Source organism: Leptidea sinapis, chromosome 8 (genome assembly GCF_905404315.1).
Source record: "Leptidea sinapis chromosome 8, ilLepSina1.1, whole genome shotgun sequence".
In the NCBI taxonomy this organism is placed as follows: Eukaryota; Metazoa; Arthropoda; class Insecta; order Lepidoptera; family Pieridae; genus Leptidea; species Leptidea sinapis.
In genome coordinates, this window is record NC_066272.1 from 13,843,889 (window position 1) to 13,896,917 (window position 53,029).

General features: G+C 33.5%; 4 protein-coding genes, 2 long non-coding RNA genes and 1 other non-coding gene across 11 annotated transcripts; 5 read left to right on the forward strand and 2 right to left on the reverse strand.

Moving 5' to 3' along the window:
• The first annotated feature begins 2,551 nt into the window (after nt 1-2,551).
• LOC126965766 (uncharacterized) lies at nt 2,552-5,010 on the forward strand. Its single transcript, XR_007729585.1, has 2 exons — nt 2,552-2,972; nt 3,041-5,010. It is a non-coding gene; the product is annotated as an uncharacterized LOC126965766 (long non-coding RNA).
• LOC126965737 (high affinity copper uptake protein 1) lies at nt 3,694-10,300 on the reverse strand. Of its 4 annotated transcripts, none has more exons than XM_050809494.1 (7): nt 10,108-10,300; nt 9,473-9,600; nt 8,631-8,744; nt 6,832-6,944; nt 5,898-6,020; nt 4,961-4,990; nt 3,694-4,879 (listed from the first exon to the last, which is right to left on the reverse strand). In XM_050809494.1, the coding sequence occupies exons 2-7, from the start codon at nt 9,590-9,592 to the stop codon at nt 4,678-4,680; spliced, it is 702 nt and encodes a 233-aa protein (XP_050665451.1). In that variant the 5' UTR covers nt 9,593-9,600; nt 10,108-10,300; the 3' UTR covers nt 3,694-4,677. The 4 variants fall into 4 exon arrangements, with proteins under 4 accessions (XP_050665451.1, XP_050665454.1, XP_050665452.1 ...); XM_050809497.1 differs by lacking the exon at nt 10,108-10,300 and adding an exon at nt 9,954-10,073; XM_050809495.1 differs by lacking the exon at nt 10,108-10,300 and adding an exon at nt 9,826-9,970.
• A 5,329-nt stretch (nt 10,301-15,629) lies between these two features.
• LOC126965733 (ubiquinone biosynthesis protein COQ4 homolog, mitochondrial) lies at nt 15,630-18,592 on the forward strand. The gene is made up of 3 exons (XM_050809490.1): nt 15,630-16,664; nt 16,793-16,955; nt 18,428-18,592. The coding sequence occupies exons 1-3, from the start codon at nt 16,167-16,169 to the stop codon at nt 18,505-18,507; spliced, it is 741 nt and encodes a 246-aa protein (XP_050665447.1). The 5' UTR covers nt 15,630-16,166; the 3' UTR covers nt 18,508-18,592.
• On the reverse strand, nt 18,582-35,169 carry LOC126965671 (protein arginine N-methyltransferase 5). Its single transcript, XM_050809385.1, has 9 exons — nt 34,707-35,169; nt 32,404-32,676; nt 31,746-31,925; nt 30,987-31,161; nt 28,379-28,498; nt 26,308-26,461; nt 23,896-24,134; nt 20,877-21,134; nt 18,582-18,785 (listed from the first exon to the last, which is right to left on the reverse strand). Exons 1-9 carry the CDS (start codon nt 35,105-35,107, stop codon nt 18,630-18,632), a joined length of 1,956 nt encoding a protein of 651 aa, XP_050665342.1. The 5' UTR covers nt 35,108-35,169; the 3' UTR covers nt 18,582-18,629.
• Trnaf-gaa (transfer RNA phenylalanine (anticodon GAA)) lies at nt 25,956-26,029 on the forward strand. Its single transcript has one exon. It is a non-coding gene; the product is annotated as a tRNA-Phe (tRNA).
• Nucleotides 35,170-38,013: 2,844 nt separating the features above from the next.
• On the forward strand, nt 38,014-39,049 carry LOC126965767 (uncharacterized). The gene is made up of 2 exons (XR_007729586.1): nt 38,014-38,304; nt 38,419-39,049. It is a non-coding gene; the product is annotated as an uncharacterized LOC126965767 (long non-coding RNA).
• A 2,197-nt stretch (nt 39,050-41,246) lies between these two features.
• On the forward strand, nt 41,247-43,254 carry LOC126965726 (surfeit locus protein 6 homolog). Of its 2 annotated transcripts, none has more exons than XM_050809482.1 (4): nt 41,247-41,517; nt 41,902-42,267; nt 42,625-42,833; nt 43,036-43,254. In XM_050809482.1, exons 1-4 carry the CDS (start codon nt 41,400-41,402, stop codon nt 43,204-43,206), a joined length of 864 nt encoding a protein of 287 aa, XP_050665439.1. In that variant the 5' UTR covers nt 41,247-41,399; the 3' UTR covers nt 43,207-43,254. The 2 variants fall into 2 exon arrangements, with proteins under 2 accessions (XP_050665439.1, XP_050665440.1); XM_050809483.1 differs by having other exon boundaries at nt 41,911-42,267.
• Nucleotides 43,255-53,029: the final 9,775 nt, after the last annotated feature.

The window sequence follows — 53,029 nt, forward strand, 5'->3', positions numbered from 1 at the left end:
TTTGGCAAATTTAATCCATCCTTGTTTTTTCTTTTTTTTTTTAAATAAATATGTAGCTTTTGCCGCAACTTTTTTATAGTGAATAAAGTTAGAAAGTGACATGTTTCTGTTATAACTTTTTTCCGATAACTTCCTTTCTTTGGCAGCAGCAGTGCACTCAGCATCCCACCAAGAAGAGCCAGACACGGAGAACACAAGATGAGGTCAACTGCACTTTTGGGATTTTGAGAAGGTGAAACCCTGCGGGTAGGAGAGCCATCATTGATAATACACAGATCACACTCATCAAATATGTCTAAGAGAGAGAGGGCAAAATAATCACTGTGGCTTGAGCCCCATGAAGTGTGATGAGCATTAAAGTCTTCGATAACAATAATAGGAGGGGGAATAGATGAAATTAAAAAGAGGATATAAGTAATCATGGTTGACTGAGGTTGAGGCACATAGATTGAGACTAGAGAGATGTTCATAACCTTTGCTGCAACAATATTTATACCTGGATGAGGACTAGGAAGGGTGCGTCTTATTAATAAGGCGCAACCCGCACCACACTTTCTGCCCGATCATCTCTGAGGCATACATAGCCGGGGACCCTGAAGTGTGAACCAGGGACCAGCCATGTCTCAGAGATGGCGGTGGCAGAAGGAAGATATTTATTTATGAGATGTGTAAGACTGGGTTTTTTAGGACGTAGGCTTCTGGTGTTTTATTGCAGAATGGACACTGGTTCCATGGTTATTAACTAAGGACAGAATTTGTGAAAGTTGATGGGTAACGTTGGACGGTAAGCTTAGACTGTTTTAAGTTATAAGGGATAGAATGATGGACAGGAGAGCCTCCAAGAGGTTGTCATCCTGCGCTGATGATAAAAATTGGATTGATGGGATAGTGCAGAACCATTCGGGAAGGATGAAGGAACATCGGCAATGATGGCCTGATGAGCAGCACAATCGTAGGACTTACTTAAAATGGGTTTGGAGCGTAAAGGGAGTGTTACAGTTTTCCTGTAACTGACAGTAGGAGAAATGGGTGGCTGAGTGGTATGAGTTGAGGAAGAGTTATAGGGTAATGAGGGATTGAGGAGAATTTCAGAGTAAGGCTTTACTGATTACGGGCAACGGTTTGCTGCCTCCTCATAAGATAAATTTTCCTGAGACATGATTGCTTTAATGGATTTTTGTCTACCATGTTCAGGACAAGCCTTGTTGCTGGCAATGTATCACCAGCATTGGATTGGGCACATTTGAAGCACCTTGGCTTAGATCTACATACTGTTTTTATATGGCCAAAGCGGCAACAGTTCTGTCATTGGATAGTAGAAAAGGAATTGTGGATAAGGAAGATTTTTCCCGGCAGCAATTGGCCTTGAAATGTTAATACAATGGTTTGGGTTGGTACCCAAGTCACTCTACCCTCCTCAATTACTTTCCTATTGAGTCTGCGAGCCTTTAAAATCTTTCCACAACCAGTGGGAAGATCAACCGACTCCACAAACTCATTCATAGACAGGTCCATTGGGACTTGGCGAACTATACCCATCTTGGTGATGTTATAGTTGGGAATTGTTGCGGTATATTTATTAGCGGCTAAAAGTGGGTTATCAAGAAAACTGTTGGCATCTTTGGCTGTTTTAAATACTATTGAAATTTTATTTCTACCTACTTTTTTTATTCCGTCAGGGCAAATATTAGCGATTTTGTGTCTGTGGAGTAGCTGGCCGAATTTAATTGGTTTTATAGTGAAACCTGAGACAGGGTCTTCTTCCATACGGGAGACGTGGATCAAAAAAGGTCCTTTATCAAATGTTGTATACTGTTTGATACCAATTATTAAGATCGATCACTATATACTAGCATTTATATGATGAATATGGCTGTTTGTTTCCGAGTCATGGATGTTTATATGAATAAAAAAAATAAATGTATTTATGTATGTTTATATGAATTTATGTATGTTTAAGTAAGTATATTGTATTAAATATATCATTGTCTTGTAACCCATAACACAGGCTATATATGCTTAACTTGGGGCAAGATAATTTGTGTGAAAAGTGTGTCAATATTATTATTATATTATATACATTTTGGATAGAGGCAGGCTCATGTCCGTATCGATAATTGATTTTTAGGGCTTCTGTTTCCTGAAGAACTATCTTCTAGCCGTCGTTTCGAGCCAGTGAGAGCAGGAATATCCGGTGGATCCGGAGGAGAGATCTCCATAGTGTAGAAGTTAGTTAGGTTAGATGTATGAACTAATATCTATATTAAAATGTTAAGACCACTCACCAAAATAAATGTACAATAACAGAAAAGAAAACTGCTGCAATCAATTTTACAATAGGCTGCAGTAGATAAAGCCTTTTAAAAAAAGTGGTTACTAAAACTCGACTCACGCGTGATAGCTACCTATTCTGACCCAATGTTTTTCGACGTTTACCAATAAGTTTATTATTAAACTACCTAGAAAAATGTTGATAATCTCTGAATTGTCATTTTGACAGTGTCACTTCTTTGTTTACAATTTTGATCTCGAATTACATTTCCGACTATAGAGTACCTAGGTTGTGTAGGTAGAATTGTTTTTAATTTTTTACATTTAACGAATATACCCTGATACTTTAACCGTTAGTACGTTAAAGTATTAGAGATTATTTATACTATCCAGTCTTAGTTCTTCACTTTTTGTTAGTGTAACATACTTAAAGTGATCTGTGCTTTTTGTATCCTTTGTAATAATATGGAGATTGTGCAAGAGAAAAACCCTCTAGAAATAGAGAAACCATCGAAGTATACAATTTGCTCTAGAAATAGAGCCGGGAGACCAATTAGAAATAAAATTATTATGTTTAGTGCACAACCAAAATCTATCATATCTCAATATCTGATTGGAGAACTTAAACAATCTGTTGAGTCTAAAGAAAAATCGTACTGTGTCAAAGATGGGGAAGAAATCAAAAGTACACATGTAAACAGGTATGCAGGTAGATGTTTTGCTAAATAAGAATATGTGAATCTTGCTACTAAGAATATTTTGTTTTCAGATCACAAAAATATTTAGTTGGCGCTAAAGCAACTCCCAAAATATATTGTTGTCCATTTCAAGATTGTTCATACTCTTCTTCAATATCATCTAATTTATTAAAACACAAAAGAACTCATAATTTAGATAAGCTTTATTTATGTGATCAATGTACTTTTAGTACCAATTTTTCCAATTCTCTCAAAGTACATATGCGTATACATTTGAACAACAAACCATATCAGTGTCTCCACTGTGATTATAGATGTAATAGTAGCTCAAATTTAAAAAAACACAACGGTCATAAACATTCTGATGTGCAATCTAAATAATTAAAAGATTATCTTTTTCTAAATAATATAATATTATTTGTATAATTAAGACCAATGTTTATAAAAAGACCAACCAAAAAATTGCCAAAAATTAAGAAATATAAAAAACTTCCAAAGAGTAATTTTAACTTTCAGAAATTATAAACCTCTTATTGTAAAAAATGTAGTCAGGCCACTCTGGTTCTCATGGCCTGAATTAATTGTTTTGAAATCAGACATTACTCAAAATAACTTATAGGATGTATATTATATATAATTCTATATGAGGAGTTGAATTAAACCTGTAATAATAATTATTGCAGGGGTTCTCAAATGTGACTAGATAAAAAATTAAACAAAGTAAAAAAGTATTATATTTATATTTTCTAATAACCTAAAACCCTTTATTGTATAATAGTAACTGGTATAAATAAAATGTATACCCAAAAAGGCTGTCTTAAAATATATGTTTTTACCACCAAACTTACAAACAATGTGTTAATTAGACAATTCAAAATATTTTTGTGGCAATTAGTTGAAATTATGGCCTAAAATTAATGTTTTGTGCTCATTAATAGGTTATCAACCAAGGAACCAACATGTTAATGAGCCATCAAACTAATTTAATGTGAGTTTGCAAAATAAAAGAAAGCAAAACCTTTAGGATATTTTGTGAATTAAAATTACAAACCATATTTCTATGGAAATTATTTAACTCTTGTGGAGAAGATATTGAATACAAATATTTGGGCATTAACCTCCCAATTTGCTAAATGATCTCAATAGATTGGTGACCTTAAAGACTGTGGTGAATCCGACATTCCATGAAAGAGAATACATGCAACTCTGTTTTTTTTTGTTTTTACAATGTTGTGGAACAATGATACATTCTAATAAAAAGTAGTGAAAACTTTTTAAAGCTAGGAATACCCTTTGTGTGGTTTTATTTCATATTAATTTGTAGAGTACAAAGTAGGTACATATTATATCTTCTCTGACATTACATATATGCATAGCTTAGATAATTCTCTTGTAAATTTATGTATGCATTAAATAAACAATAATAACTACTGTAAATAAATGTTCTTGATCAATATTATCTGCTATTTTATTTGTTCACTTACAAGTTATCAGTTAATACTGTACAAATAATGAAAACAAACATTTATGAGTACCCTTTCATCATCATGATGGTTTGGCATATCTGATTGTTAATGGTCTCTAATTACTCATTCATTGGATTGCTTTGTTTGTTTGTGCATTTGGTGGTAAAGTATGTTTTGAGTTTCAATATTGTTTAAATATCATTAACAATAGTAATACTTGGACAATGTATCTTATTAGTACATCAGTGACAATGTTCTGTGAAATCCACCACAACTGATTCTCGCCAGCCAAAGAGAAAGTATCCTGTTGCTGAACCTAGCACAACAGCGGCACATAACCAAACATTATATGTCATAAACACTAACATTAACATGTAGCTAACAAATACTTGGATACCGTGCAGTCCAGTCTGCCAAACATGTGCTGAGCTCATCATTGTAGGTCTGAAACAAGATTGCGCAATATTGGAACAGCATAATTATTAAAAAAAAAAACTACATGATATTGTTTCTTTATATACTTACATGTTCCTGTCAAGTACATGTGGAACTGGCCTAAAAAAATAAATATTATTATTATTTTTTAACAAAAGTTGCTTTTCTTTATTTCATCAAATCAATTAAATCAGACTCTGATATAAATTGGTATTTAGCTGGACTTGCTAAACAAATATTTATCAAAAAATACCTACTGTGGTTTGGTCAAACAGTAAACACAAAAAAGATTGAGATGATTATTTTTTATTAGTTTCTGGGACAATGTGACATGGGCACCTTCAAAAAATAGTCACCTCAAAGACCGGCAACACTCCTATGATTCCTCTGGTGTTGCAAAAGAATGTGGATGGGGGTGATCACTTTACAACAGGTGACCCTCATACAGCTATGCTTATTTGTCCTCTTTATCCATAAAATAAGGTTGTGCTGTCTGCTAACAAACACATTTTGATTACCACATATATTTGGCAGTACACTAACCCAAGCAAATGAAGGGAAACCTAGACATCATTTAAAATTTATTGTGAAACTGCTATGGAATAAAACTATGAAAACAAATGAGTAAAACACTTATAGCATTCTGGCCTGTAGAACTAATGATCATCAGAATCAGACAATGGCTATTGCACAACATTGATTAGACCACAGATAATGTATAGCACAATTTTTGGTTTTCCAGAACTGAATCAATAACATTTGAGTATGGGCCTAATTTATGGTGTCACAGTGATCATTGGAGGGAAGTTTGAGTTAAAAATATTTTACTTTGTACAAGCTCAAATCCAAACTCGTAGACCAATAGATTAGCACAACCAAAAAAATCATTCAACCTTACAATATGTGTGTATTTGGCCAAATATATAGTATAAAGGTTTGAAATTTAGGTTTGGGGCTTGAGGACATTTCTATTTCAAAATATATTAATATAAATATATATGAAAATCAAATTTTTTAGTTCTCTCACTGTATAACTTGTGGATCTTCTGCAGCACACATATTAGCAACACCTTTGTCAGGGGGACTTACAGCACAGTATTGAAGTCCAGTGTATGTCTTCCATAATAAATGTTTTCTGTAATATTTTAGCCTGAAATGCAGATATAAAAAATATAAAATGCATTGAAAAATGTTTATTTGTAACATATAGTACTTAAATATCGTCAATACAAAAAGAAAATTTATTGAAGTAGGCGTTACTTTGCGGAAATCCATAATTATACAAATGATTTAAGTTGTCTTTAGTGTTAATTCCGCCAATATTTGTTTTTTGAAACAATTCGACACGTGTTTCGCCTCTACACGAGGCATCCCCAGGACGTGTTGTCTCGCCAAAATCTGGCACGAGACTGACGGAATTAACACTAAAAACAACTTAAATCATTTGTATAATACAAAAAGAAAAAAATAAAACTTAGAGCTATTATTTTCTATGTCACAAAGTGATCCCAACTCAGCATGTTTGCTGGTTTGAAAATCAGCACTGGTCTTCCGTTGGGCCATTTGGTGATGTCACCTTAAATATAATATAATGACTAATTTTAGGTTGCAGGCTAAAACTATAAAGAAAAACCAGTGAATTACATAAACAAATAAAAGGAAGCTTACATGTAATAAATTTAATAATATATAAATAACAGACAACTACTGGTATATTTTTAGATTTAGTACTGGTTATTTATTAAAAATATCAGATATTAATTAAAATTTTACAAATACTATTTTAAGACTTTGTAATTAATTATTCTGGAATTACTCGGACCAGCTATAAATAAGCCAAAAAAGATTTCCCACTTAAGCCCACAAACAAGAGGTATAATTTTTGTAGCAACTTCAAATATGTAATAAGAACATGCTTATTAAATTCAGAATAATAACTACATAAATTTACACTTTCTCACCCTTCATACAAAAGTGCCATGATAAATATTGCTATGAATGATCCAACAAATTCTCCCACATCCGTTACCTTCCACCACGAAAAGAGAATTGTTTCCAAATAGCCTCCATGAAACTAAAAGAAGAATTAATTGATTTTGTAGTCAAATTGATGAAACATTATTTTTTAATTAGAATAAGCCATGAAACAAGCAAGATGTTCACCTAAGGGTTAGAGAGAAAACCAAATTTATGAGCGGCATCACAATTGCAGCTCTTCACTTTGATACATAAGATGTTAATTCTCATTAGCCCAGAAATTTCAATATTTATATTTATAGCTATATGTGAGGAGTAGCTTGATGGCAGAAAGAGGTGCAGCTGTGGTACCCATCTAGCTTCCATCCAGTGCACGGAACTGGTGAACAAAAATAAATGTGTGTAATTATTGTTGATTTGTACTGATACTCAGTACAAATGAATTTCAATGCTAGTGTGCATTATGATATTTTTTTATGGAAAAGGAGGACTAACAAACATATGGGTCACCTGACTTTAAGTGATTAGCGCCACCCACATTCTCTAGCAAACACTAGAGAAATCACAGGAGTGTTGTAAGCCTTTTAAAAGGTGTTCACACTTTTTTGAGGGTACCCATGCTTATTTATGGATGCACCACTCATTCCATAACTTGTTTGTATGTATGTGGGAGAATGTTCTTTGAAAACCGCCTGTGGATGTCACACGGCCTGGTGGGGATGATATTCTAATTTGTGGTGTGTCGTGCAAAGGTGGAATTTGGAGCCGAAAACATATAATAATAAGATTGACACACTTTTTACACAAATTATCTTGCCCCAAGTTAAGCATATATAGCCTGTGTTATGGGTTACAAGACAATGATATATTTAATACAATATACTTACTTAAACATACATTAATACATTTAAACATCCATGACTCGGAAACAAACATCCATATTCATCATATAAATGCTTGCACCTACCGGGATTCGAACCCGAGACCTCTACCTTAGTAGGTAGGATCGCTAACCACTCGGCTATACATGTCAAACAGCTTTTTGGAACATGGTCTTCTTTGATAGTTGCTGTAGGAGACACACAATGAGGCGATGTCTATACACACATGGGATCCACTACAATTCAATCAGATCATGATTTTCCAATGCCACAATATATGATATTAATCATAGGCATTATATATCTATAATGCCTTGGACAGTAAAACTATATCTACTTTAACTTTATTATGAACAATCCAAATTTATGTGAAAGACTTTGCACACTCCAATGTACTTTCTAAATCAATTGTTAAACTTTCTCTTGTAACATTTTTTACTTTAACAACATTAATGGATAACTTACACAATTGCAATCTAGGTAAATACAATCAAGATAGGCCTTATTAGGGACTTCTATTTTTCATGGTATTGATATACCGTACCTGCACCATACACTTTCAAACAAGCCCTCTTTTTTTGGTACGGTTGACCTAGCTTATTTGCAGTACCAATTTGACAATGCAAGTGTTAAATAGCCAAGAGCCAGTACTCTGTCACTAGCACAGCACAAATATAACAGAGACTACAAACATTCTATTTCCTCTTAATTACACTTACATTAAAGATTCAATGTGTAATAAACCCATCTTGAAAAATTTGTAAATATAAAGTTTTTTCTTCTGTACTTATATTACTGTAGATGGTAATCCACAGAAATATTTGTAGGTCATGAAGAATTAATGAATGTGTGAGAACTTCAAGACATAATAGTAAATACAATTTTTTTTAAATTTCACTTACTGTCATAGACATTGACATGGAATGGGAAGCCATACCCTGGTGATGATGATGATGTTGTCGTTCTGGGGAACTTAATTGTGCTGCTGCCTTTAGATCGGAAGTACTATTTAGTAACTAAAATAAAAAAAAAATGTGTGGCTATAGAGAAAATATATTTTATATTATATTGAGTATGAGTTATAAAGTGAATATTAGTATAAAATATTTTTATATAGTTGCATATAGATCAACCTAAGATTTGCTAAATGATCTCATGAGATTGGTGACCATTCCATAGTTTAATATGGAATGTGTAGGATTAATAATTAAAAGAATAATAATTAAAAAAAAAAAATTGTGATATACTATTAATACTTCATTTAAACTTAAAATATTGAGAATAATAATTCTTCAATTAATAATAATATAGAATAAAAACATAATTCTATTTTGGCTGATTTATTTTTTTATTGATAGTTTACATCCCCATAATATAATAATTAAAAATATTATATACCAAAGAAGTTACTTTAAAAATCGTTATAAAAAGCCAAGCAGTTTGGATATTTTATTTATACACAATTTTAATGGGTATTGGGCATGTACTATAATATCATAATAGCAACAAGTGAACAAATGGAGAGGAAACAATAAATTTAAAAAACAATAGGAAACAAAATATTTTACATTAAATACACTGTTTGTATTTCTAGCATTTAAATCCCCAAAAAAGTTTGAGATTTATAAAAAAATAAGTAGGTATAATTCTAAAGCAGTAAAGTTTATTAAAATAATATTAGATTATTTTTTTAAAGATATACATATGCCCTATTAGTATTCATAAATTTAAAATAATTTCTTACCTGATTAATGTCATGCAAATGGTTTGATGCATTTGAAAGCAAACTCTCTTTCATGTCTATATCCTCATAGGCATTTTGACCATGACTCATTGAGTGTTCCATATGATTATGATGGTCCATTGTTAATACTGTAAAAAATAAATTAACCTGAAGCCTGTGCACAGTATTCAATGCAATCAATTGTATTGCCAAAACATATTTTCCAGTTCAATAAAAGTTTACATAACAGCACTTAGGAAAACCAAAACAATTGAAGGTAACATACTATACTTAACGGGAGATATAGTTGTAAAGTTTATATTTATTATTTGAAAAACATTGAAAATATTTCAGTATTTATAATTCTATTCCACCTGAACTGGTTGAAACGGTATAGTACGCGCCACGAAAGTGCAACTATTACAAGGTTCAAACAATTACTTCAGTTACATTCAAATAGCTTTCACTTTCAATGGAGCAGTTACAACAAACTATAACTTACTAGTTAGTTACATTACATCTTACAAGGCTCTTGAGAGTACCTGTTACTTTGACATTGAGACAACTTAATCAAAATTGATCAGCAAAATATTATGTATTAAATAGCCGATCGCGAACGTCTACGGTTGGTTTACATAACTTAAAAATCCACTTACATGTAACTGCAATATTACAAAAAATCAGTTAATATCATATTCAACAATCCTTCAACGTATTGGATAGATAAATATCAAAGTGGCAGCATGATATAAAAATACAATACATAAATGTTTAATTTTATAAAATAAAATCGAGAACAAGAAGATATAAGGCCCGAAATTGCTGTTCTCGGCTCGCCTGTCGCTAAATTAATATAATAATACATCAACGTCAAAGCGACATTGACAGTTGACACTAATACCGAGTAAGTTAGTTTTTCGGTGTCGTTTAAGCCCTCGTTTACACCAATGTTTTCAAAATACAAAAATATAAAACTTGTTGTAGACAAAGTTTGTATGAAATTGTTTGTCAACTACTAGTTGTCTACATGTGTATGATCCTCATGTTTTATACTTGTAAGCTTGTAGCTAAACTCGTTTATGACACATCAGTACAGAAGTTAATGAATATTTCTGTTCAATTGACTACGGCACTACTGACAATGGAAAGTGAAGGTACTGCGGAATTTGGCTTCATAAGTGCAGTATACTTGTACATCATACAAAATGAAGCAAATTTAAGGAAATTCCCTGTATAGGGCATAATTATGCAAGTACTGGTTGCGATCATTTTTGAGGAGACGACAGCAAGAAGGGGCCAAGGGAAATTGAATGAATTAAGAATAGTAGACAGAAGTGGATTCAGATTTTTTTTTGAACGACACCAGTAAATTTGGAGAATGCGATCGCTAGATATATATATCAATTATTTTCACAGCATCGTGACTTACGGTATTTTGCCGTGGGGTCATGCTACTGACATTGAAATAGTGTTTGCTCTGCAAAATACTATATAGTGTTTGCTGTGCTATATATCCACTTGGTTATAGACAGTCTCTCAAAGAAAAAATTAAAGAATTAAATATTATGAATGCTCATTGTCAGTATATTTATGAAATATAGTATACATTCACAAAAATCGTCACCTCTTTTGCTCTTAATAGTGATTTTTATTATTTTAACGCTAGACATAAGGGATTGCTTGTAACTAATTCTAGTAGGCTTCATAAGATACTGTAATAGCTTTAAGGGTAAATGTATACACTTTTATAAAAAAAAATGGAAAAGGAGGACAAACGAGCGTAGGGGTCACCTGGTGATAAGTGATCACCACCGCCCACATTCTCTTGCAACACCAGAGGAGTCACAGGAGCGTTGCCGGCCTAAGGCGTAAGTGCTTTTTTTTGTTTGATGCTTGCATGAGATTTCTAGCTTTTTGTGATCCATATTCTTCTTTGTTGTATTTGCATCGGATATCAAAGGTAAAAAGTAGTCAATGCATTACTGATGCTTGCGAGACGGTTATAAGAGTATTGAAAGAATATTAATGTAATATATATATATTTATCATATAATCGTTATATAAGCCGAGATAATTGTTGCTAATAAAGTTTGTTTTGACTTTGACCTCTCCATTAACCTTCTTCTTTTCCACTTTAAAAAAGTGTGGTCTGTCCGGTAAACATGTAAAACACTGCTGATATATGGGGTATATTGATGTCATAGCACCATATCTTGCAATAGTCTTTAATAATTGTGTTAATTGTGGCGTGTTTCCTGAACTTCTGAAACATAGTAAAATTACACCAATATTTAAGACGGGATGCTCTTCTGACCCGAATAACTATCGTCCTGTGTCAGTTTTGCCGACCCTTTGGCCTTAGTAAAAATTTTGAAAAAATAATTTTAAGCCCAATGCTTACTTACTTTAACTCTCATAGGTTACTTAATTTAAAAACAATTTGGCTTTACTAGGAGATGTTCAACAACGGATGCAGCTGTTGAGCTAATCAAGAATATTTTGATGCCTGGGAGGAATTGCAGAGTGCACTTGGCATCTTCTGTGATTTATCTAAGGCTTTTGATTGTGTTCAACATCCAACGCTGGTCAGGAAGTTATATCACTATGGCATAAAAGGAGCTACGCTCGATCTTCTGACTTCATATCTAAATAATATAATTCAGAGGGTTGTGCGAATGGCAGGAGATCTCCTGGGACTTCTCTCAGTATGGGTACCACAAGGGTCTTTTCTTGGACCGTTCTTCTTCCTTATCTATATAAATGATGTTCCTAATCTTGTAGAGAAAAAACATAAGGCAGTATTGTTTGCGGACAACACTTCACTGATCTTCAAAGTGAAAAGAAACCAAGCTATGTATGACGAAGTGAACGATATTCTATCTGACATCGTGTACTGGTTTAGCGCTAATAACCTATTGTTAAATAGCAAGAAAACTAAATACATTAAATTTACCGAACCAAATGTCCAAAATGTAGATGCAAAGGTTTTGTTAAACGGAGAGGTGATAGAACCGGTGGAATCTGCTATATTCCTTGACATAACTCTAGATACCAAATTACAATGGGGCCCTCATATTGAAGGATTGGCGAACAGCCTTAGTTCTGCAGCATACGTGGTTAAAAGATTAGACAATTAACTGACATAGATACGGCGCGACTAGTATACCTTAGTTATTTCCATAGTATTATGGCCTATGGTATATTGCTATGGGGCAACGCTGACGATATTAATACAATATTTGTGCTGCAGAAGAGGGCTATTCACGCTATTTATAACCAAGGCCCTAAAGAATCATTGAGAGCAACATTTAAAGAAATTAACATCTTGACTGTTGCTTCTCAATATATTTTTGATAATATAATGTATGTTCATAGGCACATAAGTGAATTTGCCAGAAACTGTCATAACCATAACGCTAAACCCAGGAATAGACATAAACTTATGATGCCTACTACTCAGCTAAGTCGAGTTAGTAAGTATTTTGTGGGGCGATGTTATATGCTTTTACAACAAGATCCCAGAAAATGTTCAAAACACAAGTATTACGGTATTCAAAAGAATTGTAAAAAAACGTTTGTGTGGTAAAGGTTACTATAACATAAATTACTTTCTTAATGATACCACAGATTGGGGATGGAGTGACCACCCTCAGGCTATTAAATAATAAGTTCAATTGTACAATATTACTTTGTAAACATATTTCGATAAAAAAAGCCCGCTGAGTTTGTTGCGCCCATTCTTCTCAGGTCTGAGGCATTCAATTTGGAATGGGTGGTAGTTTTTGACTTTCAGTAAATGATGTCACATCCTATTTTGAATAAGATATTTGAATTTGAAACAACAAGCATAGATAGAGTATTAAATTTGTTTTGAATCAGTGTTATACATAAACTTCAATAAAATTAATAATATCTACTTGTTAAAAACATGTAGGTACCTATATTTTACTATGTGAATATTCTGTGGTCTATAATAAGCGCTCTTTAAATTACGTAGAATTTACATCTACTTTTGCTCAGACATGCGACTCATGAGAGCGTTTGATTCACGACTGTCGTGCTCTTTGCCTTCTGTCTTCAAAAAATGACACATAAATGAAAATCATGATCAGAACACACACACGCTCACATGAAACCGTGAAAAAATTATTCAAAAATCACTATCTTAAGCTATAGCTATATTATTATACTATAAAATTGAGATAATATATAGAAGAATAAATAACATAGTTACGCTGTTTTTGTCTTTGGTTTACTTTTACTTGATCGCTGCTTATGGCGCCTCGTCGATCCAGTCACCAGTATTATGTATTACTTCGTATACATGTTAATATACACAACTAAGTATTTATATAAAGAATTGGTGTTCGCTGTGCTCCAATTAATACTACGCCCAAATGGGCGTACTCGAGCCAGTCTCGAACAATATAAGGTATCAACATGTCAAATTTCACTAAAAGTTGTTGTGTAATCGCTATATTAGTCAGTATAGGTTTTTAACTGTCCCCGGGAATTTTCTACGGGAAAGTTTTCGGGGTGAAAAGCATCTAAGATGTCGGCAATATTAAGTACGTAGGTCACACTAAAAGTTTTGCGCAAGTTAAAAAAACAACATGCTAGAATCAAAATATTATGTTTTTGCTGTTCAAAAAACCCTCCTTTACATTTTTAACATTTTTCATGCGATCAAACCATTTTTTAAAACAGGCGGACCACAGATCTGAAGGCATGTTAACTACGTGCTGATTGAACGCTATCACTGCCTCTGTGGAATTGGTAAAAGTGAAACTTCTCATCTTATCTTTGATTTCGGGGAAAATACAGAAATCACAGGGTGCTAGGTCGGGGCTATGTGAAGGATGGGTGACGAGTTATACTTTTTCGGAAGCTAAAAATGACTCAGTTTTGTTGGCCGTGTGTGAAGAAGCGAGGCCGTGTCTTGATATAGGAGAACGCGAATTTTTGGTCGTCTTTCGCGAACTTTTTTTAACACCCTGGGTAAGCAAATGGTATAATTCTTGGCATTAACACTCTTTTGATGTTCAAGTGGATTTGTGCAGGTGGGACATGTAGCTGAGAAAAAAAATGCGATCATTTTTTTACCAGGGTTTTTCGCCTGCTTCACTTTTGCTGGTCTGTTCTCATTTTCAAACACCCATTCCTAAGATTGCTGTTTTTTTCGGTTTTAAAACCATAAATCCACGTTTCGTCTCCTGTGACAATGTCATGAAAAGCATTAGAATGTCCGTGGTCGTACATCATTAGCATCTGTGAGCACCATTTCACGCGAGCTCGCTCCTGCTCCACTGTCAGTTCATGAGCGATCTAACGACTACAAAGTTTCCGAACTTACAATCAGTCGTGTAAAATTTTCTGAATTTGGCTCAAACAAATCCCCAATAGTCCTTGAATTATCTCATAGGTAATCCGCGGGTAATCTTCAATTAGCCACTTAACAGTAGCCTCATTATATTTACGGCAGTTGAAGTAGAAGTGGCAGTTCCACGGGAACTCGTTAATGTTGCGGGATGAAAAGTATCTAAGATGTGGACCGGCAATATAAGGTATCAACATGCTAAATTTTATTAAATTATGTGCATAAGTTGTTGTGTACTACGCTTTAAAATTAAACTATAGGTTATTGCTGTCCCACGGGAACTCTTTAATTTTACGGGATGAGAAGTATCTAAGATGTTGACCGGCAATATGAGGTATAAGCATGCTAAATTTTGAAGTTATACTTCTTTTGGCGCGATGGAGAAAATTATGAGAGTGAATTTTCACGATGCGCGCGCACACCGACACATGAATTCTATATCGTGAAGTTAGTTCTACTTCTAGGTGGCATGAAAATTGATAACTATGTTCAAGTTGTATATTCTAGTATTTTTATATTTTGACCAGGTGTTTCGTAACAGTAAAATTAAACAGTGTGAATAAATAAATACTATTTTGGTGTTTTTATTAAATCAATTTCATATACGACGGTGATAGTATTTACTAATAATTTTTATTTTACTATTAAATTTTTTTTTCGTTTTGTTTTTTCTGGTATAATAACAAATTTTATGTATAAATAAAAAAAATCTATACTTGTTTATATTAACCTTAAATGCTGAGTGTTTATACTATCTTTGATATTAACTATTTGTTAAAATTTGATTTATTTTTCCATACGCCAAAGAAGTATAACTTCTAACACGTGTACATAAGTACCTACACAAATTCTTTTTTTATTTAATTATGTTAAGTTAGTTTAGTTTTAGATAAGTTATGTATTTTATTGAATTAGAATAGTTTGAGATTAGCCCGTACAAACAGACAGACAGAGAAACAAAAAATTCGACAAAAATCGGGACTTCGGTTCTATCTGTCTTCTTACATCCCCAGATTCGGTTTCGCGATTTTTTTTTCCTTTTTACAGAAATTTGATCTCTACAGATTTATTTTAAGTATAGATATATAATCAAAAAAAGTATTTAATACCTACCTACCTACCTAGAAAAATGTTGATAATCTCGGAATTGACATTACTTTGTTTACATTTTTGCTCTCGAATTAGGTACATTTCCGACTTTTTTTCCTTTCAGGCTTTCACTAGAGTATTGTTATTTGATAAGTATTGACATACCTAATCTATAGCGTTTTTAAAAACAAAAAGGTATTCTAATACTTATTCAGAAGATCTCTTTGATCTTAGAAAAATAGAGCTATCATGAAAAGTATTTCTCGAAATATTATTAGGAGGTGCAGTAGTTTATCGCAAGTAAGGTTTAACAATGAATTAAGAAGCAACTTTATACCCCATACCCATTTCCAAAAAACACTCTTGACCCTAGGTAGTGCAGTCGTTTCTCTTCTTGATCCTCATAGAGGTGATATGATAGCATGTCTAGGAGAAACGACCGGAGAAAGAGCGCTTAAATACATGAGAGAAAAGATGATAGAATCGAATGAAGGTGCTGAAATCTTACGTGATCTTCCACGCATAAATAGCCAGACTGTTTGTTTCAAGACATTAGCCGAAATGCCACAAAATACATTAGGGCGTGTGTATGCGGACTTTATGCGTGATAATAATATAACTGCTGATTCAAGATTACCAGTACAATTCATAGAAGACGTAGAGTTGGCTTATGTTATGCAGCGGTATAGAGAAGTTCATGATCTTGTTCATGCTACCCTTTTCATGAAAACCACAATGCTGGGTGAGGTAGGATTATTATGATTATTTATATATTCATATTTTATTATTATATATATTATGATTAATTATTTTTATCAAATAGTATATCTACTTACTATGTTAATTTCCTTATAGTTATTATGAATATTCTAAAGGTTACCATAAAATGGGTTGAAGGAATACAAACTCAGCTTCCTATGTGCATTGGCGGTGGAATATGGGGTGCCACACGTTTAAAGACTAAACATAGAAAATTGTATCTCAACCAGTATCTTCCATGGGCAATCAAGACAGGTTTAAATGCAAAATTTATGCAAGGTAAAAATATTTTGAAAATACATTCCTTTAATTCTATGCTTCTTGTGATAAATAACTCTTGTTTTTATTTATTCATAAATAGTTATTATGATTAAATGTATAGAAACCATGGACAAAAGAGTGTGTAGTGATAACATAGTAACAATAAATTGCAATTTGTTTGATAATAAGTGTTACTCTGTGTGCCTTCTCATGGCGCGGGTTGTAGCCTTCTCTAAGAAATGTGTGAGGCAAGTGATGACTGGTCCATGCATCATGCTTTTGAAGAGCTGCTTGTTGTGGTGCCTGGTTAGTCCTTTCATTGAGGATTTTTATTTTATTGTCATATTAATTAGATGTGTGATGTTTAGGTACCTATGATGCACACAAAATGTTTGAATAATTAAGTAATGTTATTTAGTTATGTATTTTAATAAAAAAATACAGATTTGATGGATAACATGATCATTCATGTATCTCTAAGAAATTATCTCAAATAACCATTAGAGGTGTAATGTGACCAAATATTATGAGTTTTGTTATAAAAGGGAGCAAACAGGCACCCTTATTGCAAAGATAGAACCTATCTAGCTGCTTATGGCATTAGTGATGTTAAAGGTAGAGAGATATGTTGTTGTCCTTTGGGGTGTGACTATGCACATACCTTGACGGTCCATAAGTATCCATTAGGGAATACTGCAGCTGGTTGATGATTTTTTTTTTTCATTATGGAATAGGAGGACAAACGAGCCAACGGGTCACCTGATGTTAAGCGATCACCACCGCCCACAATCTCTTGCAACACCAGAGGAATCACAGGAGCGTTGCCGGCCTTTAAGGATCGTGTACGCGCTTTTTTTGAAGGTACCCATGTCGTATCGTCCCGGAAACACCGCACAAGGAAGCTCATTCCACAGCTTTGTAGTATGTGGAAGAAAGCTCCTTGAAAACCGCACTGTGGCACAGATGGTGAGGATAACTTGTGGCGTGTCGTGCGAAGGTGGAATTCGACGGCAGGAATCAGATTAAACAGCTCTTTGGAACACTCCCCGTGATAAATGCGGTAGAAGACACATAATGAAGCGACATCTCTATGCAACGCCAAGTGATCCAGCCGTTCACAGAGCACTGGTTCCCTGACAATTGGAGCTGGTCTGCGTTGCACGCGGTCAAATGGATTGCACATGGTCAAATGGATTGCACATACTGGCATTTTGAAATGATGTACAACAGTGTATAATATTTTCAGCTTGTATTAACCGGAATAGTTTTAATTATTATTATTTTCAATATTGTTTAACTTTATAAACATCTCATTTTCTGTCACATTCTTATATTATACTGTATAGTAATTAAAGCAATAAATATAACAGAAATCCAGTATCCAATATTTGCAATCATAAGGTGAAATGAAATAAAATTACATATCGGTAAGAATTTGTAATGACAGTGCACTCACTTTGCCAGATATTAGATAGTGGTTTACTTTGCAGGTATTTACTTTGAGAAGAGATGGGAGCAAGATATTGATGACTATCACAAGGAAATGAATATAAAAACCTTAGTGGTTTGACTGATGAAAAGTATAAGCTTAATTTATTTGTAAACTAGTAGTTAAAATAATATCATTAATAAAAATGTCATACATATAATATAAATTCTGTATTTATCCTTATATCAATGTTTAAGATAAGATCATAAAAGCATCTCAGAACTGCATCCATTTGAATTATGAATACTGGTGGTAGTATCATTTACTTCTACAATCCACTCGTACCATACACGTCTGGTGTCACAACATCTCCAAAATGTTGCCTTTATTGTGTCACCCTTCTTAACCCTTAAAGGAGTCTGAAACAAAGAAAAGTATTTATCAATACATTGACGTACGTTAAACAACTAGACTCACAATCATGCACAAAACTCTGCCTGCACATCTATTAGGCAGAGTTTTCATTTAGTTGTGTTTCGATTCGCGATTTAGATTCAACACCACACAAAATGTCAGGATAATACCCCAACTTTTATAAAAGGATGGATTGTCGTATTTTAGGTAAGTCCCACTTTAAATTAACAAAATTGTGTAACTAACTTGATGTTTTCAATCATTTTGCTAAATAATTAAAATGTTCTTGCCTCGTGTTCGCACCATAATCAAACTCTAAATCAAAAGTTCTAATGAGTGTATACAATAGACTTTGAACATTACTGCTACGAAATAAGGTGTTTTTTTTATTTTGATTGACACTAACATTTTGATCAATATCATTAGAACATATCTGAATGTTTACGAGGGGCACACTGAAATGATCGGGAATAGAATATTTCGGTTTGAGTTACAATAAAACCTTTTTTAGAATTTGAATACTGGTCTCTTAGAATCTTAATGACATTCATTAAATTAAAAAAAAGTTCAAAAACAAAAAGTATATTGGTTTAAAGTTGACACGTCGTTAACAGAAATGGAGCTCACGCGTGACCATTTCCCTGCCATAATTTATCACAATTTTCGTCGCGGCTTATCTCAAGATAAATGTCTCGTTGAAGCACCGAGTCAAACGACAATATACCGTTGGTATGCCGAGTTCCGACGCGGTCGTGTGTCGCTCAGTACTGTTTCTTCTGCAGGTCGACCAAGAACAGCGGTCACGCCTGAAAACATCGCAGCGAACTAAGTGTGTAATGTGTAAGAAAGCTAGTTTCCCGCTGGGTTTCCCACAATTTGTCCGAAGAGCAAAACGCGCCGTGTAGATTATTGCCGAAATACTCTGCAACGCTTCAACGGAGGGACGTCAAATGCCGTTTATAATATCGTCTCAGGTGACGAATCATGGATTTATTCATACAAACCTGAAATAAAACATAAGCAGTTTGGGTCTTCGAAGACGAGGTAAAACCAACGAAAGTGGTTCGCTCCCGCAGCGTGTCAAAGAAAATGGTTGCTACGTTTGTCTCGAAAAAGGGGCATGTTGCTACAATTCCTTTACAGGAACGCAGAACGATTTACGCTGAGTGGTATATCACAGTTTGTTTGCCAGAAATGATAGCCGAAGTCCGAAAAATAACCCGAAACATCGCATCATCTTACATCACGATAATGCGAGCTCCCATCCGGCTGGGAAAATAAATGATTTTTTGAAGCAGGAAAACGTTGAGCTTATGGGCTATCCTCCGTACAGCCCTGACCTGAGCTCAAACGATTTCTTTACATTCCCTAGAATGAAAGATTTATTACGCGGTCAACGGTTTGAAGACCCCAAAAGCAGCTGTGGAAGCGTCCAAATCAGCCATTTTGTCAACATCAACTACATACAGACTGGAATTACTGTTTTAAAGATTGGTTTGCACGAATAGAAAAGTGCATTAAGTTGAACGGGGAATACTTCGACAAACGATAAAATACAATTTAGCTATACCATGCCTGTGGTTTTTCTTATTCCCGAGTATTTCAGTGTGCCCCTCGTATATGCAATAGAAGGCCGAAATTGCTTTAGTGTCACTCAAAACCTCTAATCCCACACAATTGGAAGGGCCTCATAGCTATGGTGACTGTCACATTGCTGCCCTCCCGAACCTAGTGCAGTAACCGTAACAGTAGTGAACCCACGAATTCCGGGAAAACGCGACCAAGAGACTTGCTGATAAAACCTAGATTGCAAGGTGAAAGTATATGTGAACATTGTTATTTTAGTTTTTTTTTTATAAATAGCTATAAATATGGCAATTTTAATTTTTTAGCCTCTGTTGTTACTACATGCACACTTTATTTGTATAATCTTTTAAAAACTGTTTGCAGAATGCAGTAAAACCTGTTATTAACTTCCATAATTACATTAATGTGTGTATGTGTGAATATACAACTCTTTGGGGTGCAATAAGTAATTTTAAATATTATTTGGAATAAAAATAATAATATATTTTAACAAGAAACCATTTATTTACCTTTATTGGAATGAATACAGGAAACCACGATATCATCCCGGGACTATGTGTTGCAGGCACTATACTGAGTGTTTCATTTCCAAATAATTGACAATCAAAATATCCACCGAACCCGTGCATAACATTGTCTTGTTTAACATCCCATGTGAGTGTTACATCTCTACGGTTGTCCGTCATCGGTGATCCTCTATGATCAAACATATCTTCACCATCATTATTCTTTAAGGGTTTTGCCGGGTGTTCAAATGTAAATACAGGCTGTAAAAAATATAGGCATTAATTAAACAACCACAAGATAATTATATAGAAAAATATTCACCATAGGGAGCGACAACAACACATTGCAACAACACTTGGTATACATCATGAAGCTACATCAAATCAAAATCAGTTTATTCACGCAGGTCACGGAAATGACTCTTATGAATGTCAAAAAAAAAAATTTTTCTTATTGAATCTAACGCTACTTCGTAAAGGGTTGAGATAATGAGAAGAAACTCATTGCCACTCTTTTATATCAGTTTGTAAAGGAGCTTTCACATGGGATGATACAATACGAAACCTACTCAATATAATTTTGTTTTTTTGCACTTGGCGTTGCGTTATCACGGGGAGTATTCCAAATAGATTTTAGAGATGCCACTAATAACGATATCATCCCCACCATCTGGTAGTGTGGCGTTCCATTACATGTTTCCGAGACGATACGTCATGGGTACCTTAAAAAAAAGCGCGTACACCTCTAAAAGGTCGGCAACGCTTCTGTGATTCCTATGGTGTTGCAAGAGAATGTGGGCGGCGGTGATCACTTAACACCAGGTGACCCGTACGCTCGTTTTTCCGAAAATAATTTAGGTGGCCTGCACAGAACCAGACAAGAACCATGCATTACCATCTATATTATTATTATATACAAATGATTTAAGTTTTCTTTAGTGTTAATTCCGCCAATATTTGTTTTTTAAAAACAAAACGAGACTGAGTCTCAGTCTCGTGCCAGATTTTGGTGAGACAACACGTCCTGAGGATGCCTCGTGTAGAGGCGAAACACGTGTCGAATTGTTTTTAAAAACAAATATTGGCGGAATTAACACTAAAGAAAACTTAAATAATTTGTATAATTATAGATTTCTGCACAGTAAAGCCTAATTCAATAAATTTTCTATATTATAGTAAGCCTTCTTTGTCAAAGAAGCTTTATTATATTTCTAAAATTTGTGCTGATTGAGTTGTCCTAGTACTGTCTGGTATTTTACTGTAAAATTGATAGGTCTTGGCTATGAAGGAAGGGTTCCTTCAAAGCTCTAACTAACCTGTTACATGACACAAACAGTTTATTATTTCTTCTTGAATTGATTTTTATTGAATTCAGTAATGTTTTTCTAACATACATTATATTCATGTCAACTTTATGTAAGGATATTTCATTAATAACTTCACACCTCAAACACTAAAATGAGTTGTATGCAAAAATGAATGTCTTTGGTTGGCTCTTTCAAAATAAACATATTTCGAAGTCGAAGAAAAAGGTTTCAAATAGATATTGTAGCATTTTAAGAGATCTGTTCTACGATTTATTAGAAGAATGGAACTCTATCGGTCTTATGTTAAAAATTGATAGTCAATGCCTCGCTGGAGCAAAGCAGTAATTAAAAGCCATTGACATGTTACTATCTGTTAATTTGTATTAATGTTATAAATTGTTTTTTCTTCTTCACAGACTTCCAATTAATGTGATTTATTTGATCTAAGTTTCATAAAATACAACTTAAGAGAAGAACCACAACTGAAGATTATATGTATGAATATATGTTCCATATACAGGGTGGCTTTTTGAGCGCCTCTTTCCCTCTCGGGATATCTTTCCAAAGTGTGATCCTTATCAGCAATAGAGTCCATTGGTTCAATAATACAGAATGTAATTTTTTTGAAAAATCATTCTGGTGGATTTCCGTCAAAAGTTCAAGAAATTTTAATAAACTAAATATGCAGTTATTGTTTTCTTATTAATTGACGGCATGACTCGTTTCACCACTTTTCTCTAAGTCTCGTAGTTTCCGACTTGTCCATCACTCCCCTTCTCAAAAAACCACCCTGTATAGTTATATGTATATAGGGTTTTAAGAATACATCAATATTATGCTTGGAGGTTGAACATTATTTCCTTTAAGGACCCACTACAACGTATCATACCATGACCGTGCTATGAACGTGTCAGGCAAAAAAATATTCTCTGTATTAAAAAGTATGAGACCATGCTCACTAGCCCGTTCCGTTACCGACCAGCACCGTAGCGTGCCATGCACGGAGCGGCAAGTATTGTCGGCGAGAATATTTTGCCGGTGGCGATACGCTCTGTGCATGACACGCGACGTTGCCACACCGGTGCGTTGAGTGAATTGATACGCTCTAGTGGGCATAGTAGAGCGTATCGTGTCAGATACGTTCATAGCACGGTCATGGTATGATACGTTGTAGTGGGTAGAGTCCTTAAAACTGTAAAGTAATTAAGACCAAAAACAATATAAGTTGAGATGAAATTGGACCATTCAGAACCAACCAAGACCAATGTATACTTAATTTAAGGCCAGACTCGTTTTCAGGGATATTTCGGGAGACAAAATAGAATCAAAATTTTTATGTGACTTTCCATGTTGTTTTTCTATTTCACTGGCTTTTACTGATCACCTTGAGCTTGTCAGCGTTCCAGGAGGTCTATTACCAAAATCGACAACCGAAGTTTCAGTCCGAAACGAAAGAACAAAGAACTCCAAATTAAATCCTATTACGAAAGTACTTCGGATCCGAATCGTACGCACGGATATCGTTTCGGAACCATAGACATAGGTAAGTGAATTTGGCAATAAGGTAAACGAAAGACAAAATGTTTAATCACGAACTTCGTTTCAATCTTCGGATCCGAAACACTTTCGTAATAGGAAAATGTACGATCCGTCAAGCGAAACTTCGTATTTCGATTTTGGTAATAGGGCTTCTGAATGTGAACACCCATACTAACCTTACAATCAGCGATATCATGCTTGTTTCGCATAAATACAACCCACAGTTTTTCAAGATTCTTTTCCTTAGTTCGTACATCACCAGTGCTCGCCATTTTTGCAGCAATCCAAAGTCTCGGTGATGAAATGGGAGTTACAAATGATCTATATTGACATGGGATTGAGATGCCACCGGGCTTCAAGAGATTAGATGCTCCATCCAAACATTCTGGAGATAGTTCATTATCCGCCCATGATCCTATAAATTATATCAACTTAATGTTTTGTGTACATTATTGTAAAAAATATAGTATAAAATAATATTTTTAATATGGAGAGTGAGCAATAGAAATACAAACAAGTTCATTATCATGAAATAAATACTCATTTTAAAAATGATTGAAAGTTTGTTCAAATTGCAAGTGGGTGTAAATCACAATAAAAGATTTTTTACACACAAGAATTCTAACATACAATGAATGAAGCGAAAAGGTATATATTATAAATTCTGAATGCTATGAACATCAGACGGTGGTTTTACTTATTATATGGTGAATTTCGATGTTTGTTTATGAGTCATGGATTTTAATATGTATTTATGAATGTTTAAGTAACTGTATCATATTAAATATAAACTCCTTTGCAAAAAAAATTGGCGGTTATCATTTATGCCCTTTAGAAAATACAATACTAAAAGAGGTTTTATACATTTGAGAATATTACTGGCACATTTATGAAGTGTTGTGGTGCATAAATAAGTTTATTCCAAATTCAAATTGAGACATAGTCGAACTAAAAAAAATGCAGTTAATTGCTTATTGTGGCGGGAAGCGCTGATATAACATTTATAATTAAAGAGCCTGAGGGTGTCCGCTTCATTTTAATAACCTATTCCACACAAACGTTTTTAACAATCCTTTTAAATTTCGTAACACATTTGTTTTGTACATTTTCTGGGATCATATTGTAAAAGGGTATACATTGCCCAATAAAACACTTACTAACTCGACTTAACCGAGTAATAGATATATAGTACATTATCAAGAATATATTGAGAAGCAACAGTCAAAATATTTATATATTTAAATTTTTATCTTAACGATTCTTTAGGACTTTCGTTATAAATAGCGCGAATAGCCCTCTTCTGCAGAATAAAGATGGTAATAATATCGGCGCGATGGACTCAAGAGGACCGGAGTAGAGTATTACTCTCGAATGTAGCCAAAATATCACTATATGGTGAGGACCGACGACGGCGAGTACTGGGAAGGCAAAGGGAACGTTTTGCAGAAGTTTGTTTGAAGAAATAACCCTTTATGGTGGAGGCTCAGTTATGTTTTGGGCAGCGATTAATGTATTGGTCCGTACGAAGTTAAACTTAAAAAAAACGGCACGTTGAATGCACACCGGTACATATCAGAAGTCCCTAATTCCTTACGTACAACCCACTTAATGGTTCTTGCAGAAAATTTAATTTCTATGGTCTCTCACGGCGACTTGGAAGCATATATTCAAGAGGTAGGATATATTCATAGTTTAGATTGGCCAACTCAATGTCCCGACCTCAATCCCATCCCAACGAAGAGTAAGATCGGTGCAGCCCACTCCGCAAAACATCAGGGAGCTAAGGAATGTAATTGCCACGCAGTGGGAGCGTATTCCACAAGAAATAATTAAGAATGCCATCAATAGCATGCCCGGACGAATACAAGCTGTCATTTTAGCAAGACGGGGCCACGCTATTAAACTTTTACTTTTTATGTTAATAAAAATTAAATTTTTAAGGCTTATTTTTTATTTCATTAACAGATACTTAACAATTTGTTATGTTTTTAAAGTAATAACCCTCACTTCTAGGATTAATACACAAATAAAATTTGAAAAACAAAATTTTATGAACGATGCGGGATTCGAACCCACGACCTCCGGCGTTCCGTGCCGGTGCAATATCTCAAGTCAATTTCCTAATATGCAAATATTGGGGTTGAGCAGGTTGTCAACTGTAAAGTAGATCCTGTAGATGAAGCCACAACCTGAGAGTTGAACAAAGCAAACAGAATTTTATAACGAGGCGGTACTCGAACGGTTAGCTCAGTGGTTCAGAGCACCGGCACGAAACGCCGAAGGTCGTGGGTTCGAATCCCGCATCGTTCATAAAATTTTGTTTTTCAAATTTTATTTGTGTAACAGATACTTACGCAACTAGCAGTTTAGACTGTGGGATCATTTTTCATTAATTCCATCGAAATTACGTTATGACGAAATTGACAGAAACTTGTTTATTTATTTAAAGTATTTTGATGATACAAGCTACTTAGAATTATGAAATAATCTCAAGATGCAAGTGAAACAGGTTATCAACTAGGTGAACGTTTTTTGTAAAATAGTTATCATTTGGTAAGTGAAGCATGGATGTGATACTATGCATTTACCTAATAGTTCTGAAACAATTATGTCTGCTTTTGGAGTTAAGTTTACATATCTCATATCCCCGTGTATGAGTGATACATCGCGATCTCTCCATGATCCATGAACTTGGTCGGCTAACACTACAACAGCACTGGGGTTTTTCTCAACAACTATTACCTGGAATTTTAAAGATTTCACTATGATGTGCTGGTTATTTTCAGTTCTTCGCATGCTACCAGAGCAGTCAGGAATATCACATGATTACTTTATTAGAGCTAGATACAAAAGTCAAACTTTGACAACAGTAATTTATTTTATCTACACCTACACCATGCTTCAAATCCTCTTTTAAATATTCTGAAACAGTTAGCTTATTGCCAACATTAAAACAACCAATGTCCTAATAACCATAACATCATCCAAACGAGTGTTGTAATTAGAGGTGGGCTAAACTGTTATAATTTTTCAATGAATTATACTGTTGTGTTATATTTTTCTAACTGTTGTTGTAAACTGTTATAATATATATTAGATGTTATAACTTTTAATCGAAATTATTTACGCTGATAGTTGTTTTTGATGAGGTTTGCAGTTATTTAGTATTATAATATAACATAATATTTAAATAGGAATAATTAGACTAGGTAAATGGTATTTTTTTTGTTGTGCTTTTAAAGTTTTTTGAAGAAATATAATGAGTTCCAGAAACTATTAACTAAACGTATATTTACACTATTCACAAAACTTTTTTTTTGTAAACTAACACTGTCTATTTACATAAAAAAATAACTCAAGGCGTATTATACAATATATTACACATATCCATTTAATTTACTATTCACACTGGTTTTTACAAAAAATTTACTCCAAAATGATAATAAGTAATAATACTCAAAACACAACTAGCAGTTTGTCAATTTAAAAACTCGCAAATGTGTAATTGATTCTCGTTGGAAATTTAATGAATGAAAGTGTTGTTTTATCCAAAATGTTATTTATTTTCGTCTCATCACATGTAGAAATAGCTCTAATGTTTATAGGAAAAGTGTTTACAATACTTTTCAATCCAAAACAACAGTGTTATAATTTTATATATTTTCGTCGCAAGTAAAAATAGTTTTTATTATGATATGCGAAGTGTTCACATTACTTTGAAAACTAAAGCACTTACTAAAGCGAATTAGAAAAAGGGCCATCTGTTAAAAAACATTAAATTTACAAAAATTTTATTTAATAAAATAAATGCAACACTTTCCGCTCGTGTACTAGATGGCGCTGTAATTAAATTTCAAACTAATTTTAACACTACGGAAAAAATATAATTATAACAGTCTAGTGACAAATTTTATAATATGTTGTGTGTTATAACGCCCACCGATGTAATGTTGTACTGAATTTCATAACAATACTCCTTTTTTTTTTCGCTCCCTTCATGCGCTACTGTTTCAACAGACAGCCACATTCTTATTGCTCGATGCGTGGTATCTGTATGAATTTCAAAAAAAGAACATTTTCGTTTGCGCGCGTTCCACACTACCAGAACGTCTCGCGCCGTAAAAAAGTGGGTTATTCGAAACCCCGCCATTTTTCTTTAATAATTTTTTGTTTTAATAACGAAAAATGAGCGATTCATGTATTGGCACACCGTCAGATATTTTAAACACTGCAAAAGAACATAATATTCAAGCGAATTTTAATAATTGCACTATACAAAATGTAAATCACTAAAATAAATATTTTTTTCATTAATACTTAGTTTATTTGTATATAATCAGTAATGGATGATATTAGGTTACTACTAGGACTGGCTGTTTTAATGTAAGCAGTAAGCTAACTGTTTCAGAATCTTTTAGAGGATTCATATTCAGGGTGTATATAAAGTCTTGTATGCAACCGTTGATAATTAGCTATTAAAACACTCATGATAAACCCACATTCGTGTTTTAAGACCCCTTATTACACAACAGTTGCATAAATAACTAATACATATTATATTAATACATATATATTATTATTCTTGTAGAGCAGAACAAGACAAAATTTTAATTTAAACAGCAACGAGAATTTTTTATAAAAAGCATGAAATTTTCTTACCTTAACATTTGTGTTGGTTTTATCGGCAGCATTAAATGTGGCACGAACTAATGGGCCACGACCAGCTCCAAGAACCATTACAACAACGGGTTCATTGTTTTCAGCAGCATTTACTTGATTCTGGAAAAATAAAGGTAATGGGAGTCACCAGTGGGAGGCTCCTTTGTACAAGATGCCAGCTAGATTATGGGTAACTTAACAGCGCCTATTTCTGCCGTGAAGCAGTTATGTGTAAGCATTATAGTGTTTTAGGTAGCTAGTGAATTGACTGTGAAAATGAGACTTAACATCTTGTCTCAAGGTGACGAGCGCAATTATAGTGCCCCTCAGAATGTTTGGGTTTTTTATAGAATCCTGATTGTAATGGGCAGAGCAAGTATCAATTCCCATGAGCAAATCATTCTGTTCGTCTCCTCCTTTACTGTCATAAAAAAACTAAGCAGACTAGAAATATTGTTACAAATAAAGAACCTTCTAGACTTTCATATTTTCTGTATTCAAATTTGGAATGCAAATATAGTATTAAACTTTCAATACTTTTCTACTTCTTAAAGATAACTATAATGGCTACTTGCTTTTACCTGCTGCTTGCTGTAACTAAAAGGTTTGTTGGTGATTTTAAATCCAGAATTCGCTGAAGGGTAAAAATTTCAGGATAATGGGTTTTTCAAGAAACCAGAACGACCTGTTAGTCTCATATTGCCATAAAAAAGCTATTAGAATTGAATGTTGCTTCTAGGACATAACCACAGTGGTATAAGGTATAATCACTTTAATAAGACGTAATTTCATAAATTAAGAGCACTTCAGCAAGCAAAAAGACAGCTCCAAAGAAGCTTCACATGTGGTCAAAACACTCGTCATCCAAATTCTCCACGGTTGTTAGAGACGCGCTGACCAGAATCCGGTGGAGGCAGATCATACGCTCCAGGTGCAACCATAATGATGACCACAATCCTCGGACATAAGGGACCAACCTCAGAGAGAGTATTAAGAGACCGTTTTAGACTGTTATGTGAAGCCTTTTAGATAAACGCTTTTTAAACATATACCCTGGACTTCCCGCAGAACTGCGCCTGGTCATCTATGGTCAGTTTAAGATATCAAGTCGCTAAAGAAATGTATACATCAAACAGTAACAGTAAATTTCCCATGTAAACATTGTGTAAATACATAATATTCGTGGTAGACACATGAATTGCCTGTGGTAAAGCCAAGAGTAGTCATTTCGAATAGAATTACTTTTTTATTTATTGATGAGACTACAATAAACAAATATAAATTTAATTCAGATTATTTTACATCGTAAAAGAATACCTACATGTAATAATACATATACATATGTTTGTCAGCAAATTTTTTGTGCCTATTTGAAGCGCCACTCGCGAGCGTCCAGAGAACTAATTTTGACGAATGGCTGCGAAGGAACGTACAATACTCTGTAGTATTTTTGCATTTTGAATTAATTTCGTTCATTTTCCGTGTTATTCTATTTATACTACAAGAATCAACGTAATAAAGTACACAATATTTTTGTAAACAATTTCCCACCATCAATCGATGTTTGCTGATGCTGTCATCACTAGTTTTCGTACCGCAGACTCTCGCTACATGGCCAACAGCGCCAAAATGGCGAATATCAAACAGGCACAAAAGCACTTTGACAGCCGCCAGTCCAGTGGTAAAGTAGAGCTCAGTGGCTTATGGTCAGATAAAAAATTGGTTGTCTGTAAAGTCGGTTTACGGACGATAATTTTACGTGATAACGTCATAAGAAAACATTAATGAAAAATTGCATACTTTTATGAATTGAATTATGACTGAAATATTAATTGAAAATTATATTTTTTTCGATAAATTCATATTTTTTGCACTCGTTAATTGAAATATTTTTTACCTAAACCACATCTTAGGATATCGTGCCTCTCTATCACTTGTTTCGCGTTCTCGCTTGCACGCTCGGCTGGAACATGACATTTTTTCGTACGTGCAGCCGGAGTTCATCTATTTATAAGACATTATCCGAAAAGAAAGATTATCAATAGCGAGGTGCAGAGATAATTTTCTTATAACCAAAAATATGACCTCTAACCAAAATTGTAACTAGCATATTAGCCATCCAACCAATATCCTACTAATATTATAAATGTGAAAGTTTGTATGTCTGGATGTATGTTTGAACATCTTTAACGCAAACACTACTGAATGGATTTTGATGAAACTTTGCAATAATATAGCTTACACACCAGAATAACATATAGGCTATAATTTATAAAAATATTGTGTGAATTATCCATACATTTAAATAAAATTGGAGTATCTGTTTGTAATATTGAAGTAACCATGTTTTACTAAATGTATATTATGTACATATACGGTACATACACCAAAATAAAATTTTTTACAATTTTTGTCTGTCTGTCTGTTTGTTCCGGCTAATCCGGCTACTTTTATTGGCAGGTAGCTGATGTAATATGGAGTAACTTAGGCTACGTTTATTTTAGAAAAATAAAGCAACATCCAAGAAACTCTAAAAATAATTTATATGGCAAAACAATGTTTGCCGGGTCAGCTAGTTCACTAATATATAAAAAAATATGGTACTAACATCTAAGTGAGTTTTTCCTGTCACTTTTTTCTTTTTCTTAATTTCTGTCAGAGCACTCACAATAGCTTTTTGGTACTGATCATATTTTATTGGGTCTTTCTCAAAAACATTATAAGTATGAGTGTCGAGGTTGTCGGAAAGTGGCTGCAATGGTGTCTGTAGGTAGTCTTCCCAACTGAAAAATTAACCAACAATTGAATTTTAATTTTAAAAAATATTTTTATTAAAGATACAATGTAACATTACAGATTAAATCAAAAGTGTTACAAAGATATAATACTAAAGAAAAAACAAACAATGAAATTTATAAACTAGTTATCTTATTTTATAGAGCTTACAGGCATCATATGATAATATATGATAATATATATTATATATATCTTACATTCTTTGACTAAACATTCCATCGAGCGGGCAAATAGATCTCACTGTGGTGCTACCTCAAGTACAGAATTTAGAAGACAGATGGCTCGTATTACAGGTGTGTGCTTGTGCGCTTGAGTGCGTGCAGGTGGTACGTACGAGGTCGGTACAAAGAAACGCAACGAACGTTGTACTAGGTATATGCAGTCCACTCTGCTCCGAATTATTTTGAGAACAAACTTAGTAAGAGCTACATACCTACGTAACTGCAGTGAATCAAAGCTCAGATGTCCTTGTAAAAATATATGTAAGCTTATAGTAATAGCTATATTGTTATTTAGAACATTTATTATTACTTATAGTTTCCGCTCCCGCCAAATAATAATATAAACATACCCTCTAGCAAAGTTCAGCATCGGATCATGAGCAGATTCGGTTCTTCTCTGCCATATTCTATGTAAATACTGCAAATAATGTTCCATATTTGATCTTCTTGCACCAGATACTATAACTTGGGCGTCATGCTCTACCATACTAGTGACAAAACTTTGATGAGCTTTTGATAACACTGGGTATCTATAAGAAACAAAAATTAAAAATGTTTAATTAGACTTACAATCACATTCAACAATTGTCTGAAGCAAAACTCTGCCTACACATCTATTAGGCAGAGTTTTCATTCAGTTGTAAAAAAATTGTGTAACTTGATGTTTTAAAGAATTTGCTAAATAATTACATTTTAATTGCTAAAAATGTTCTTGCCTCAACCTGGCGTCCAAGCTACTAATGTGTATAGATAAGACTTAGAACATTATTACAACGAAATTAGGCGATAATTTAAATGAATGTTTCAATGTTATCTGTATATGTATGTCGATATGTATATAAAATACTGCTTGGACATTTTTTGACCATTTTTTAATAGGCAATTGGGTGTCTTATTGTTTCTTGTATGTATACTTCACATTATTGTTTTGTCAGAGTTGAGAATTAACTAGATCAGCCAGTGTAGAAGATAAGAAAAAATAAACAGGAAAAAACTTTAAAACCATACCCTTTCTTATTATTAATGAAAATATGGGTAGGCAAAATTATAGCCTTTACAGGTTCCCCAAGCCATCTTTGGATAACATCTTGGGATGGTAAATCGGCAGAGACTTCCAGCACAACGCCAACCCTTTTATCCCATTTCATATACTCATGAAACTTAGACCACCAGCTCCAAGTTTCATTGTAAGCAATATCTTCATCTTCACTATCTTTATATTTTTCCGATGTAGAAGCACAATACATGGGAACACAGGCCCATATGTATGTAGTATGATGGCTGAAAATGAAATATTTTCATTACAATTAAAAAAGAATTATAATAACTCAAAGAACTAAAATGTAGATAAGAGAATTTTATATGATGATATATTATCTATTATATAAAATTCTCATGTCACAATGTACGTTCCCGTACTCCTCCAAACGGCTTGACCGATTCTCATGAAATTTTGTGAGCATATTGAGTAGGTCTGAGAAGCGGCCAACATCTATTTTTCATACCCCTAAATGTTAAGGGTGGTCCACACGATTTTTTTTTTAATTTTTTTGACATTTTTTTTTAAATTTGTTTGATTATGAGTAAGCATTAAGAAATACATACAACTTCAAATTTTCACTAATCTGCGATCAACAGTTACTTTTGTATCGCGATTTTAATATCGGCAATACAACGTTTGCTGGGTCAGCTAGTGTTCATATAAAATAGTCAAAGTCAAAGTTTTTATTTGCATAAACATGTTAGATTGATATTACATAAATATTATTAAGTACATGTTTGCCACATTTATGATGTGCAAATTTCATGCAGTGTGGTGATACAATGGCGACATTGAATGAACACGCAAGTAGAGCTACATACATCATGTAATTATAAAAAAAAATTCTTAAAATTTAAGGTGCGGACTGACTAGGATTGTAAATGCTACAACCAACAGTATAATATTTGTGTTCAACTTGTGGCTAAGCTGCAAATGGGCATTTATTTTACTGGTTTTATTTTGTTTATTAACAATATACATATTAAATTGAATAACTGTTCGGTTTAAGTTTTAGAAAACTACTAATTCTATTAAGTTATTTAAGAAAAGAATGTTGTTAATGCTGAAAATTCAGAGATTTTTTAACTCCAAAGTTTTTTTTGGGAAGCAACTTCTAAACTTTTTATTGGATATTTTAAATCACCCTTATGTGGGCGCTATTCACCTATGAGTTCTGACAGCAACATTACATTATTTAATTATGATTCAACACTTCATTATCTTTACAGACATTGATAGGAGTCACGGCAATTGATCAATACTCACCATTGTTAAGAGGTATTTTAAATCTCTCTCAATAAGTTCCTTCCTTGGAAGTGGTATTTTTTTAAGAAAAAATTTCAGCCTGTCTTAAAAGTATTTAGGTAATAATTATTTCTGACTCATATTAATCTTAATAAAATTATTTTTTCAGTTAGATACATGAGCTCAGAATTTAACAGGAGTAATATTTACCCATTTATTTAGATGATTTTATAACAATATATTAATTGGTTTATCATACAAATCTAAATCTAAATAATATTCAATTCACCCACATTCATGTTTCTAAACTTCTGAGAAATTAAAGAAGCCTTAATCACTAGCTATGGCGCCCTTCCGGTTGAAACACAATAATGCTTACACATTACTGCTTCACTGCAGAAATAAGCGCCAATGTGGTACCCATAATCTAGCCGGCATCCTGTGTAAAGGAGCCTCCCACTGGTAATCAAGTTTGATTGTTTTTGTGATGAACACAGTGGTGTTAAAACAGTAATAGTGTAAAAACAAATACTATGTTGTTTTTTAGCAGTTAAAGTATTCGATTTATTTAGAGTATATTATGATTAAACTGTACTTGAATGGAAGAACAGACCTGCGAACAGGTCACCTGATGGTGGTTATCATAGCAATGTTATATGTGGGTATTTTAGAAAAACAGTTTTAGTTGGGGTACCCATGTGGAATCATCCTGGAAACACAACACAATGAAGCACATACTACAGTTTGGAAGTGTATGTGAGACAAAGTTACTTTACACTGCACTGTTCAGGAAAATTACATATCCGGACAGTGTTAATATTGTAGTTTGTTGTATGTGGTCAGTGCTATGGTTGATTTCAACTACACAGATCTGGTCAAACAGATCTTCACAACTTTTGTTTCAGTTTTGAATCATCATGAAGTTAAGGATCATTATGAAGTATGCAATAAAGTACCTAATTTCTTAATGAATATGATGATAGACAAATGGAACAGAATTTAATATGATTGTTAAAAAACTAACCTTGTTTCTTGAAATGTATGCAAAATTCTAGCTAAATTTACATTATTTTTAGAACGTATGTTCAACATAATCGCAGGTACTCCTACTCCGCGACAATATTGTAATTCCTCAATTAGACAATCTTCATGTCGTCGTTTTACCACACTTGTATTAGCATCAACATCTATATATGGCGAAATTCTAGCTACTATTCTAGTGGTCCAGTCTTGAGGCGATAGTATCATATCAGAACGAGTAAATCCACCAACTCTATTCTTCAGCAAGAACGGTCGACGATAGCGCGGATGAATTATTGGTGTAACAATAAATGCATATTTCGCCTGTATTGCTTCAGCAATGCACATTTGTAAGTCTGGTGTTATTGCGTATTCTAGTCCGCAAGATATTTCTTGATGTACCATTTTAAAGCTGTTAAAGAATATTGAATTTAAAATAACATTAGGTTACAACTTAAAAATTTGTAACTTACAAAATTACTTTTTTTTTTTTTTCCTTCTTTTGGCAATAGTGTTTACTTTTTGCCAATAACGGAAATTAAAAGATTGGGAAACTAAGTTAAAAAAGGATACGGAACACGGGAAAGGATCAGATAAGTAGAAAGAGGATTGAAACGGATATTAAAAATTTCATAAATATACATATATACTTGCTACTTACACAACATTACAAATATTTAAACTTTAATATGATTCTGAAGAATGAAAGATGACAATATTTTATAAAATTTACATGGATACATAATTAGACAGGATATACAGGTAGGAAAAGGAACATTAAGAGATATTAGATCATTCAGGAATGAGGAGCGGTCGTATAGAGAACATGAAAAGAAAATGTGATCTAGATCACATTTATCGGATTCACATTCACACATGTCAGTAGATACAATGCCTAATCTATTAAGATGAACAGGAGTGCAAACATGACCCAAACGCATTCTTATGATAGAAGAACATACTTATTGCATTTGGCACGGAAAAACCATGGTTTAAATGAAATAAGTGGCTGAAGGTTAAATTATTTCCTGCCTTTTGATTGACCAGTTTCAGTCCAAAGTCTATTCCAACAATCCTGAAGGTGAACTATAGGAAGAGCACCTAGATCCTGGCAAAAAACTTTATAAGGGAAAATGTCGCCATCGACCACGGCTTCATTAGCTAGTTGGTCTGCTTTTATATTACCAGGAATGTCGCTATGGCTGGGGATCCATACAAACAATACAGAAAGACCAAAGTGATTGCATTTATTTAATAGGTTTCTTATTTCTATGACAACAGAAGAAAAGTTTTTTGATTTAAATGGGAACCTATTGAGAGACTGTAAGGCACTTTTTGAATCAGAGAAAATTATTGTTTTTGGAAGTTTAAATAGAATAATATATTCAATAGCCTTAAAAATACCATAACATTCCCCAGTAAACACCGATGTTTCCGGAGGTAGTTTAATTTCCTGTGATATTTTAAATTGAGCGTGATAGACACCTACACCAACGGGATCCGAGGAGGAATGTTTAGACCCGTCTGTGTAAGTATGGTGGTAAACAACCAAGAAGATTAAACGAAAAATTTGTACTAATATCGTGCTTATTTAAATCTGAGTTAAAATTAATTTCTGAAAGCAACATTAATGCTTCAAAGCTAGTACTGAAAAGAGGATAATTAATGGATCGATGAATAGGAGCTTTTATGTTGATAAATTTCTTAAAACTATTGATTAGACAAGGTGGTTTTTTATTTGACCAATATGCAGATGAATCTATATGATGAGAAAGTTTCTGAAGTTTGTTATAAAGAGAGTGGTTAAGAAACTGAAAAGATCGGAATATAAATTTGTCTGCTAAATATTGACGACGTAGATGTAGTGGAGGATCACCACATTCTACTTGAAGAGCATTGATAGGACTTGACCGCATAGCACCAGAAACTACTCGTAAAGCTTTGGACTGTATGAGATCTAGTTTTTTAAATGCCTTAACACTACCAGGCTCCAGCAAGAATGTACCATAATCTAATATACTTCTTATAAGAGCATTATATAACAATTTCATGCAAAAAGGGTGCGCACCCCACCAAACACCTGACAGACATCTTAAAATATTAAGAGTACGCTCACATTTAGCATTTAGGTAATCACAATGTGGGATACCAGTTAGTTTCGAATCTAAGACAATTCCCAAAAACTTAACATTATCTTTAACTGGAATCTGATAACCCTCATAAAATATAGAAATAGGAGGAGGAGTTCTTGATCTCGTGAATAAAACTATTGTACTTTTTTCAGGTGATAGATCAAGGCCATTTAAGTCCAACCAAGTTTTTAAATTTATCAGCGGTTGTGTTATAGAAGAACTAGCTTTTTCAATAGAAATAGCACGACAGTAAATTAATAGATCATCAGCATACTGAAGAACATTTACACTATTAAGTGATGATTTTAAATCGTGTGTATAAATATTATACAATATTGGGCTAAGTACTGATCCCTGGGGGAGGCCCTTTGAAACAAGTCGAGTAATTGACTTCCTGTCATCTAGTTTCAGGATTACGTATCTTTCGGAAAGCATGTTTATGATAAAATTTGTTAATAGCAGAGGTATATTAAGTTGTAAATACTTACGCTTTAAAATATTTATTACGACATTATCATAGGCACAATTTATATCTAAGAACGCAGCTATTACTGATTTATTATTTGAAAATGATAATTGAATATACTTAAGCTATCAATAGTACTTTTCCCACGTCTGAAACCGAATTGGGATTCACATAATAGACCGTTATGCTCAACAAACCATTCTAAACGATTTTTTATAAGATGTTCTGTAATTTTCATCAAAACAGAAGAAAGTGCGATTGGGCGATAGGCAGAATGGTCTGAAGAACACCTATTAGGTTTCAGTACGGGAATTATTTCTTGACGTTTCCACGTGGAGGGGATGTTACCAGATGTCACTATGGAATTTATAAGAGATAAATAATAAAATAAAGCATCATCATCTAAATGAGAGATAAAGGAATACGGAATACCGTCCAGTCCAGGAGCAGAATCCTTAACATGAGACAATACACCTTTTAGTTCAGTGAGAGAAAATATACTGTTTAAACCAAAACAGTTATCATTATTTATATTTATTACAGGGTAACCAATTATTAAGTCTTCAGGAACGAAAGGTGGAGCCAATTTATCTAAAAAGCTATTAACTAAATGAAAAGGGATTGATTTTGGGGATGAATCTTTGTATGCAGATCTAAACCTTCTTATATTTTGCTATACAAGAGATGGTTTGACATCAGGTGATATTGAATAGCAGAAATTTTTCCAGCCATCAAATTTCTTTTTCTTTAGAAATTTTGAAGTTTCTGACATACTCTTTGCTAGAATTTCAAAATTCTCATCAGTGGAACATTGACAGTATGTAATTTCAGCATATTTTCTTCTCTGTACTGCCTCAGTACATTCGTTATCCCACCAAGGAGGAGAAGGAATAAAACCCAAAGAGCTATTTTTACTTGGAAATATCTCATTGGCAACCTCAATAAAGATTCTTGCTAAAGAATCTGCACACTGAGATTCTGTACCTGGATTAATTGTTGGAAGTGTAATAATTTTGTTTTTTATTAGATCTTTATATAAATCCCAATCAACATCATTAAGCTTATATTTTAAACGAGGAGAATAAGTTTTATGTAATACTTTATTGTTATTATTGCAGGTTGGAAATGATAATAATAGTGGGAAGTGATCACTACCAAAAGTAGATCGTAATGGATCCCAGGACAAAGAAGAAGCAAGATTAGGTGTAGTGACTGTTAAATCTGGAGCACTTGGGCCCTCGTCAGGATGAGAACGTCGTGTAGGACGACCATCATTTAATATACACAAATTCACTGAATCAAATATATCTATTAATGTGTTACCATAACTATTAGAAGATAAGTAACCCCAGGATTCATGGCGACAGTTAAAATCACCAAGGATCATAAAAGGCTTCGGAAGAATGGAAATAATATCTTTAATTTCATTAAAGATTGTAGAAGAAGGATGAGGTATATAAATAGATACATAACAGATATTTTCAACTAAAGCAGCAATAATAGAATAATCATTACTGTGAGAAGGAATAGAGAAGAGAGAAAAGGAAAGAGGGTGTTTCACAAGCATGGCTGCTCCGCCATGCCCATCCACACGATCTTCTCTGAGACATGAATAACCACGAATCTTAAATAAAGATCCTGGTTTCAACCATGTCTCTTGAAGAGCACAGATATAAGGTTTATATTTATTTAATAAATAAATAAGATCACTTTTTTTAGGAGTGATGCTTTGACAATTCCATTGAAGAACTTTGTCCATTATTTGGTTTATAAATTTGAGTAATTGCAGAAACTAATAAGGCAGCGTTGGACGGTGAAAATTCATCTGATTGACTAAGAGATTTTATAAGAGAAATAATTAAATCAATTACTGAGGATTCCAAAGGATTTTCATTTTCATTGTTAATTAATGCACATCCATTAGAGGGTTGGGGAATATTAAAATCCCTTAAAATTTCTTGGTGAGCAGATTTGTCATATCCTTTGCTAAGTGTAGGTGGAGGCTTTGGTTTAACAAAAACAGTTTTTTTATATGAAGTATTGTTTATAGCTTTAGGTGTTGAATGTTGATGCTGGGTTGGAAAAGTATTAGGAGTGATGTTAGGTGATGAGAGTAATGTATCTGCATATGAAATTCGAGAGACAGTTGGATGTATCTTTGAAGCTTCTGAATAGGAAATACAGCCATTGATTCCTTTATAGCTCTTTGTCTTTCATATTCTAAACATTTTTTATCAGTTGCAATATGGGAACCTTTACATAAACAACAAGATATAAAATCATCTTGAACAGAGCAGTTATCACCACTATGTCCTTGACCACATCTAAAACATCTTGGTTTAGATCTGCATTGAGATTTCACATGACCAAACCGACAACAATTGTAACATTGAATAGTAGGATATATATAAAAGTCTACAGTAAGAGAAGTGTAGCACATATATACTTGTTTAGGCAAAAACTGTCCATCAAAAGTAAATACCACAGACTCAGTACATTTAAGATGGTTTTGTCCATCAATCATCATCTTTCGTTTTATTCTCCTAATTTTTATGATTGGGCCACAGCCAATAGGAACAGAAACATTATCTTTTATTTCCTATTCAGACCACTCAGCTGGTACTCCTCTGACTATTCCTATTCTACTCACAGAAAATGATGGAATAAAAGCCTTATATTTTTCATTTTCTAAATTTTTATTTTCAACAAAGTCATTTGCATCTTGGTACTTAGAAAAAGAAACAGATAACCTATTCCGGCCAATCCTTTTTAAACTTCCATTCACAATATTTTTAATAGAATTTCTTTTGAGAAAACGACCAAACGTAACTGGATGTAAAGTAACATTATCATCGGGAGATGAATACTGTTTCTGAATGTGTACAACAAAAGGAGCAGCATCTAATGAGTTATATAACAGCCTTGCAACAGGGGGCTGTGGCTGTTGTGGAGTGTCTGTGTTATTTTTTGTATGGTCTCTACTACTATAGAAGAATTATTGCAGGAATCGACTTTGGAAAGAATTTGTTTGTCACTAATGTCTACACATTTGCAATCACTTTCCTTAATATCCTTCTTATCACCACGGTGTTTTCGTCGTCTTTTATTACAGTGTCTGCATATTCTGGGTCGAGCTGACACTCTTTTACGGCCACTAGATGTCTGAGACACAGAACCATCTGTATCCATAGTGCTACCTTCGTCATTATTAGAAATTGTCATTACATGACCTTTATCAGGGGCTGTCCCCCCAGGATCATCCGTGGGGTCCATCATATCATAGAAAAGTGAAGAAATGAAGACTTACCAATAGGATGAAATTTACACAAATTAACACTTTAATAAAAACTAACTACTAAAATATATACAAACTACAACTTATCTGATCAAAATATCTAAATATTTACATGAAATTTAAAAATAAAATGAAAAGTTATCAAAATTACGTGCGACCGATCTTAAGTTTCCCGCCCTTTTTTCTCCTTTTGACTTTGAAAATTGATATCCCTCACAAAATTACTTGAAATTGAAACTTTCTGGGTTTTTTTTTATTATGGCGATTGGCACTAGGCAGATGGTTCGATTACTGTGTAACAATGATTAATCATTAAATAATCTATGGATCCATATGTAACGATAAGAAAACGCGTATAATATTTTGAGACCGAAATATTTATATATAGCGTTTATTAATGTTGGTCGGTGGTCCCACGGTTGGTCCACGCTGTAGCCGTCAGCTGGTTAGATCGGTTAGCTGAGATCTAATATCTATAGAGCGAACTTAGACTTTGCTCAGACTTTACTTACGTAAAACTTTGGTTATTGTGGTTTTTTTCTTGTCTTTTTTCTTTTATTGTATCTTGGTTTGAGCTGATGGTCTTGTTTCCAATGTTTTAAATTTATAAAACAACAAACCATATATGACATTGACAAGTCCCGATTTGTTGATGTCTTGTGTTGTTCTGTTCCACATGCTTTCGTGAAATCGTGTTTAATATAAATCCGAAGGCTGAAACTAAATTATTTAATTCGTACTGACTAGCGCACAAATTGCCATTGCTATATACTTTTACCTTTTTATACAATTAAAATACCTAACATGAAAACTATAAAAGAGAAAAAATCAAACAGTATAAAAAAACTTAGAAACGATATCCACAAAGAATTCGACTTTCTTACTAATATTTTTTCGATATGTTCTATGCCACACCACAAAGGTAAATAATTATAACATAATATCTTGTTTAAAGCTCACATGTTATTTATATGAGTTTTATCGAGCTAAAAGGATATGATTATGACCACTTAATACAGCCCAGTGGATAGTGACCGCTTAGTTAGCTAGTCCTGGGTTCGAACCGCGAAAACATACGGTGAACTAGGATGTTTATATATATATAGATGTCTTGCGTCCATATTACATGCTATGCCTTGTTTGGGTCAAGATAACATGTGCAAATGTCAATATTGTTAAAAAACTACTAACTTGATAATCTGATAACCATAAAAATAGTAAAAGTTGTGAATTACTTAGACTGGTGTCTATCTAGACGATGTCTATAACAAGCAACTAAATTGAACTATTTTTTTTAATTTTACAGGAAATACAGAAAATGAGTTGGATATTGATATTGTAAACACAAATCAACCACAAAATGAATCTAAACTAACATCAAAACGAGCAAGAAGCATTACAGAGTTAGAAGAGAAGTTGCATAAAATGAAATCTGAAAAAGGATTTAATTTGAAGACTAAATTAATGAAAAAAAGTTTGAACAGTAAGCTTAACAAAAAACTCAAGAAAAAAGATAGAGTGAAAATGAACACGAATAAAGGCAAACCAGTGATAAAAAATAATGAAGTAACGGAGACCGAGAAACCTAAACCAAATATTGCTGCAAAACCAGTTTTCAATAATGAAGGAAAACTTGTATTTTCAAAATTTGATTTTGCTAACCTTGGCCGAGGTGTGTACTATTTTAAATATTAAAGAAAGTGAAGAAAATAAAATTCTGCTAATATATCTCTGAATCTTATATAATTTATACGCCAAGATAGTCTCTCGCTATTAGACAACTGATAAAAACAGGCCAGGGATAATACTTTAGTGTGTGTAACAAGCTACATCTTATATTCACGAATAATGTCACTTTGTGTTAGCATGTGTGCATTAAAGTGGTAAAAGTTTTCAATTCACACAATATATACTTTAGTATTTGCTATGGCGACTGTTTGTAATATCAGTAATTTTGGAAAAATAATTAATTTATTTAAACTATTACTTTCTTTATTAAAATCATCAAGTTTTATAATTCTTCTTTCAGATAAAATATTAAAAGGACACAAAGATCCGAAGAAAATATTAGATGACTTGAAAACTCAAGAAAAGAAAGTTCAACAGCTGGCAGAAACAGATTGTAACAAAGCAAAAGAAATGAAGGAAACCATGGCATGGAAAAATATTTTACAAAAAGCAGAGGGACAAAAAGTTAAAGACGATCCAATTCTACTTAAAAAGTCTATTAAAAGAATGGTAAATATATTCACATTCTATAATTTATATCACTTAAGTATTATATTGTATAAAACAGGGTGGGTCAGGTTTTTTTTAATATGATGATTAATGTATTTGTCCCATCAAAATGCCACTGAATCCTGTTCTTGAAGAAAGAAAAAAAAATCTAAGTGGCATTTGTGTTTGTCACAGGCATAAATTAATTAAATTTAAATTACAGGAGCAAAAGAAAAAGTCAAGTAAAAAGCAGTGGGAAAATAGATTACAAACAGTTGAAAGCCAAAAAGAGGATCGACAAAAGAAGCGTAAAGAAAATATATTAAAAAAGAAAAAGGAGAAGAAAACTAAAGTCATCAAAGCATCTGTAAAAAGGGGCAGGGTTGTTATATAAATAAGCTAAATGAAAACTATGTTTAGTGAATTAAAAAATTATTTTTAATTTGTTTATTTTGTTAAGTTTTAACAAAAAAATAAGCCTATTAAGGAATAAGGGCAAAAAGGATATAGGTGAGATAGTCAATAACCTCAAAAACGTGTTGATTCTTGATAAAGCTCCCAAAAATATGAGATATGGCTCATTTGATTCGGTATGCTATCTAGCTAAATATTTCATACCTTATTATGTAGGTTTTAGCATAAAAAGCATTTATTTTCTCAAAATTGATTCCTTTAGAATTCTTTTTGATGTCATTTCTAATAACTACTAGATACTACTACCGCTTCGGAAACAAATGGCGCTCTGAGAGAGAAGAAGCAGCGCAAGAAACTCTCCCAGCATTATTTTAAAAATATACAATATTGTACAGTCATTTCTATCGCTATAAAATAATCACAATCTAGTCCCAGGCTGTCCGATCATTTAGATATTCAGCAGTGGAGTCATAGGATTTACGACAGAGCCATTTTTTTTATAAAACATTTAAATTTATTTATAGATACTTAATGCCTGTACAGTGGCTGGGACTTTATTATAGAAGTGTATACATTTACCCTTAAAGCTATTATGTATCTTATGAAGCCTAGTACTAGAATTAGTTACAAGCAATCCCTTATTTCTAGTGTAGATCACTATTAGGTAAAGGCATAAAGGTGACTATTTTTGTGAACCTATATTAAATATTCATAATAGTACTGACAATGAACAGTCATAATATTTATTTCTTAAAATTTTTCTTTGAGAGACTGTCTATAACCAAGCTGATATATAGCACGAACAGCTCTCTTTTGCAGAGCAAACACTATATCAATGTCAGCAGCATGACCCCATAGTAATATACCGTACGTCATGATGCTGTGAAAATAACTAAAGTACACTAATCTAGCGGTCGCAACATTCGTGTACTCTCTAATCTTTCTAAATGAATATGCCGCAGGGCTGAGTCTATCTGCTAGATGGGCAATATGTGGACCGCACTGAAGCTTTTTATCTAACGTGATACCCAAGAAGACCGTGAAACCTGTCCCGTGTCCACAAGTTCCAATCTCTGGTCATTTATAAGTACGTTGGTTTGTACCTTCGCTGTGTTTGGTGTAATGAACCGTAAACACTGTTTTTTTACTGTTTAAGTGCAGATTATTCGTCTCAAACCAACTTACTATCTTTGAGAGTGCACTGTGTACCTCGTCATCAATATCTGCACGTCGCTTCACTTTAAAAATAAGTGAAGTATCATCAGCAAACAATACAATCTCATGGCTATCATCTACCACAAACGGTAGATCGTTAATATATATAAGAAACAAGAAACAACCGAGAATAGAACCCTGTGGAACACCTATTCCCACAGGCTTACCCGAAGACAGTTTGCATTTACATCAACTATCTGAACTCTTTCGCTTAAATATGATTTTAACAGATTTACGGCTCTATTTTTCACTCCATAATGTTTTAGTTTTAGGAGTAAAGTTTCGTGGTGGACGCAGTCAAATGCTTTGGACAAATCACAAAAAATGCCCAATGCATCCTGTGACTCTTCCCAGGCGTCAAAGATGTGCTCAATGAGTCTAATACCCGCATTAATTGTTGATAAGCCCCTAGTGAAACCAAATTGATTTTTGTTCATTAATTTACAAAAATGCATTTGTAGCTGTTGAAGCAAAAGTTTTTCAAAAATTTTACGAAAAACAGGCAGCACTGAAATAGGTCTGAAATTAGCAGGGTCTAAAGAACTGCCCGATTTAAACTTTGTTTAAATCGGGCAGTTCTTTAGACCTGCTTTATTTCATATATAACTTTGCTGTATTTCATGAGGTCAGGGAATACACCCTCATCTATGCATTCAATTAATATTATTGCTAATTCAGGTGTGTATGTCAAGTATGTATTTTACAATATTAGTCGAATGGCCGCATAGGTCTTTTGTATTTTTTAGGTTAATTAATTTGAAGATTTTTATTATATCGCTACCTGTAACATATTTAATTTAAGCATATCATGTGCTGCTTTTGGTGAAGAGTCAAAGTCTTTGGTCGTGACAATCGGGATTTCGGAGAAGTTTAAATTTATCAAATTCATTTGCAATTTCTATTTCCGAATTTATAACGCGATTATTAATATTTAAACAGATAGAGGTGTTACGGCAATTCGATCTACCAGTTTCATTGTTAATTATACTCCAAGTCGCTTTTACTTTATTATTACTGTTTTTAATTTTACCTGCAATGAAACGTGTTTTCGCTTCATGACAAACTACTTACTTTAAAGAGCTTGGAGTATTTTTTTACATATATTTTAAATTCTTCATTATTTTTATTTGTATTATGCACATAAAATTGTTATGAACAAATCAGATAAAAAAGATATCATTTAGTTTTTCGTTAATAACTCAAAAACTATAAATATTTGTGGAATCTTCAAAAAAGATCCTAAGCGGAGAAAACAGGTCTGCGGCTGTGTTGCTAATAGTCAGTGTGCCACATTAAATAATAGAACATTAATTGTTAGATTTATAAAGTGTACTTCATTACATTGGTTGGCTTTCAATAGGAGTTCCGTACGGGACCAAACGCAGCAGAAACACCTCGCAATATTACCTAATACTGTATTCATGGGTTCAATCACTTTCATAGACGAAACTTCTACTTCACTAAGGTAAATAATTTAGAATTAAATGCGATGGTAGAATAAGTTTCATTTACATAAAACTACTATTTAACGGCATGGTTCAATATTAACATACCCACAATATAGACCTTTTTATTCTTATACTTCTACATCAAAACGGTAAAATGGAACACCTAAAAAATTCATTCATTTGTTATAATATTATGATTTACCCGACTACAGAGAGAACACGCGTAGCAACTTACCTTACGATGTTTAGCCGGCAGAGAAATTACTTTCTTTGGTGCAAATTGTGACATGTAATGAAAAGTCGATTCTATACGATAAACGCATTGAAGTAATATATAAATAACGAGACTCCCAAACGCATATAAAAGTCGTCAAAAAATATCCGAGCGGCGTGGTATATCCGTACACGTTAAATTATACAGATAACTAAGCAGATAACATTAAAAACATTCATGTTAACACCTTAATTTGTTTGTGGCAGTAAAATATAGTCTATTGTATAAGCTCATTAGTAGTAACCTCACGTCACACGCGAGACGGACGCGAACACGAAGCAAGCACATTTTGTCTTAGTAATTGAAATGTAATTATTTAGCAAAATGATACGAACATCAAGTGACTTACACAATTTTGTTAATTTAAGGTATGTGGATATGGTAATATTTGGATAGTTTTTCACTGAACATTTGGTCTTTGCGTGGCGTTGTATTCAAAGTCCGGTCGAAACTTTAAACTCTACAGGACCTATGATTTCTTTTTCTCTCTTCTCCTTGCAATAACCTCCGTAATCACAAGTTCTGAACCCAATGAAAGAGATCTGCATGGCCGGTATATACTTACGCTAATCTCAAGTACTAGTGTCAGTACAGTTTAATGCATGTCGGAGGTATTTAGATTTTGGCGAGACAACACGTCCTGAGGATGCCTCGTGTAGAGGCGAAACACGTGTCGAATTGTTTAAAGACAAATATTGGCGGAATTAACACTAAAGGAAAAAACTCAAATCATTTGTATAAGTACAAAAGTTAGTGATCCGTTTGCAAAAACTCTCAGAAAGCCAATATTGGGCCATAGGAACTCGATCAGACCTTTGCTATTTCCTAATTGCCAAGCTGCCCTTCCATTTATTGGTCGCTGCTGATCTGTTAGGGTACCTATACAGGAATGAAGTAAAGATAAATGAAATAAAAATGTTTTATTATTATAATTATTGTAACAGCTATTGTATGTTTCTAATAATGTACTTCTAACTATTGGAGTTAGCATGTTGTACATTAGCCACAATAATTTTAGGTAACAGTAGCAAAAATAGTAATAACTACCATAATAATAGTTAATATCAAAATACCTTCAATTAATCATTGGAATGGATCTAAGTCGGTGGATGAATTTGGTTGTTCGCGTTTCAATTTGAAACTCGGGTACTAGAAATTGCATCTACTTTTTCACTAAAATGGAAACTATTTTGTAGTTTTCGCGAAAAGCTTATTACCAAAGTTTTCATGAGACTTAAAAGGTACGTTCCCTTTTTAGAAATTACACGTGACAGTAGACGGGAGCGCGTTGTCAGGTTATCATGATCATCTATCTTTCTATAAGTAAGTTAGATCATTAATTGACGAAGCGTCTGACCGTTACCTTTGTTTTTGACAACTCAATGATTTTGAGCAATACAGTGTCAAGGAGTGGGCGCGTCTTTCTGAATTGAACTACATATTATATTAACCCAACGGTAAATGATTTTCACGACCCACTCTTCTTCATTTGTTCAGGTTTTCCACTGGGATAGCTATATTTATAAACTGTTCGGAGAGCAAGCGGGGTTTGAAAGGGGATAGGTCGACCCGTTGATCAGTCAAGGTGGACCGTTGTAGTGGACCGCATCGCGCTTTTGTAATTGATTCGAAATTTAAGTGTGAAAAGCGACTCCCGCTTTAATACAAACACAAAGTCTCAACAAGATGGCGCTACCGACCGTAAGATAGACCGCCAAAAGTGCAATGTTTGCAGTTAGCGCCTTTTTCTCCAATATTTCTAAAGTTTATTAAATCAACCGCAAATAGTAATCTGAGTTCTGAAAAGAAATATAAGGTAAGTCTGAATCGAAAACATTTCGTCAAAGATCTGCAGGAATGTTTTCATCAAATTAGTCTCGCATACATGAGACTAGGAAGCAAAGTAAGTATTTAGACGACGTCTAAAAATAAACATAACCTAAAAAAATCCGCAAATACTTTTTAATTTATATCAATAAATATTTCTTTTAAATCACTATATTTTACAAACAGTCGCTATATTTTTTCCTTTACTGTAGTTGTGTGCGTCTTATTACTATTACTACGATGGATCAGATGATAATTAGAGTTATATGGGTTATAATAGGAATTACTGAATTGACTCCATGTAATACAATGATATCTTATGATTATGCCTCAGCTGATATGAATGTCACATCAATTTCTCTGCTTGAGGTAGCGGGATGTGCGAACTACGTTACAGAACGTATAGAAGATAACATTGAAATACAGGTACTCCAAAAAAAAAAACATATCCAGTCACTGTCTAATTGAGATAGACTATCATGTTACGTACTGTGGTATGTATCATCATGCATCGGAAATGAGAGACGGATGGGGTACTTATCTATGGCCTCTCACTTCAGATGAATGCAAGGCTATTCATAAAAACCGAGAGGTGACAGTTTTCGGCAAGCGCATAACAGGACCTAAAGGTAACAGCTCGATCACTAATACAGTGGTTCTATCAGGATGGGTAAGCAGTGAAGGCAAATGTGAGGGAGGAAGCATAGCCATAGGACAGCATTCAAGGCCTAAAGTACTCACCATGGGGAAAATCACTATTACTTTACAAGATTATCCTGGAATATATAGAGTCGATGATGGGATGATAGCACTTAGATCCGGAATAACATGCAAATATACCGATCGATATTGTATCGATGCTAATGAAGGTTACTTAACTTGGGACACTGTGGAGAGCGAAAGCTGTTCTAGAACATCCTATCAGGTGTTATACAGAGGCTACGTGTCAAAGATCTACGTACATTCGGAGGTGAATAAAGAGGAAGCATACACCTTATATTCGATAAAAGACGACAAGTTTTTGGCTACATTGGTTCACAAAGGAGAAAAGAAGTTATGTGGACTACCAACTAAATTAACTGACCATGCTAAGCTTTTAATACAAGAAATACATAATGGTATGACATATTTTGAACAATCACGTGTGGAGACTAACAATATGGACATATTTTTGTATGTCAATGCGAAATTTACACACTTAGAACAGCATATGAGACGAGAGTTGTCACGTATGTATGAGATCATCGTTAAGGATCAATGCGAGACTAAACGTCAACTGTTGGTGACTCAGCTATCTTTAGCTACCATCGATCCAGTTGAATTTGCATATGTATTTACGGGAAAACCTGGTTATACAGGGGTAACAATAGGAGAACAAGTACATGTGATACAGTGTAAACCGGTTCATGTTACATCTGTGAAGGTTGATGGATGTTTCAATGAAATGCCTGTTAACTATTCTGGTGTTATAATGTATAGGTATGGGTCCGAAAAACCATATTTTACAGAAAACCCCGACGCCTGTATCCTGTTAGGTGTTGATAAAACCCGCTTCTCAGCTATCTGGACAATGGTTTTCATCACATCAAGGATTAAGTCATGTACACAACCCAACCGTATTGACTACTGGTACTTCGCCCAAGTGGGTGTATACTGATGCTGGCGATTTGGCCGATCAGGGCATCTACTCATCAGAAGACTTGAATAAACTAAGAAGTCAATTAATGTATCCGTCACAACGTAAAGCTATCTCCCAATCTATATCTTCAGCTATTAATGAAGATGCCTCATTTACAGATACATCAATGTTTAAGAATCTGTTGTCTAAGAAGATAGTAGAGGATACAGTTGATTCATTCTTCAAGAATATGTGGTCACGATTTTTGATATTTGGTAACCTCTTTTCTGGAATTTTCGGGATACTACTTGTTGCTAAATTAATCAAATGGACCTTTGATACTCTGGTTCACTCCAAAAGATTATACCAGGTATATGGATGTGGGTGGGCATTGATGGCATCGTTCTGGGATGCAGCAACAACTTATTTGTTGTCTCCTAGAAATGTGGACAAATATAGCAGTGGTAAGCCAACTAAGTCACAAGAAGGGAAAGAGATGACATTATTGGAGATTGCAACATCATCCCCTACTGTATACCCTGATTTACATCCTCCCACAGGACCAGGATTGACTGTGGCGAGTGCTCCTGCGCAAAAATCCTTAAATGATAAAGCATTAAAGAGGATCAAATGAACTCACAATTAAATATAAGTAATGATATGAACTGCCCTAACGTTCCTAGGTATTTTTAAGATTGATATAAATGTTATATTGACTGATAATTATATAATTAAGTATACTCTATACTGATTGTGTGCCATACTACACTCTTATGAATTGACTATAGAATAAGAATTAACTTTTGTATAATCAGTGTGTCATAACTTTTTATTTTCATTAAAAATTGAACTTTCCCAGTGCACACACTGTGTAACGACTGAAGAATGGGTTTATTTTTTTTACGAATTTTAGTAAATTTCCTTAATACGTAACTGCTTTAATTTGTTGATAGTCTCATAAAAAATGTATAGATTGACAAGGGTATTAACATTGCCAATCCATACATTTTATTAGCCTTTGTTTACATATTTTATTAGAATTAAAATATGTAAACAAATTTAATGCTGTGAATGTTTATCATTGGTCAATAAAATATGAGTTGAAAAAGAAGTTTTATCAAAACTTTAAATTTATTTTTGTAGGTAAATGCTATTGCAATTATTAGTACCCGGCTTACAATTACAGGATATTTAAAACTAACATAAAGTTAACTAATTCATATGAACACATTTTTTCTTAGAACTACCAATGTGCAGTACGTACCCAAAAATAATCTTAATCAACTTAACTCTATTATAAAATAAATAACTATGTTGTATTCTAATTTTAAAATATTATATAGTTGAACTAAATGTAATAATTCTACTGCATAGGGCAGATTAGACGCGTGTCCATATTTTTTTAGCTAAACTAAAAAAGGCGCTGCAGAGTAGGTATGTTTCACCTCTGCATTCCACAAAAGTTTGCGAACTAAGGTCATATTTATACGTCTAGATAGACTATGACAGCTGTGAAAACATCGAAAATAAAATTGACTTTAAAACTCTCTAATTAGAGCAATTCACGCACACAAGAACGCTTTCCCACTACATCCGATCCGTATCCGTGAAAACAGGGTCCGAAGTAATCGAAGAACTATTTCTATTGTAGTTTCGCACTAGATCCGGCTTCAGTCATCCGATTTCTTTCCGTCAACCGTTACAAATAGTTCTACGACTACATCGGACAGTATTTTCACGGGTACGGATCGTATTCGGATCGGACGTAGTGCGTAAGCGCTCTAACACAAAGTGTCATAGAAATCGCGAGTTTAAGACGTAATTTGTCATGCACACTAAAAATAGGCCTGTTTATATCCGTTGTCTAAAAGCAAGAGAATCTATCTAGACGTAAAAATTATCAAAGTTTGCGAAAGTAAAGCCGAATACATTTTCATTTTATACCTAGATCTCAAGGTATTAAATAAACTAGCCTTACTTAATTTTAATGGTGGTCTAAATAGTATTTATTGGGCCCCTAATTTCATACATGAATCATGCTCAATATGCAATGTTTTACAAACGTGTTTTTCGCTTTAAAGGGCTGGTCAGGTTTCGGACTAAAAAGACATTAAAGTCGGGATTCCTTTGAAGATGTCACATGTAACATGATAGCTTACTGTTTACATATCGAAAGCCTGTGTACGGAGACGGATTAACCGACTCTGTACTCTGACGATAACATTTCTTTTCAACGACCAACAAACGACTGTTTTCAAAACCCACTGTTACAAGAGCTAAGTGTACCTGTTCTGGAGAGTACTGTAATGATTATATCATTATAACAAAACAATACAGGTAATAAAATTGTGAAGTGGTTTTAAAACTTCATAAATAAAAGAAATCCCCATAATGGCAATGAAAGTAGCATCCATGTCAAAGTAGGTAGAAATCGCAATGATGCTAAAGGGTGAGGAGGCTGGTTATAGAAAAATTACCCTGATTTTCTAATATTATAACAAAACCTTACAGGTTTGGTCCATAATACCATAAGCACTGTGGAGAACCATAATGTGGCAGATTTGAATTTTATATGGCGATAAACCTAGTCCCAAATTTTCAAACTATGTGTTGCCCTTGACATATTGCCCACACAGGGTGCTATAAAGCTATAGATGATAGTGAAACAGCTTAGTTTTATGATGAGAGATGAAATGACTTTGCATTTCTTCTGGCATTTCAATGGTATGCAGAGGTTGTAGCTACTAGAAATAGTGAAAATTTATAAAAATAGTAACTTCTAGTAGTGCTATCAACTAGATAATCTGGACCAGTTAATAATGGTAGGCAAGATTGAGGTTGGAGACACGACATTTTCACTGTGTGTCCTAGAAAGGTCTATGACAGATGTGCGGCATAAATCAGGCTATTTGGACACTTAATCACACAAAGTGTGTTTAACAGCACAGTTGTATTGTATGTAAAGTTGCATAAAGTGTCTATGGATGACAATCAATAGCCTTTCGCTTCAAGGCATTAAAATCAACTTTAAATAAATCTAAACAAATTATGACTTACATCGCTATTGTTATAAATTCCCTAAAATGTTAGTTACATTGTCTTAAAAAATTACTTAAGATTATATACAATTATCATAACAAGTATATCAAACAGTAAACTATAACCAAATAATTTTAAAAAATTAAAAAGCCTCAAATTTAACTATTATATTTAAGTTATTTACAATGTAGGTATAAAAATATATGGGACTGAGATAAACATTCTTTTGCAGATTCTCAGTTTTTTAAGAGATTATTATTTAGTACAGATAATGGAAAAGAATAATATGTTGCTTTTTCTTGTTCATTTAAATTAATAAGTCAGTGAATTTTATAAGTGATGCTAGAAAAATCACATTTCGTATTGGAAAATATTAAATCGA

Coding starts and splice junctions, on each gene's coding strand:
- LOC126965737 (XM_050809494.1), bottom strand. CDS start 9,592: ATGGACCATCATAATCATATGGAACACTCAATGAGTCATGGTCAAAAT. Junction 4,991..5,897: donor GAAGATCCACAAGTTATACA/GTGAGAGAACTA, acceptor TTATTTTTTTAG/GCCAGTTCCACATGTACTTG. Junction 4,880..4,960: donor CATGTACTTGACAGGAACAT/GTAAGTATATAA, acceptor ATCTTGTTTCAG/ACCTACAATGATGAGCTCAG.
- LOC126965733 (XM_050809490.1), top strand. CDS start 16,167: ATGAAAAGTATTTCTCGAAATATTATTAGGAGGTGCAGTAGTTTATCG. Junction 16,665..16,792: donor AAACCACAATGCTGGGTGAG/GTAGGATTATTA, acceptor AATATTCTAAAG/GTTACCATAAAATGGGTTGA. Junction 16,956..18,427: donor AAATGCAAAATTTATGCAAG/GTAAAAATATTT, acceptor TTTACTTTGCAG/GTATTTACTTTGAGAAGAGA.
- LOC126965671 (XM_050809385.1), bottom strand. CDS start 35,107: ATGGTACATCAAGAAATATCTTGCGGACTAGAATACGCAATAACACCA. Junction 31,926..32,403: donor TTCATTAATAATAAGAAAGG/GTATGGTTTTAA, acceptor TGTTTCTTATAG/ATACCCAGTGTTATCAAAAG. Junction 21,135..23,895: donor ATGATATCGCTGATTGTAAG/GTTAGTATGGGT, acceptor TATTTTTTACAG/CCTGTATTTACATTTGAACA.
- LOC126965726 (XM_050809482.1), top strand. CDS start 41,400: ATGAAAACTATAAAAGAGAAAAAATCAAACAGTATAAAAAAACTTAGA. Junction 41,518..41,901: donor TTCTATGCCACACCACAAAG/GTAAATAATTAT, acceptor TTAATTTTACAG/GAAATACAGAAAATGAGTTG. Junction 42,834..43,035: donor AAAAGTCTATTAAAAGAATG/GTAAATATATTC, acceptor TTTAAATTACAG/GAGCAAAAGAAAAAGTCAAG.